General features: G+C 38.8%; 7 protein-coding genes, 2 long non-coding RNA genes and 1 pseudogene across 11 annotated transcripts in view; 3 read left to right on the forward strand and 7 right to left on the reverse strand.

Annotated features, from left to right (window-relative positions):
• The window catches only part of LOC112170048 (zinc finger SWIM domain-containing protein 7), a 2,208-nt gene extending 235 nt beyond the window's left edge, over positions 1-1,973 (forward strand). The window contains exons 1-6 of one of the 2 annotated variants that reach the window (XR_005801593.1): positions 1-6; positions 100-121; positions 211-316; positions 955-1,062; positions 1,154-1,313; positions 1,636-1,973. The exon at positions 1-6 is cut by the window's left edge and continues 235 nt beyond it. Coding sequence is in view for 1 of the 2 variants with exons in the window: in XM_024307194.2 (XP_024162962.1) it covers positions 1-6; positions 100-121; positions 211-316; positions 955-1,062; positions 1,154-1,255 (344 nt within the window). In the remaining variant the exon portion in view is untranslated. Of the gene's footprint in view, positions 7-99; positions 122-210; positions 317-954; positions 1,063-1,153; positions 1,546-1,635 lie in introns of those variants that run through there. The other variant, XM_024307194.2, reaches the window with a different exon arrangement.
• A 151-nt stretch (positions 1,974-2,124) lies between these two features.
• On the reverse strand, positions 2,125-3,604 carry LOC112170046 (annotated as a pseudogene).
• A 15,540-nt stretch (positions 3,605-19,144) lies between these two features.
• Positions 19,145-20,663, reverse strand: LOC112168847 ((S)-8-oxocitronellyl enol synthase ISY1). Its single transcript, XM_024305771.2, has 2 exons — positions 20,503-20,663; positions 19,145-20,422 (listed from the first exon to the last, which is right to left on the reverse strand). Exons 1-2 carry the CDS (start codon positions 20,539-20,541, stop codon positions 19,298-19,300), a joined length of 1,164 nt encoding a protein of 387 aa, XP_024161539.1. The 5' UTR covers positions 20,542-20,663; the 3' UTR covers positions 19,145-19,297.
• A 7,331-nt stretch (positions 20,664-27,994) lies between these two features.
• LOC112168846 ((S)-8-oxocitronellyl enol synthase ISY1) lies at positions 27,995-29,879 on the reverse strand. The gene is made up of 2 exons (XM_024305770.2): positions 29,351-29,879; positions 27,995-29,270 (listed from the first exon to the last, which is right to left on the reverse strand). Exons 1-2 carry the CDS (start codon positions 29,387-29,389, stop codon positions 28,146-28,148), a joined length of 1,164 nt encoding a protein of 387 aa, XP_024161538.1. The 5' UTR covers positions 29,390-29,879; the 3' UTR covers positions 27,995-28,145.
• A 392-nt stretch (positions 29,880-30,271) lies between these two features.
• Positions 30,272-33,278, reverse strand: LOC112168845 (pentatricopeptide repeat-containing protein At5g02860). Its single transcript, XM_024305769.2, has one exon. It carries the CDS (start codon positions 33,188-33,190, stop codon positions 30,725-30,727), a length of 2,466 nt encoding a protein of 821 aa, XP_024161537.1. The 5' UTR covers positions 33,191-33,278; the 3' UTR covers positions 30,272-30,724.
• Positions 33,279-34,417: 1,139 nt separating this feature from the next.
• LOC112168714 lies at positions 34,418-37,670 on the reverse strand. Its single transcript, XM_024305619.2, has 2 exons — positions 37,260-37,670; positions 34,418-34,828 (listed from the first exon to the last, which is right to left on the reverse strand). Exons 1-2 carry the CDS (start codon positions 37,590-37,592, stop codon positions 34,712-34,714), a joined length of 450 nt encoding a protein of 149 aa, XP_024161387.1. The 5' UTR covers positions 37,593-37,670; the 3' UTR covers positions 34,418-34,711.
• A 1,764-nt stretch (positions 37,671-39,434) lies between these two features.
• LOC112170778 (probable E3 ubiquitin-protein ligase ARI10) lies at positions 39,435-41,207 on the reverse strand. The gene has a single exon (XM_024308080.1). It carries the CDS (start codon positions 41,205-41,207, stop codon positions 39,435-39,437), a length of 1,773 nt encoding a protein of 590 aa, XP_024163848.1.
• Positions 41,208-43,908: 2,701 nt separating this feature from the next.
• LOC121050210 lies at positions 43,909-44,871 on the reverse strand. The gene is made up of 3 exons (XR_005802366.1): positions 44,501-44,871; positions 44,331-44,383; positions 43,909-44,140 (listed from the first exon to the last, which is right to left on the reverse strand). It is a non-coding gene; the product is annotated as an uncharacterized LOC121050210 (long non-coding RNA).
• A 3,589-nt stretch (positions 44,872-48,460) lies between these two features.
• LOC112173201 lies at positions 48,461-55,857 on the forward strand. The gene is made up of 5 exons (XR_005802038.1): positions 48,461-48,843; positions 53,685-54,073; positions 54,902-54,962; positions 55,429-55,486; positions 55,600-55,857. It is a non-coding gene; the product is annotated as an uncharacterized LOC112173201 (long non-coding RNA).
• LOC121048850 lies at positions 48,965-53,533 on the forward strand. 2 transcript variants are annotated; one of them, XR_005802037.1, is made up of 3 exons: positions 48,965-49,571; positions 50,788-52,717; positions 53,371-53,533. XR_005802037.1 is itself a non-coding variant. In XM_040509182.1 (2 exons), the coding sequence occupies exon 2, from the start codon at positions 50,788-50,790 to the stop codon at positions 51,703-51,705; it is 918 nt and encodes a 305-aa protein (XP_040365116.1). In that variant the 5' UTR covers positions 48,965-49,571; the 3' UTR covers positions 51,706-53,533. The 2 variants fall into 2 exon arrangements, 1 of the variants encoding a protein (XP_040365116.1); XM_040509182.1 differs by having other exon boundaries at positions 50,788-53,533.
• Positions 55,858-71,651: the final 15,794 nt, after the last annotated feature.

The following is a 71,651-nucleotide window of genomic DNA, read 5'->3' on the forward strand; positions in this document are numbered from 1 at the left end:
GTTCAGGTCCCTTGTTCTTAAACCCTTTTCTCTTCATTTTTCTTTTGCCACTGTTGCAAGTTACAAGACAATAACACTGATTTTTGTGAAATGGAGCAGTGACCGATGAACAGCTTTCCATGTTAGTGCCCCTATCAAATTACTTGTTTTGAGAAGGCTGTAAATTTCCTCAAATGGGTGTAATTTGAATGTTTGCTGCTGTAAATTCAGGTTGCATTTCTTGTTTGGTAAGAACTTGGAGCGAGCGACTAGGATAGTCGATCAAAGAGGTGTCAAGAGGATTTTCGGTGAGCCCAGTGGACGTTCTATATTTCAGGTTTCACTTCTATTCAAATCAGCTTCTGGGTTTACTTGGTTTCTACTAATTTTAGTCATTTGGATATTGGATTGGCCCCTTGAAGGATTTAATATATTTGTGATGGAGATTACTTCTTTTGCTGTAAAATTTAGGTGATATCAGATTTAAAATAAAACATTTGGGTGTTCAGCTGCTTTGGTAGTGTATATTTTGATGGGGTGAACTTGTCAATTTGGACTTTGGTTGAAAAATTTGGTCACTCATTGGAACCAAATCAGGGCAAAGAATCATGTTGATTTGGACCAGATGTTTAAGGGTCAATTTGTGATGGGCAGATTTCAATTCTGTAGATAAGTTAATATGGTATAGTGAAACTGCTAGATTGGATTATTAGCTATACACACATAAGAGGAAAAAGAAGTGAGTTTTGATATCAAATGACTCACTAAATCTAGTTGTTTCTTGTTCAAGATTATTACATTCTATTGTACAAGTGAGGATTTTATATATAGAGTTATCATAGCTTTTTAACCAATCTTGTCAGAATGCCAAAAGCTAAAATCCTTCAGTTTTAATGCTTCCCTCAGTTGGCCCTCAATTTACTGAAGTGAAAACAAGATTGGAATCTCAGATCTCATTTGGTGTTTTCTGGTTAGGTTGTAGGAGAATCCCGAAGGAAGGAGGAGTACTTTTGTTTTGCTGAACACTATTGCGCTTGTTATTCATTCTTCTATGACATTGTAAACAGAGGAGAGCAGCTTTGTGTAAGAATGCTCTCTTGCTTGTTACTTCATAGTTGCTGAAATTAAACAAGAAAAATGTTGTTCTTACTCTTAACTTTGTTTTCTTATCCAGTGTAAGCATCAGTTGGCTGCAAGACTTGCTGCAGCATTGGGAGCATGCATTGAAGATAAGGTATCTGATGAGCAGTTAGCTCTACTGCTTTCCAAGCTATGACATATACGGCCATAACCAAAATTTGGTAATAGGAGTTGAAGAGATACTACAAGAGCAGGTCACAATTGAATTTGTTCAAATACTTGTTCTACATGAACTGCAAGCATAATGTGAAATTCGATATTGCGACTGTAGGAAATACAGATGTAGTGTATCCTATACGGTTGTAGAGATCGCTTAGCATAAAATGTACATATTCTTTGGTCGGAAGATTAAAACCGCTACAAGCATTATCTGAAATATGATTGTTTTAATGAGTGTTATGTTACAGAAGCGTTTACTTTGTTTTACCTTCTCTATATTTCTGGTTTTTGCGCATTTTCCAAGTTGCCTGAATTGGTCTTTCAGGTTTGATGATTTTGCCTGTTTTAAATTGACAGCCGCATTTGACAGCAACGGTGCATTTCTTGAACTTCCTCAGTTCCTCTGTATAAAATTATTTATACTGATACTTGAGTTGAAAACTGGTTTGGCTATGATTGATATAGTTCCTGAAGCACATGGCGTCAGCCGTCAGGTGCACATCTTATCAGATGAGATCTTTGTTTTCTGTCCAAGTTTTGTGTCATCATACGACTCCATTTGGATTGTTCTGCTCTGGCATTGATTAATGAATTATGCATACCTGAAAAACAAAAACAAGGGTCCCTTTGGTTTCTTCCTAAGTTCCAAGAATGCTCTTAAAAAAATTTGAAATTATTGTTACACCAAACTTATAGCCTATAATGTAAAAAGCTAATGAAGTATTGTAGTTGCTCTGCTTCATTCTGAGCAAAACTTCTTGAAAATTGTAGTAAGGACTTTGAGAAAGTCAGGGTTAATAAGATGCACTTTCAAAAAACGCTGCAGCAATCTTTCATGACACTTGGTTTCACACAGAACAAAAGCAATTCCATTCAAATCCTCAACAGCAAGGTCTGTAATTACTACGACAGTACTACAAGCAAACAATTACAACAGTAGCAACAGCAAAAATGAAGGACAGATACTTGGGGCACAACCACATCAAGGAACAATTCTAAAAGACTTCATCTTTTCAATCCAAGAAACAAAGGAAGTTTTCGGGTTCCTAAAGCCAACAAAACCATGCTCTTTGCTCTTGTTCATACTGTCCGCAGTTGAATCAATCCACCGAAACATAGTGTCCAGAAACCACCAGTTCCCTACCTCTTCCAATTTGGTAGGCACCAAACCATGCTCTCTCACAATTTCATCCCACACTGGCCCTTTATCTTTCATCATCTCCTCAAAACTCAACTCCTCGTGAACTCCAGCAGGCACTAGCTCGAACTGCTCAGCCAGAATCCCCCACAAATGCTTCCACTTGAACACATCCCCATTGATGCAATTAAAAGCTTCATTCTTGGCATAAGGCTCCACAGCTGCCCATATCTGATGTTCAGCAACCATATCCGCATCAGACGCGTCCCAGAATCCTTCCCAAGTTCCTTTACTCCCCGGAAACCTGAGCGGCTGCCCTTCATGCTTACAAATCGCAGCATAAACACACAAAGTCCCAATCGCATTCATCAAACTATAAGGTGAGAAGCCGAATATGAGTCCCGGCCTATGCACAGACCATGTAAGCCCCTCCTTCTTCTTCACCTCCTCAAACAGAATATCCTCCATCACATAGTAAAAATTGGGGGCATTAAGCCTCGGCAGGTCTTCGTGACATGGAGGTTCATGGGGTTGGACATTCCCCAACATCTCAAACGAACCTAAGTAGTGCTTCCGACCCGTCTGCATACATATGTGCTGCAAATTCAGCGCGTTTGGGATCACAGCATTCAACACATTGCTCAACATCTTGCCATTAGCCTCACAGTTCTCAGCTTCAGTTGGCTTGCTCGCCCACGTGACATAAAAATGTGAGTGACATCAGTGAGCTGGGAGAGCTCTGCCTCGGTCTGTGTAGAGTCAGAGAGGTCACACTGGATGTACTGAATCGGGTGGTCAGCGTTCCACTGCGGCCGGGGCCGCCGGGCCACGCCGTAGACCTTCCACGGCCCGCCGGGAGTGTCGGGCAGTGGAAGAATCTCGGCGAGACTGTTTCCGACGAGTCCGGTAACCCCAAGTACCAGGGCCACGCCCTGGTCCTGGTATTTGGGCGGTGCATCGGCGGGATCAAACTTTTTCTGATAATGGATAAAAATTAAATATCAAAAGTATGAATGTATCGAAGAAACAAACGATAAGTTTGTGGAGAATCACTTACCTTTGCAGCTCCTATAGCTCTTGCCCACCACCAACTCATTATGTGCTGTCTGAAATTCCTAGTTCTTTGTTTCTAGAGAGCTCAATACCCGTATACGTTGAAGTTTTAAGGACTAAATTTTTTCCTTTTTCTTTGGTATTTATAAGAGAAAATTAGATATAACCCCAATGTTTTGGGAAAAATGCATACATATTTTATTTTCTTATCAATCCACAGTTCCACACCCAATTTATGAAAGCAAACCTTCATTGTAGAGTGTTAATATATTATTAATATTTTTTCTTGTTATTCTATATTCAAAATTTTATCTTTGGGGTAGTGAAAACTAATATGAAATGATCACTGATAATTAATTTTAGCATTTACTCATTGAATAGGTAACCAATAAATGACTTAGGTAAAATAAACGGGACAAAAAAAAACCCTAAGCGGCCTCCCTTGCCGCACTAAAAACCCTAGCATAACGTCGACCATGTTGTCGCCATTTTGCCATCATTTTCCGATCCCTTCCCACACAGATCTTGATTCTGTATCACAAATTTCCAGACCTCGATCCCTTCATTTTTATCATATTTACCATGTCCAACATTGATTCTGTTACCAAAAGCTTTGCTACCTCTCTTGCTATCGCTACCAATGAGGTCGTGGACATCTCTTCCATGGCAAGGGGGGGGGGGGGGGGGGAGCACAGCGAAACTCCCACTCATATCTTCTGGCACGGCCTCTGACACTAAAGCCAACGATTGCTGCAGATTTGAAAAGGCATTTTCGCCGAATTTGGGTGTTGAATAAGGGCTTTAATGTTCAACAGCGATCTCTGGATCGTTTTCCTTTCTCCTTTGACCTCCAAGGAGATAGAAACAAGGTATTGATGGGTGGTCCATGGAGTTTCAATCGTGCTTTGGTTGTTATACAGCCATATGATGGAGTATTGTCTTTGCGATCTATGGAGATGGTGGATTTATTCTTTTGGGTTCGCATCACAAATATGCCGCTGGCATATGAACAAAGGAATACTATTGCAAACGTTGCTATTGTTGCAGGTAAATTCATTGAACTGGACCAAAAGCTTTTTGATGCAACTGGAGAGATTAGTGTAAGGGTTTCACATGCAATTTCGAAACCTTTTTTCATGCAAAAAACTTCGCCAAAGGGATTGAGCAAGAGGTTCACTTCTTCTTTGAAAACCTCGTGGGCAAATGCAAGACATGTCAGCGTGTGTATCATAAGGGAGAAGCATGCAATGGTGAAACTGCAACTCCACCGGTCACTGCTACCCCATCACCGGCGGCAAGAAAACTAGCGCTCAATGGCTCATTTTTAGGGTTTTCAGGAAATCAATTCAAGGATGGAATGTTTCACTTCCAAGGTCTCACTACCCCTATTCTTCCGTCAGTTTGAAGGTCTTTGTTTGGAGGAGCTAAGACAAGTAAGGTACGCAAACCTATTGTTATTCGAAGTGCAGAAAAAAGATAGGTTACTGACAGCGATGAGTTGGCTTTGGTACCCGTGGACACCGACCTGCAAGCAAAGAGAGACCGGTCATTTCCTTCTCCAAAAAAGCTCCAATTTTTTATGTCTGATTTCCTAGAGGGCAAAACAAGCCCTATTGCTCCTTCCAAGAAGGTAAGAATGCATGAATTCCCTACCAAGTTCAGTGCAAAATCTCTGGGTTTAGTAGAGACGCCAAGTGGTATGTTGGAACCTGCAGAGGTAATGATGCCCAAACCTATGCAAATAGAGCTTCCTGGTAGAAAAAAGAAGAGAGGAAGACCTTTGGGAGCCAAAAACAAAAATCCTCCTAAAGCGAAGAAAGTTCCCGCTAAAGATGTCCTGAGTGTTCAGTTTTCAGGTAAACCTCCTAGCCCTAGCTTAAAGGGCAAGGAGAAGATATAGGTTTTTTTTATGGTTGTAAAGCCAATAAACTATGAAATTGTTTGACATAGTTATAGGCTCGCTTTAAATAAGTGAGCGGTAAGTTCTAATATAGTAGGTCTATCCTATGTACCACTGTGGCTCCCCCACGAAGTCTTATTCTGTCCATCAGTATGTGACAGCGGGTGGGTATGTAATAGCCTTCTTGGCATGCGCTTTTATCAATGAAATTATCATTACTTCAAAAAATAAATGACATAGGTATGAGTAGGGCTGTCAATGGGTCGTGTCGGGTTGGGTTCGTGTCGGGTCAAGGTATTTGTCGTGTTGCAAGATATAAACTCAAACCCAACCCATTTAATAATCGTGTCAAAAATTTAAAGTCAAACCCAACCTATTTATTAAACGAGTTACCCGTTTCCAACCCGCTTAACCCATTTAATAAATAGGTCGTGTCTTGTTAGACAAAATGACTCATTTAAGCGTTAACAATAGGACCCATTTAATTAAAAAAAATACATAAATTGATTAAATTCACTAAAAACTCCACAAGACGAAAATATAAATAATTATATATAATTCATAAATAATTAAATCTAATAATTAAAAAGCGAAATATTTCAAATTGTCTAATCCTATAATCAAATACTTCGAACGTCATGGGTTCGAGTCACCATGGGGCAGGAGTGAAACCCTTTGATCCTCTTTTAAAGAAAAGAAAAAAGAAAAAGAAAAAAAAAATAATAATAATAATAATACTCCGAACGTCCAAAATTTCAAGAAGAAACATAGCACAATCGGGTTATACGGGTTCACTTCGTGTTGGCGGGTTGACCCGTGGCCGACCCATTTATTAAATGGGTCATAGCGGGTTGACCCACCACCGACCCGCTTTTTAATCGTGCGGGTTCAACCCACTATATTTCGTGCGGGTTTCGAGTCGTGTTATCGGGTCGTGTCGGAATTAACAGCCCTAGGTATGAGGTATATAAAACTATATATCTTTTAACAAGGTATTGAAAAAAATTCATAGCATAAAACAACTTACTTTATAGCCATGATATTTAATAACATATATCTAGAACATGTAATCAATAATGACATAGGTTTGAGGTATCTAAAACTATACAAATATTGACAAGGTATTGAAAAAAAAACTCATAACATAAGAGCATAGTTAGTACAAAATGAGACGTGTATAGTACGCGAAAAATACGTACGTGTATTATTCAGACATTTTATCAAATAGTACGTTGAAAAGTTCGGCAAAATATTTTTAATTAATTAAATAATTAATTTTTGTAATTAAAAATATTAATTTATATTCATTTTTGTTCAATAATATGTATAAAGGGAGCTTCTATTCATACCTCCAAAATTGGTACTTGGACCTCTCACTTTTTCCAAGTAATAGTTGACTTTGTCAACTCATGTCAAATTACCAATAAAGACACAAATAAGGGAAAAAAATAAATTCTCTACTTATCTTACTGTAGTCTTCAACTTGGGAAAAATTTTCTCCTCCAATGTAAATTCTAAAATATATATCGCCAAACGTCATTTAATGTTGAAGTCAAAATTTTCTGAATTTGATTTTGTCCTCGTAAAGTGATAGACTTCCTTGCTCACACAGCTGACAATTTACAAGATCTATCACTGCGCTATAAAAAAAATAAAAAATAAAAAATAAGAGAAAAAATGGGAAATACAAAGAAGCCCTACTCATTCTGAATGCAATCAAACATGTGAACGAGTGACGACAAAAAGCAGTACTCCAGCACGTTTATATGACAATCGCAGCAATGGGTAGTTGTCCACAAGATCTTCTCGCACATCATCAGTGCAAAACAATTTTATGTGGAACTACTCTATAGATAAGATGAAAAATTTGACCCTCTGATATAAATCTATGGAGAATGCACTAGACTCATGGTTGATTATTGTAATTTCCTCCACTATCCCATACATATCTAAAACAAAAGGACCATGCATGTTCATTTCAAGTTGCTATAGAAACAAGTAGGAGAGAATAAGTTTAGGGACAATGACACCTAAATGCAATGAAAATAATACTTGGAAAACATATTTATACGAGATGAAGAGCAAACATGGTATTGTTGCCTACGCTAACCAAGAGTCGACAATTCATTGAAAAAGTGCTAGCACCTCTGTTACTCGTATATGGAGGGTGAACTTCCAAAAAAAAAATTGCTGCAATTCCAAATCTTCAAAAACTGAAGGAGATCCAACTACCGATTTGAAAGTATGAATAGAATCTAAAAAAAAAGAGGCTTTTATTGATTTTATTGGACGATGGGCATTATAGGAAAATTAGAGAGGTGTAGATAGCAAATTGGTTATTTGTAAAAATAAGTTGAAGGTCTATTAAGTAAGGAGGTCCAAATGCCAAATTTGGAGGTATGAATAGAATCTCCCATGTATAAAATACTGGGAAAAAGGTAAAAATCGTGTATAGTACATGTCTAATAGTTTGGACTTCAAAAGTACGGAAAATTTAATGAGTCCCTTTTAAAAATACGAAGTACGAAAGTATTTTTGAAAAAAAAAAAAACATAAGTACGTGTTTTATTCGCGTATAATACGAAAAATTACTAACTTTGCATAAAAGCATCTTTAGCAGACTCTCTATTTTAGCTCCTTAGCTATTTTGGAGAGCATGTTTAGCTTTTTATCTATTTTAATTAGCAGTTGCACTAGAATCCTAAGTGACTCTCCATTATAACTTTTGACTATCATACTCATAAATATAAAGAGCAAGATGAGGCTCTCTATTTAAAACATTCCCTTTGAGTTATTTTATGTAATTTATAAATATTTAAACTATTTAATCTTTACTTAAAAATTAATATAAATTTAAAACTAGTTAAAATAGTGTTTGAACCTAAATTTGGCAAGGCTCACGTGGCAGACAGGTTGGACAGGCACATAAAGTATTTTTGCTTACATGGCCTACACTAGCTATTTACGTGAATTTAATGAATGAAGTGCGTTGGGACCGTGGTTGAATGGCCGCTACATAATGAATGACCATGTTTGAATAGCCGCAACACATAATGGATGACCGCTATTGAATGGTGTTAGTCAAGCTCATAAAGGCCATTAGATGCGGGCGTTAAAATGATTCAAGATATTTAAAAGTCGAGGAAATTAAATGCACGGTTATGTGTTTTAAGTCCCAATTTAGCGGTTACTGCATGCAAATGCATGTAACCGCGCATTGATTCTCGGGTGACCGCTATTGAATGGCCGCGGCATATTGAATGGCCTCGATTGAATGGTGTTAGTCAAGTTGAGAAAGGCCATTAGATGCGGGTGTTAAAAATGATTTAGGATATTTAAAAGCCGAGGAAATTAAATGCACAATTATGAGTTTTAAGTTCCAAGTTAGCAGTTTCTGCATGCAAATTCATGTAACTGCGCATTGATTCTCCGGTGACCGCTATTGAATGGCTGCGATTGAATGATGTTAGTAAAGTTCATAAAGGCCATTAGATGCGGGCGTTAAAAACAAGGGAAAATGATCATTTACCCAATTTCAGCTTAAAAATTGCTCACTTGCTCCACCAACTGTTTTTTAACCCCATTTACCCAAAACACTCTAAGGGATTATTTCCCTAATACCCAATTAATTCTTTTTTGGGACTTTTTTGCCCTCTCCTTCTTTTTCACTTAGAGGGAGAAGTCATCCTCCACTTTGCCGGCCTCCGGTGACCAGTGGCCGGGCGCCGACTCTGGTGACCGGAATCCGGCGACCGATGACCGGAATCCGGCTACCGGACTGGTGTCCGGATTCCGGCGTCTGAATTTATGGCCCCCTAATAATACCTAGTAACCATATTATTGCCCCCCAGTAATCATATTATTGCACCGCAATACTCATATTATTGCACCGCAATACTCATATTATTGCCTCCCAAATTCATATTATTTTCGTCCAATGAATTGTATAAACTCCCAAAACCAAAATGAATACACTACAGGGCACAATTGATCATATTATTGCCCCTCAGTAATCATATTATTGCCCCCCAATACTCATATTATTGCCTCCTAATAATCCTATTATTGCCTCAATAATCATATTATTACCCTCCAATAATCATATTATTGCTTTCAAGTGAGCCAAAATGAATACATTACAGATACAAAATTTTTTTTTAAAAAAAATCTCAGGATACAGAAAAAAAAAAAAAAAAAGTGCTCTGGGCACCCACGTCTAAAGATGACGACGGACTGGCGGTTGGTGACCATTACAGAGATTGCAACCAATGTGAAGGCAACAACTAAGATTCTGAGACCCGCTTGAGCCATCAAGAAACTCGTTTTCCGCCGTTGACTACTCGAATCAACAAAAGAGGACAAGTTCTTCTCGTCTTTAGCCACCGTCGAAGACTCTGAAGCCATTTTGATCCTCTTCTTCTTCTTCTTCTTCTTCTTCTAGAGGTTTTGGAATGGGAAAGTTAATAAGCCGAAGGGGATCCTAAATATATATAAGAGAAGGAAAAATCGAGCAGTAGTAAATGCAAATCTAAGAAACCAAAGGGAATGGCCACTTGTCAAAAAAATCCGGAGAGCGAAATCCAGTCTAGCCTCGGAATTTAAGGGATAGAAGGTTTTAGTGGTAATGGTGATGATGGGGTAATAAGTGAGCGCAACCTAACTTTAGGACGAGAAAGGAAATGCATTCATAAATGAATACCCAAATCAGATTCCGATCCTCACAACTGAGAGAGAGAGAGAGAGAGAGAGAGAGAGAGAGAGAGAGAGAGAGAGAGAGAGAGAGAGAGAGTGGAGGCGGAGATCGGGGGCAGAGAGAGAGAGTTTGGGAAAGAGAGAGAGACTGAGAGGAGAGGGATGGGTTTTAATTTAATTAATAGGGGCTAAAATGTCAATAGATGTTAGATTGGGTAAATGGGGTTAAAAAACTCTTGCTGGAGTAAGTGGGCAATTTTTAATCTAAAATTGGGTAAGTGGTCACGGCCCCTAAAAACAATTCAGGATATTTAAAAGCCGTGGAAATTAAATGCATGGTTATGAGTTTTAAGTCCCAAGTTAGCAGTTACTGTATTCAAATGCATGTAACTGAGCATTGATTCTCAACCTTGAATTCATGCAATCAATACAGTCTCGATCGACAGTTACAGCCAAGATTGTATCTTTTCCTTTATTCAGTAATTTAACATTCACTATAAAGAAGACCATACGCATCTTTGTTAGTGGTCCTCGACCAATCGCTCTACAGGACTTCATACTTGTATTTCAATACATTTCAACAACAATTATGAGTCTTTACGTGTTTTATCTTATCTCTTTTCTTTACCCGTATTTATCTTTGCTGCAGTTTACATTACCATTCTTTACATTCCAACAATTTATCTTTTCGCTTGTTACTCTGCTGCACTTTGTTTCTCACGGTTTATATCCTTATTCTTTACTTTGCCTGCACTTTCTTTTACTGTGCTAAAATCCTTGCATCCAAGGCAAAGAGAACCCCGCGGCCGAGATTGATCCCTCCTTAGCCCACAATCAATTGATCAGAAGTCAGATCGCCGCAAGATCTACAAACATAACAAAACCTCGCTTGGCCTTCCGGCCTTGAATTGGCACACCCACGCATACGTTACCACACCAGAAGGACACGTGTAAGCCAAAGAAGCCCTTGGCCCAGTGACATGTGGCTGAGACGACACTCCTAGTGGGACCACACTTGGTGAATGTTAGACCATTTAGTGAGACATTACATATTATGTATTTTCACTAATGAGTTATTATGAGCCGAATTTACCTGAGTCTATTTCAATAAATGATTACAATGGCCAATATGGCTAAGATCAATTGTATGGTTATGATGGCCCATATAGTTATGACACGTATCAAAGTTTTGTTGATTTAAATAGTCATACATCTTGGGATCCACAAAAGCCCACAATACTATCTCAACATATATGGCTTTGATCTCCAAAACAGCTGTGTAAGTCAATTTGGTAACCAAAGTTGTTCTATCGGCCAGTATGGTTATGAGCATGAAGCCAACAAGTTTCAAGGTAATTCCGGCCGATTTACTTGTTTCGCGGTTTGGTGGTAGTTATGAAAGTTGTTGGGCTAGTTGAGATGAAGATTTTGGCACAGGTGGCGTCACCCAATTTGGGGGTCGGAGATGGTGGCGTGTAGGGCCCAAGCGTCGTCGCTTTTGGTGGCTCATAGGGGCTCATGCAGTCGTTTTCAATGATATAATTTTGCTAGTTGAGTCCAGTTTAGCGTGTGGAACATGTGGGTATGATTTTGGTAGAAATTAGAGGAAGTTTGGTATCGATCGGAATTTCTGAAGTTTTGGATTTTTGGGTTGTGATTCAAGGAGGTCCGATCGTTGGATCGTCTTCATTTTTCATTAGGATGTTGAAATAAGTGAGTTGGCGAAAACCTTGAAGCTTGGGTTGATTCCGATGTGATTTCGGATATTCGACGAATTACTTGTGCGAGGGATTTTCGAGGTTCGTTTTAGAATCGTACTTAATTTCGAATCGTCGTTTACAAATTATAATTTTGTAGAGGATGAGGTACCGACCCATCACTCAACGAGGATCCATACGCTTATACTGTGAATGGACTTTTGATTTTAAATGATGCATGCGATTATTTATAAATTAATGATTTATTTAATTATCATTCTATTTATCGAGCATATTAATTAGTTCAGACATTATTTGGTTTGGATTATAATTTGGCATTGATTGGATTTCGGTCATGATTTTCGGATATGAGTTTGCTATGCTCGGATTTGGATTTATGATTTATAATGATTTTCGACGAATTATTTTTAGAGGTGATTTTCGGAATTGAATATCATTTTTATTCATCGATTTTGAGATTTCTAGAAGATTTTTGAATGTTATATAAATTGTTATACCTAACCAGCAGGGCTGGTATGTTTTTACGAGATTTCAGATTTAAAGAGAAATGTTTTATAAATTGCATGCATCGAGATTTTATAAGTTTAAATATGTGAGAAAGTATAAATTCTTCTTTTACTTCAGATATTACAAGTATTTATTTTTGTCCACTCACACTAAACGTTTTTCAATTACTTTCCCCCTGTGCCTAAAGGGTTCAAATTCCCAGTCTGCAGAGTAGCTGGTACGACATAGTATGATTTGGGACATAGCATCTGCTGTTGTATTCCATATTGTAGGTTACTTGTATCTTGATTTCATTTTCCTCTTTTAGATTGCTCTGATAACTTGTTGGACAAATGTTATAAAGTTTGAAAGTTATATTTGTTTATCTGGAACATGTTATATTTCGGATGTCAGTTAACTATTGTGGAGTTGTTGGGATTTGGGGAGCAGGGTGGCTCTAGGAAAATAAGGTTCGTTTGTTAGAAGTGTAAATGTGTTTTCTTCAGGTTTTGGGTAGTCCATCTTTAAAAGAGTTATTCCTAATGTGAGCCCCGCATGGCCACCTTAGATTTCGAGATGAAATCCGGGGCGGGTTCTGTCAAGATGTTTTACACATATATAAAATTTAGTTACTCTACTGTCACACCCCACACCTGAGGGTGACTTAAGGGGTTCTCAAGCAAGAGAAATTCAGAAAAAGACCAAATTTGACACAACTTAAAGTGTAACCTTTAGGCAAGAACAGTTCGGCTTTGAGGATTTACGAAAAATTCATTTGTGCAACAATGAAAATGAAATTTTCAAATGAAAACTGACATATCAAGGTATAACATACTAAAATTTCATGCTAATCGGAGTTCGAGAAGTAAGGAAAATGATGGATGAAAATAGACTGAACTGTCAGGTTTTAGAAGAACATAGGAGCAGCAAAGTCAACTTAGAAAATCCACCAAAAATTCATTTTAAGACTAATTGACAAGAAATCAATTTTGAAACAATGTCTAGTTCAACATATACAAAAACCAAAGATTAAATAATTCAAATAGAAATTCAAATCTCAGCAGAAAGTCGGGGGTACACTGAGAATCCTAGAACTTTTCCAAAAGGAGATTAGACTTAAAAGAAAAATCACCGGAGATTCACTATACATCGAAATAAGATGAAACTTTCCAGATCATTTGTTTACTAGCAGAACAGGAACTTAACAAAATTTCACGAAATTTGGAGATCAATAAGTAGGGTAACACAAGGCTCAAAGTTAACAGATCAGCAGCTTTCTCAGAAAATTCAGCAAAGCTGTTTTAACCTCAATATGAAATTTTGATTTTACAGTTGGTTTGTCTTAAGAGTAAACAAGAGAGGCACAACAAAAAGAACAAGCTTACAAACCAAAAGAACAGCTATTACATTGAAAAGTAAACAAGGGGATACAAAGAGAATACAAGAAGCATTACAACCCCATTTGGTTTTTCATATCCTAAGTAGTAATTAAACTAAACCCGCTGCAATCTGGTTAGATGTATGCTTCAAAATGACTAACATGCTACGTTATCTACATCAAAATACATCTAACCATCTGATTTGAATTAGCCTACTGCTCACCAAAATTACTTGCTCTTCCAACAAAGTCTAGTAGTAGGTAGAGCAATTCCAACTTCAGACTACGTACCGATTAACCACCACCTGAAATTTGAGGGGCAAAGGGATGAGCATAAAGGATGCCTAGTAGGGGTTTTAAAATGTGTCATTTTAGTTGTAGAAAAATCTGTATATGGCCTTTTTGAAACATCTTTGAAAGAAACTCAAGACATAGTTTCAATCTAAACTCAAAGAAAAACTCAACAAGTTCTTAAACCAAAAATGTTACATCATATAGCTGAAATAAACATTCATTGAGGAATAACTTTCTGACTCACCAAAACAAAACACAAGTCATTTCGTAAGAGTCAACAATTGGAAGGGAATTTAGCATACCTTATCACACAATAATAACTCATCGCATTTACGCCCTCACAAGGGGCTTCCCTAGGGAATTGGGTCATTGTGCCCGAGCTTTCACAATCCTCAACCAAGCTACATACTCACCACTTCCATTTTGTTAAACCAAACTTTACTAGATTTCGATTTTTAAGCTCAAAGAAGCAATTAAGTTATTGCATGTAAGTTTGAAATCAGAAAATATAGCCTTTGTTTACATGGTATCAGAATAGATAGGTGGTTTTTGTAGTATCAAGGGGCTCGACAGCTTGCTCCAATTGATTCCCCTCCTTTTGCTTATATCTAAAACAAATATAGCTCATTAAGTCTCAAACCTAAAAACAGATCCTAAGCAACTCCCTAGTGTTGAGCTTAAGCTAGTTGGGGACTTTTAACGAACATTTGGTGGGCATGCACCAGGAACCAACATGCAAGGTTGTTTCTCTGTTTTTCCAGCAGCCCAACCGAAGTGTAAATGAAATTACTTAAACAAACAACTACAATCAAGGTTCAAAAACTCAAGCAATTGAATTCGGATCGACATGGAAAAGGTACAGCTGACAGAAACATTACCTTGTCACTATGGTAGAATGAAGAACAGAAACCTTTAGTTTCCTCAAAACCACATATGAAAGAAATACAAGGATATACCAGCTCTAGGAAGCCTAAGGTTACTGGAATGAAGAAGAAGGAGAAGATATTTCTCCAAATTTTTGGGAGTGGATCCTCTCCTGAGCTTCTTTCCCTCCTAACCTACCTGAGCTTTTCACTAGATTTCGACACGTGGCTATAATGAATTGTAGACCTGGTCTACAATGTTAATATTTATTTTTTTTATTTTTTTCTGTCCCTATTCTTCTCTTCCTTCACGTGCATCTCTCTCTCTCTCTCTCTCCAATTCTTCTTCTTTTTGTTTACACCCAGTCATTCAAACTCCAACTCATCGAATCATAGCCGTTGGATGAATAATTGGTGATATTATTGTCGACTGATACATTTATTAGTTGATAATTGAAAACTAAGCGGCTATTAATTATGTCATATATGGTTGATTTGATGCTTAAGATTTAAAGTTTTATCACTATTAGAAGCATATGCCGATTAGAAGTTTATGAAAAGTTAGCTACACCATTTACATGGATAATCCCATGCACAATAGTTTGGATTAAGGCTTCGTCTTAATATATATCCAAACAAAAAGGAGAGAGATAATGAGCATAAAGAAATCTGGCTTCATGGATTAGTTGAAGTTGCATGGGATTCTTCCAAGCCATCCTATAGTGTGTGACGTGGTGCACTACTAGGAATGAATCATGTCAATTGATAAATCATACATATCATTTCTAGAGCTTGAATCATGGATAAGGATTGTGCCACGTACAATCATGAAGGGTTCCCTTGCATGAGGGACTCTAACTTAAGCTAATTAAAGTAGGAGAGTTTGAGTTCAAGAGCAAGACCACCTCGACTTGATTATCAATGACCTCTATATAAAGAAGCATCGACAGAAGACAGAGACACATATACATCTCCAGCCAAAATTCTATCATGGGTTTCCTTTTATTTTTCTTAGCTCCAGATTAGTTTCATTCTCTTTTCAATTCTTAGTTGTTAGCTCTACTAGTTCGAGTCAATTTCCTTCGTTTTTCTTGTAATCTGGTATCGCTATTTCAATAATTTCCTTTGTTACTTTTTGATAATAGTTGATAGTTTTATTCTTCAAGCCATTTATTATTTTCTTTTTCTGCTCTTTAATTTATCGCTATTTACTTTCCTGCGATTTACTTTATTGCTCTTTACCTTTCTGCACTTAATCTAGAGTTTATTTTCTTGCTCTTTTACTATTGTGTTTATTTCTTGCACTAGGAGTAGTTTTAACGCAATTGTTCGGTTACCAATCACTATTTGCGACTCGTCCATTGAACAACCCAAAAGTCCTTGATCCAAAGGCATCGAACCCTCAGCCGAGATTGTTCCTTCCTCGGCTTTCAGTCGCTCGACGAAGTCAGAACACGCGCACTTCATCTACTACATCTACAATTGCACACTTGGCCTTTTGGCCGTGTGCTGGCACGCCCCGCAATCTACTCACCAAGAAGGACATTTGTTCCTTGATCCCTCGCTGTATAGGCCGAGGTGATTTTCAGAGGCAACACTTTTTCACTCGGTTCTTCTTCTTCTATATGAATAACCATACACAGTATCAATATGGCTTGGCTTGTGTTTGATTTGGAGGGACTGAGGAGCAAGACCAATGACAAGAAGTCAAGAACAACCTCCAATAAACACCACAAAAGCATGACCCAGAAATTTTCAAAATCCAAAGTCCGTTGTGGATGACTCATGGGTCTTCTTCTGCCTACTCTCTCTCTCCATCTCAGTTTTCTTAATTTTCCAGGTCTCTATCGAAAATGCTTCGTTCTCCTTAGCTGACTTCATTTCTCTCTCCTCTCACAATGGTTTTGATATTTTAAGGTCCAGCAACCTTTCATGTTCAATTTGGGATTGAAATTCATAATTTAGGGATGGGTACGTGTTCCATTAATTCTCTCAGATAGACGGAATCAGCCACACCCATCAATCAATTTGGCCTTCTTTCAAAACTTGAATGATCGCTAGTGAAGGAAACGAAGAACAAATCAACCTGATTTGTCATGGTTCTCAATAGAGCATTGACGTCTACTGATTTGGATTAATGGTCTTTATTCAAATGTTGGGGTTTATCACTCCTCAAATAATCTATAAACCTCTAACGAGTTTTAATTAAAAAATAAAAAATAAAATAAAAATTGGTCAAGTTGCAGATTAAGAGTGGCTATTTGTTCATTCTCTCTGATCGTGTGTATTTGCGATGATTTGGGGAGTGATCTTAATCATTATGATGAGATTTCATCCATTATTGGTATTAATTGGCAAGCATCATCATATTGCCAACCTTATTTTTTTGGTTTGAATCATATTGCCAACCTGATCGGCAGAGAATGAGAAAGAACAGCAGAAAGAAAAGAAGGAGAAGGGGTCAGAGTTTCCTTTGAAAGAATAATATATTGGGAAAAAGACAAAACTCAAAAGAGATAGAAACCATCTTCGAAGAGTCAGAGTTGTGGACCATTAGATTTGCTATTGCCACGTGTCTCAATCTCTTTAAAAGCTTAGGAAGCTCAGGTCAAAAAGAAGCTCAGGAGAGGATCCTCTCCCCTGAACAATAGAGTTGTAAATTCCCTCTCTTTCTATCAGAGGTGGGAAGCGCGTGCAGTAATATTTAGAACCCCTTTTTGGACCATCTTGTAAAAACAAAAGAGTAGTTTGGTACAAACTAAAGTTCCTCAAGCACTAAACCAGCTTATTTAAGTAAAAAGAATTTACGCTAAGGTTTTGGGGTATTACATTTACATCACAAGTTTCCATCATGGTGCAGCAGTACAGTTTTTATACGCTCTAAAAGTGGTTGAATGTTCGATTCTCTCTACCGTCAATATTTATTTTTGTTTTAATTGTTTAAGGTTAGTGACTTAGTTAGTTGGTCTATAGTTTTTGGTGTATGTTGTATTTTTGAAATTATCAATGAATTAATTAGTTAATTATAAAAGATCTTCTTTATTTAATACATATAACAAAAAAATAAAATCTTGTTGCGAGTTGATACTTGGTGTTTGATTTCATCTATTGAGAAAGATATTTTACTAGTATAAATAAGGAGACTGTTTTGAAACGATTTTAAAATATGAAATCTTGTAGAGAACAATTCCTAAATGGAAATTTCATTTACAGTTTTTTATAGATTTTGATATTATCTATTTATGCCCCCAGTAAGTTTAGAATTCTGGCTGCAAGACTTGCTAGAACATTGGGAGCATGAATTGAAGATAAGGTATCTGACGAGCAGTTACCTCTACTGCTTTCCAAGCTATGACATATACGGACAGAACCAAAATTTGGTGATAGGAGTTGAAGAGGGTGTACAAGAGCAGGTCACAATTCAACTTGTTCAACTACTTGTTCTACATGAACTGCTAGCATGATGTGAAATTCAAGATTGCAACTGTAGGAAATACAGATGTACGTACTGTATCCTATATGGTTATAGAGATCACTCAGCATAAAATAAACATATTCTTTGGTCGAAAGATTAGAACCTCTACAAGCATTATCTGAAATATGGTTTTGTTTTAAACTTTTAATGAAAGTTATGTTACAGAAGCCTTTACTTTGTTTTACCTTCTCTATTTTTCTGGTTTTTGCGCTTTTTCCAAGTTGCCTGAATTGGTCTTTCAGTTATATAATTTTGCCTGAATCTAAATTGACAGCCGCACTTGACAGTAACAGTGCAATTCTTGAACTTCCTCATTTCCTCTGTATACAATTATTTATACTGATACTTGAGTTGAAAACTGGTTTAGCTATGAATCTATGATTCATATTGTTCCTGAAGCACATGGCGTCAGGTGCATCTGATAAGATCTTTTTGGAAGCTAGCTAGGGCTAAATAATTATGATCATCCTTTTACTGTGTCATATAGCACATGTTTTACTGTGTCATATAGCCATGTAAAAAGAAGGAAGCTGATAGAGAGTGAAAAACTAAAGCTCTGTGTGTGTGTGTGTGTGTGTCCCCTAAAAGGAAGATCCTTTGACGTGGAAAGAGACATGCAAGGAACAATATAATGCTGCAAACAACAGTAAAATCTCTAGTTGCTCTTAAAAAATTTGAAATTATTTTTACACCAAACTTCTAGCCTATAATGTAAAAAGCTCATGAAGTATTGTAGTTGCTCTGCTTCATCCGGATCAAAACTTCTTGAAAGATGTAGTAGGCAAGGATTTTGAGAAAGTCAGGGTTAATAAGATGCACTTTCAAAAAACGCTTCAGCAATCTTTCACAGTTTCACAACATGCACTAGGTTCCACACAAAACAAAAGCAATTCCATTCAAATCCTCAACAGCAAGGTCTGTAATTACTACGACAGTACTACAAGCAAACAATTACAACAGCAGCAACAGCAAAACCAGAGAAACAAGCAAAATGAAGGACAAAAAACTTGGTCGCAACCACATCAAGGAACAATTCTAAAAGACTTCATCTTGTCAATCCAAGAAACAAAGGAAGTTTTCGAGTTCCTAAAGCCAACAAAACCATGCTCTTTGCTCTTGTTCATACTGTCCACAGTTGAATCAACCTGAAACATAATGTCCAGAAACCACCAGTTCCCTACCTCTTCCAATTTGGTAGGCACCAAACCATGCTCTCTTACAATTTCATCCCACACTGGCCCTTTATCTTTCATCATCTCCTCAAAACTCAACTCCTCCTGAACTCCAGCAGGCACTAGCTCGAACTGCTCGGCCAGAATCCCCCACAAATGCTTCCACTTGAACACATCCCCGTTGCTACAATTAAAAGCTTCATTCTTGGCATAAGGCTCCACAGCTGCCCATATCTCATGTTCAGCAATCATATCCGCATCAGACACGTCCCAGAACCCTTCCCAAGTTCCTTTACTCCCCGGAAACCTCAACGGCTGCCCTTCATGCTTACAAATCGCAGCGTAAACACACAAACTCCCAATCATATTCATCAAGCTATACGGTGAGAACCCGAATATGGCTCCCGGCCTGTGCACAGACCATGTCAGCCCCTCCTTCTTCTTCACCTCCTCAAACAGAATATCCTCCATCACATAGTAAAAATTGGGGGCATTAAGCCTCGGCAGGTCTTCGTGATATGGAGGTTCATGGGGTTGGACTTTCCCCAACATGTCAAACGAACCTAAGTAGTGCTTCCGACCCGTCTGCATACATATGTGCTGCAAATTCGGCGCGTTTGGGATCACTGCATTCAACACATTGCTTAACATCTTGCCATTAGCCTCACAGTTCTCAGCTTCAGTTGGCTTGCTCGCCCATGTGACATAAAAAATGTGAGTGACATCAGTGAGCTGGGAGAGCTCTGCCTCTGTCTGTTTGGAGTCTAAGAGGTCACACTGGATGTACTGAATAGGGTCGTCAGCGTTCCACTGCGGCCGGGGCCGCCGGGCCACTCCGTAGACCTTCCACGGCCCGCCGGGAGTGTCGGGCAGTGGAAGAATCTCGGCGAGGCTGTTTCCGACGAGTCCGGTGACCCCAAGTACGAGGGCCACGCTCTGGTACTTGGCAGGTGCATCGTCTGGATCAAACTTTTTCTGATAATGGATGCGAGTCAAATATCAAAAATATGAATGAATCGAAGAAATAAACGATGGGTTTGTGGAGGATGACTTACCTTTGCAGCTCCTATGGCTCCTGCCCACCACCAACTCATTCTGCGCTGTCTGAAATTCCTGGTTCTCTTTTTTTTTTTTTCCTTTTCTTTTCTGAAGAGGTCTATACGTGTTTATGTTGAAGTTTTATAGACTAAATTTTTCCTTTTCTTTGGTATTAATAATTGTTCTAGGTTATTCAAAAAAAAAAAAATTGTTCTAGATTTTATGTATCGCGCGGTCCTATCCAGAAATTTTGGTGAATGATTTATCTTTTTTCTGCATGCAATTCATGCTTGGGTATTTTCGTTTTGCTTCGCTGGCGTTTGGACTTAGTGGACAATTGGCACGTTTTGCATGCGTGGACGTTGGGTTGTCCAGACTTGTGGTTGATGAGGTAAGAACGTGATGAGTCATGACTTGCGGTTAAGGAGAACAAGGGGAACAATTTTATCTGACAAGCAGACAAGACTTCAAAATTGGCATAGTATGATTGCTCTGTGTGACAAGAGAGCAATTTTATCTGGTATTATTAAAAGAAAATTGTGCTGATAGACAAGGATGCCGATATCTTATACAATCCGAACCCGAAATGACACGAATCTGATACGACGGATAACGGAGTTGTTACATAAACGTTGCAAGAATGTGTCGTACACTAGATGAAAAAGGTTTTGACAGGCATTGTATTTGGATTAGTAATTTATCCCGCAAAGACAACTCAAATTACGCCTAACATTTGATCTGGTGAAGAAGACATTTCTTTACCAGCAAAATTCAAAGTTAGAATTCTCCCTCCCCTTGATATTAAAAAAATAAATAAATAAATGTTGAAAGAATATCGATTTAGTGTGCCTTATCAAACTAGGAGTAGCAATAGGAGAGAAGGTTCTAGATTTCCCAATCCTACACGGATTGGTATTCCTTGTAACATTAGAACTAGTACTTTGTAATCCCTATATATAGGGCTTCTATTCTCAATAATAAGATACATCTCTCTCTACAATTCTCTCTCGAATCTATTTTACTTAAACACGTTATCAGCACGAGCCCTAACCTTGAGATCAAAAATCAAAACCTAAAAACCGAAAATAATTCCCAAGGATAACCTCGCTGTTAGCCTCGCTCGCTGCCGCCCGCCTGCGCTCCCTTGCGCACGCTGCCCGTGCAGCCCAGCGCGCTCCCGCGCCTAGCTCGCTAGCATCTGCACCCAGCTGCCCCGCTCGCCCCTGCGCCCGCTACAGCCTTGCTCCGCACGCTGCCACAGCAGCTCCTGCGCACCCGTGTGCCTGCTGCCCTTTGCAGCGCCCCCTGCCGCTGCAGCAGCCCCGCAGTCCTACCGCGTCCCACAACATGCCTGCAGCTCTGCATCGCTGCCCCTGCTGCTTGTGTACCCTGCCGCCCCTGCAGCGTCTGCATCCCAGCTACCTTTGTAGCCCCGTCGGCCAGCAACGCAACCTACCGGCCACACTCTCGGGCCCATCCCATTACTGCACAAGCCTAGCACCGCCGAGCCATTAGCCACGACCAGGATTGTAAACAAGTTACAATCCCAAGTTAGGATCGAACATCCACTTCAACCCTAGCTTAGGATTGAAGCAGCATATGCAATCCCGACCCAGGATCGATAGCACACCTGCAATCCTACACGCCTGCATCAACACGCGCGTGTATTGAGAATTTCAAATTCTGAAATTCATGAGTAAGTTTTCACTAGTAAGTTGTTCCCATTTTTGAAATTTAAATTTATTTTTATTTTTCCGGGGACTTACAAAATCCTTTCTTCTACATCCCACCTTTCTGTAACGTGGGTTCGATTTGCTAAAAGCGGAATCGTGGGGATTCACGCTACATACGAACTAAGAGCGTTCGTAATCTTCGGACTAAGAGCGTCCGTGAGCATCGATTTTTACGAACTAAGAGCGTTCGTAGGCTACGGACTAAGAGCGTTCGTAAGCATAAAAATCTGACCATATAAGCGTCATTGGTTTCAATCCATATCCAAAAATTTGGAAACTATCAACAAAGACAGTGGTTATAACTCTTTCTCACTAGGCGTACTCAAGAGTAATTGTGATGTCTAGGCAAGGTTTGAACTGAGAGAACGGTTTTAAAAGTGAGCAACGCTCCACCAAAATCTCGCCTTACCTTACCTGGTCACAACCAAATTGGAATTACCAAACGGATTGAGTAACTACTACTTGTCTAAGCTTGATTACCCTTTTTGGATTAAATTTAGAAACTTTGACGTAATCATTGGCTTTCATTGAAATAAAGTGTCGATTTTGATTCGAACCTTATTAATTTCAAGTATGTTTCCCGGAGAGCTAGAATACCTCGTGGATAGTGCTACTACGCACACCATACTTCGAAATAGGCAGTTATTTCTTGAGATGACGCCTACTCAATCTTCTGTGACTACGATGGCTGGATCATCTCAATTGATTCATGGTCGAGGACCAGCCAAATTTATATTGCCAAATGGCACAATTTTAAATGTCACTGAAGCTCTTTATGCTCCTAGGGCAGGAAGAACCCTATTGAGTTTTAAAGATATAAGAGCCAATGGTTTTCATGCGGAAACGCATTGTGAGAATGGACAAGAGTTCCTTTGCATCACCTCTAATGACTACGGACATAAAAGAGTCTTAGAGAAACTTATGTGTCGCTCTAGTGGGTTGTATGCAACCACTATTCGAGTCATTGAATCCAACCATGTCATGAGAGATGATTTATGGGATTCCGACACAAATAGGCTTTGGCACGACCGTTTGGGACACCCAGGTCGTGACATGATGATCCGTATATTAAAGACTTCACACGGACATCCATTTTTCAGAACGAAAAGAAGTAAAACCCGAAATTTGGATCACGGAGGAGCACCTGCGCCTCACGGCGCCTTCCCCCTTCAAGTCCGGCCACCACAAGCCGGCGCCGCCATCCCCCTGCGGCCCAAGGGTGGCTTTGACGCCACCTCTGCTCCCCTGACTCCAATTTCTACTTCTAAGGTCAATTGTGACTTCATGGCTCAACCAAAATCCTCATTGGTTGTTTCTAAAGCCCATTATTCGTTCTGCAAAGCTTGCTCTTTAGCAAAGTTAGGATCGAGACCATCCTATGCAAAGGACACCAAAGAAAATATACCATTCTTGCAAAGAATCCAAGGTGATATTTGTGGACCTATTCAACCACCATGCGGACCATTTCGATATTTTATGGTGTTGGTTGATGCATCGACACGCTGGTCACATGTCATGCTATTGTCCACAAGGAACGCTGCATTTGCTAAACTCCTAGCACAAATAATTAAGTTACGGGCTCACCACCCTGATCATCCTATTAAGTCTATTAGATTAGACAATGCTGGGGAGTTTACATCAAAAACTTTTGATGAATATTGCATGTCCATTGGGATTGATGTTGAACATCCAGTTCCTCATGTTCACACCCAAAATGGTCTCGCAGAAGCCGCCATTAAATGACTACAAATGGTTGGTCGAGCATTGGTGATGCGCACCAATCTCCCTATTTCTGCTTGGGGCTATGCAATATTGTATGCAACTGTGCTTATTCGTCTGAGGCCCACTGCCACTCAACCCTTCTCTGCGTCCCAGATGGTTACTGGGTATGAGCCTGATGTCTCACACTTACGCATATTTGGGTGTGCAGTTTATGTGCCTATTGCGCCTCCACAGCGCACCAAAATGGGTCTTCAACGACAATTAGGCGTTTATGTTGGATATGATTCTCCAACGATTATCCGCTACATAGAACCCTTGACAGGCGATCTCTTTACCGATAGATTTGAGGATTGTCACTTCGATGAGACAGTCTTCCCGTCGTTAGGGGGAGATAAGAACATCAATGTTCAACAGGAACGACAGGAATTGTCGTGGTCTGTCCCCACTCTGTCTCATCTTGATCCCCGAACCGCACAGTCCGAAATTGAAGTGCGGAGAATTCTCGATCTTCAGAACGTAGCAGAATCGATGCCTGATGCGTTTTCTGATATCGCTAAAGTGACGAGATCACACATACCTGCTACAAACGTGCCTGCAAGGATTGATGTCCCTAAAATTAGAGGGCATGACGCCAACTCAAGAGTACATGAGCATGGCGCCAACGTCCCCTCTCACAGTGATGGTGACGTTTTGGCTAGGCCCATGGCTCCTGCCAGGAAGCGCGGGAGGCCCATAGGTTCGATGGATTCTCGCCCAAGAAAGAAAGCGAGTTTGGCACAAAATAATCCATTAATCATCGATGTGAATAATCCATCTCATGAGAATATTCCGGATTATGGTTATGTCCAAGAGACATCATTGGGGGACGCTCCAATGTCAGAACCAACTCCAGAGAATAGAGAGATCTCCATAAATTACACTAGTGTACATGAGATGATGGATATAAATTCTATGGCGATTGATGATGCATTTGCATATCATATTGCAAAAGAAATTATAGAATATGATGATATCGAACCTCGCTCTGTTGAAGAATGTCAACGAAGAGCAGATTGGCCTAAATGGAAAGATGTGATCCAGGTTGAATTGGATTCACTAACAAAGAGACAGGTATTTGGGCCTGTAACGCAGACACCCCCAAATGTAAAGCCTGTTAGCCATAAATGGGTCTTTGTTAGAAAGCGTAATGAGAAAAATGAGGTGGTAAGATATAAAGCCCGCCTTGTGGCTCAAGGTTTCTCACAACGCCCTAGAATCGACTACAAGGAGACATATTCTCCCGTAATGGACGTGATAACGTTCCGCTACCTTGTCAGTTTGGTAGTTTCAGAAAAACTTGACATGCAGCTTATGGATGTGGTTACAGCATATCTCTATGGGGATCTAGATTCAGAGATATATATGAAGGTTCCAGATGGACTTCAATTACCCAAATCAAGTGGCTCTAAACCACGGAGCGCGTTTTCAATAAGATTAAAACGCTCACTATATGGATTAAAACAATCCGGACGGATGTGGTATAACCGTCTAAGTGACTACTTGATTGGGAAGGGATATATTAACAATGAAATATGCCCATGCGTGTTCATTAAGAGAACAAGTTCCGGATTTGCAATCGTAGCAGTTTATGTCGATGATATGAACCTAATTGGAACTCTAGATGAGTTGAAGGAAACTGCTAAATATTTGAAATCCGAATTTGAGATGAAAGATCTTGGGAAAACACTGTTTTGTCTCGGTTTAGAACTCGAGCACCATAGTGATGGGATTTTGATCCATCAGTCTACATATACTCAGAAAATCCTAAGGCGCTTTAATGAAGATAAAGCAAAGCCTGTGAGTACTCCCATGATTGGTCGTAGTCTTGAGCCAGGAAAAGATCCGTTTCGTCCAAAGGATGAGGACGAAGAACCATTAGAGGCCGAAGTGCCCTATTTAAGTGCAATAGGCGCATTATTGTACTTAGCTCAATGCACAAGACCAGACATCTCTTTTGCAGTGAACTTGTTAGCTCGACATAGCTCTGCGCCAACACGCCGCCATTGGATTGGTGTAAAGACAATCTTTCGATACCTAGAAGGTACGATTGATATGGGCCTATTTTATCCCTACAGAGAGAAGAGGAATGACGGAAGAATGGGATCGGACCCCATTAGGCATGGAGCCACCGTCCACGATGACAAAGTGGCCGGCCATATTGCCGCCAACGCCGCCACCACCACCAAGGGTGGCCGGCCTCACCCTATTCCCCTCCATCAAAATGACAATGATGTTTTGATGGGTTTTGCTGATGCAGGGTACCTCTCTGACCCTCACAAAGGTCGCTCCCAAACAGGTTATGTCTTTACCATGGGAAGCACTGCGATATCTTGGAGGTCTACAAAACAGACCCTTGTTGCTACTTCCTCAAATCATGCAGAGATTATTGCTCTACATGAAGCCGTTCGTGAATGTATATGGCTAAGGTCTGTAATTAGACATATTCAAGGAAGTTGTGGTTTGAAGTCTACCACAGATGAACCTACATGCATTTATGAGGATAATGCAGCTTGTATGGAACAAATGAAGTTAGGTTTCATCAAGGGCGACAACACCAAGCATATATCGCCTAAGTTCTTTTATAATCAGCAACAACAATCACTTCTAAAGATTGAAGTGAATCAAATCCGCTCAGAGGATAATGTAGTAGACTTATTCACTAAGTCGTTACCTAAATCCACCTTCGAGAAACATGTGAAGAGCATCGGATTGAGAAAGTTATCCGAACTCCCACGATTGTAGCAATCAGGGGGAGATATCGACATCAGGGGGAGTTATGATGTCTACATGTTCGATCTCGAAGAGTGAAGGACGTGTTGTGCTCTTTTTGTTCTTCGACCAGGGTTATTTTTATCCCACAGGGTTTTTGTTACCTGGCAAGGTTTTTAACGAGGCAACGGATGAAGCGTCACCACCAAGTTTGAGCGGCACAAGGGGGAGTGTTGAAGGAATATCGATTTAGTGTGCCTTATCAAACTAGGAGTAGCAATAGGAGAGAAGGTTCTAGATTTTCCAATCCTACACGGATTGGTATTCCTTGTAACATTAGAACTAGTACTTTGTAATCCCTATATATAGGGCTCCTATTCTCAATAATAAGATACATCTCTCTCTACAATTCTCTCTCGAATCTATTTTACTTAAACAATAAATAAATAGTGATTGAATATTGATTCATTTCATGGTTCTTCCTTTCATAATATGAAGTCGACTCTTATCAAAAACTACATGCATCAGCATTTCACCTGGTGAAGCAAGTTTGCTTTGTATTGCGTGTGTGTATTCTCTTTGTTACGTGACCAAGATATGCATAAGTTTTAGTTACGTGGCCAAGATATGCATAAGTTTTTCACCAATAGCAATATCCCAAATTACTTGCAATTATGCAAATGACGGAGATGAATGCATATGATTATCTATTTAAGCCACCATAGTTCTTCTCACAACCATCGGTCTAACTCATCAGACAAAAGAGCAAATAGATTTGTTAAAAAACTTCTCTTATATAAGGGTCATGCAATGATTTCATTGATTTGTTACATTGATCAGATACTGCAGCGCAATATAACTATCAAATATCAATATAAACAAGCTACATCCTACAGCAACCACAGGTAAACTGCAGAAATTGGCAATCTAAGATTGATGAAGAGTCAATTGTACATACCTTGAAGTAGTTATTCAGCATCCCACTACTTCTTCTCAGCTGATCTATACAGCAGCTGCAGCAGACCGTATATATTGAACAAAATCGTATACAACAACATATTCACAATATCCTTTGACGTGGAAAGAGACATGCAAGGAACAATATAATGCTGCAAACAACAGTAAAATCTCTAGTTGCTCTTAAAAAATTTGAAATTATTTTTACACCAAACTTATAGCCTATAATGTAAAAAGCTCATGAAGTATTGTAGTTGCTCTGCTTCATCCTGATCAAAACTTGTTGAAAGATGTAGTAGGATTTTGAGACAGGGTTAATAAGATGCACTTTCAAAAAATGCTTCAGCAATTTCCACACAAAACAAAAGCAATTCCATTCAAATGCTCAACAGCAAGGTCTAATTACTACGACAGTACTACAAGCAAACAATTACAAAAGCAGCAACAGCAAAACCAGAGAAACAAGCAAAATGAAGGACAAAAACTTGGTCGCAACCACATCAAGGAACAATTCTAAAAGACTTCATCTTGTCAATCCAAGAAACAAAGGAAGTTTTCGAGTTCCTAAAGCCAACAAAACCATGCTCTTTGCTCTTGTTCATACTGTCCACAGTTGAATCATCCTGAAATATAATGTCCAGAAACAACCAGTTCCCTACCTCTTCCAATTTGGTAGGCACCAAACCATGCTCTCTTACAATTTCATCCCACACTGGCCCTTTATCTTTCATCATCTCCTCAAAACTCAACTCCTCGTGAACTCCAGCAGGCACTACCTCAAACTGCTCAGCCAAAAGCCCCCACAGATGCTTCCACTTGAATACATCCCCATTGCTGCAATTAAAAGCTTCTTTCTTGGCATAAGGCTCCACAGCTGCCCATATCTCATGTTCAGCAATCATATCCGCATCAGACACGTCCCAGAACCCTTCCCAAGTTCCTTTACTCCCCGGAAACCTCAACGGCTGCCCTTGATGCTTACAAATCGCAGCGTAAACACACAAACTCCCAATCGCATTCATCAAGCTATAAGGTGAGAACCCGAATATGACTCCCGGCCTGTGTACAGACCATGTCAGCCCCTCCTTCTTCTTCACCTCCTCAAACAGAATATCCTCCATCACATAGTAAAAATTGGGGGCATTAAGCCTCGGCAGGTCTTCGTGATATGGAGGTTCATGGGGTTGGACTTTCCCCAACATCTCAACCGAACCTAAGTAGTGCTTCCGACCCGTCTGCATACATATGTGCTGCAAATTCGGCGCATTTGGGATCACAGCATTCAACACATTGCTTAACATCTTGCCATTAGCCTCACAGTTCTCAGCTTCAGTTGGCTTGCTCGCCCATGTGACATAAAAAATGTGAGTGACATCAGTGAGCTGGGAGAGCTCTGCCTCTGTCTGTTTGGAGTCTAAGAGGTCACACTGGATGTACTGAATCGGGTGGTCAGCGTTCCACTGCGGCCGGGGCCGCCGGGCCACTCCGTAGACCTTCCACGGCCCGCCGGGAGTGTCGGATAGTGGAAGAATCTCAGCAAGGCTGTTTCCGACGATTCCGGTGACCCCAAGTACCAGGGCCACGCTCTGGTACTCGGCAGGTGCATCGTCTGGATCAAACTTTTTCTGATAATGGATGCGAGTCAAATATCAAAAATATGAATGAATCGAAGAAATAAACGATGGGTTTGTGGAGGATGACTTACCTTTGCAGCTCCTATGGCTCCTGCCCACCACCAACTCATTCTGCGCTGTCTGAAATTCCTGGTTCTCTTTTTGTTTTTTACTTTTCTGAAGAGGTCTATCCGTGTTTATGTTGAAGTTTTATAGACTAAATTTTTCCTTTTTCTTTGGTATTAATAATTGTTCTAGGTTTTATGTATCGCGCGGTCCTATCCAGAAATTTTGGTGAATGATTATCTTTTTTCTGCGTGCAATTCATGCTTGGGTGGTTTCGTTTTGCTTCGCTGGCGTTTGGATTTGGATTTAGTGGACGTTGGGTTGTCCAGACTGGGTGGTTGATGAGGTAAGAACGCGATGAGTCATGACTTGCAGTTAAGGAAATGTGATACAAGGGGAGAAAATATCAAAGAGTTCAAACTCAGAATTGGCATAGTATGATTTCTGTGTGTGACAAGAGAGCAATTTTATATGGTATCCATTATTGAAAGAAAATTGTGCTGATAGATGAGGATGCCGATATCTTACACAATCCCCAGCAAAATTCAAAGTAAGAATCCCCCTCCCCTTGATGTTAAGAAACTTGATATTAAAAAATAAATAAATAAATAAATAGTGATTGAATATTGATTCATTTCATGGTTCTTCTTTCCATAATATAATATGAAGTCGACTCTTATCAGAAACTACATACATCAGCATTCACCTGGTCAAGCAAGTTTGCTTTGTATTGCGTGTTTGTATTCTCTTTGATACGTGACCAAGATATGCATAAGTTTTAGTTACGTGGCCAAGATATGCATAAGTTTTTCATCGATAGCAATATGCCAAATTACTTGCAATTATGCAAATCATGGAGATGAATGCTTATGATTATCTAGTTAAGCCACCATACTTTTCTCACAACCATCGGTCAAACTCATCAGACAAGAGCAAATAGAAATGTTAAAAAACTTCTCTTATATAAGGGTCATGCAATGATTTCATTGATTTGTTACATTGATCGGATACTGCAGCACAATATAACTATCAGATACCAATATAAACAAGCTACATCCTACAGCAACCACAGGTAAACTGCAGATATTGGCAATCTAAGATTGATGAAGAGAATTGTACATACCTTGAAGTAGTTATTCAGCATCCCACTACTTCATCTCAGCTGATCTATACAGCATCTGCCGCAGACTTTATATATTGAACAAAATCGTATACAACAACATATTCACAATATCCTGCAGCTACTGCCTTCCAGAGAACAATAACATTTCACATGACCTATTCTCGACTCCATGCCCAAACAGGATACAACATGAGCATAAAAGGAGGTGCGGAAGGACTTGATGTATGGAAGTATCTATGGCTAAAAACATGCCAACCCATTCATGGAGGAAACTTAACTATGACCATTTATTTCTAATACGGTCTAATAATCTGCATTCCTCCCCCTTAGCAATATGTGGATCAAGATTGCGAAGGTTGTCAACAAACTTCTTTCCCTCGTCTTGTCGATTGTGCTTGCAGTACCAATCTACAATGGAGTTGTATGTGTTCTGGTTGGGTTTACATCCATGCTTGATCATGTACCGGACCACATCAATGGCTTCAACAAACAATGAATCGGCTGCATAACTTGCCACAAAGGTGTTGTAAGTGATTACATCTGGAGCAATCCGGGAAGCACTCATCTCTGAGAATATCCGGGAAGCGTCTCTCATACGACCATTTCTACAATAAGCATAGATAACAGTATTGTAGGAAATTATATCCGGCTTTATTCCCTTCTCCATAATCTCCCTTAGAAAAGTTTCCGATTTCTCAAAATCTTCAGAGCGACTGTACATGTACATCACACTATTGTAAGTTGTCAAGCTAGGAGTGTAGCCCATCTCATTCATGAATCTCAAGATCTCACTTGCTTTTGAAACCATCTGCCTCCGACCATATATTGATAACATGGCATTCAGCGTAGTTATGTCAGGTGAAAACCCTTTCTTTCTCAGTTCCAAGAAGGCATGTTCTGTTTCCAACAAGAGGTCGCTTTTACTAAAAACTAGAACAAGTGTCTTTAAGACCACAGCATGGGGTTCAATTACAGCAGAGTATATTTCTTCAGCCAGAATATGCATGCGTTCCATTTCTTTCCCATTGGCATAAGCATGGAGAAGAGAACTATATGTAAGCTCATTGGGTTTGCAACGACCATTCTTCATTTCAGCAAGTATTTTCTCAGACTGTTCCCAAAGCCCACCTCGAGCCAATGCTGCTAAAACAGCATTATATGAGGAAAGGTCTGGAGTAATTCCCGCTTCTTGCATACTCTTATACACCTCCACAGCTTGGTCAAAAGAACCACATCGGCTGTATGCACTGATTAGAGTGTTAAAAGTATCCCTCTCAGGAACAAATCCTGCCCTCTTCATCTCTCTGAACACTCCCGACACTTCTGAGTCCATCCCGTTTTGGCCAAACACTGCCAAAAGTGTATTCCAAGTAACAATATCCGGGCTGCACTTACATGTGTTGATCTCTTCAAGAACATTCATCATTTCTGTGAACTTTCCCCTGTTACCGTGCATCTTAATAAGGGCATTAAAGGTACAAATGTTTGGCTTGCAGCCAGAACCTTTCATCTCGTCAAAAACCCTCATTGCAGCCTCATCCTTCCCAGCCTTCTCATATCCCGAGAAAAGGGTGGTGTAGGTAAAAACATCAGGTTTAATCCCCCTTTCCACCATCTGGGTTTTCAGGGCCATTGCTTCCTCCAATAAACCATCTCTTGCATAAGCTGATATCAACGAATTGTAAGACACAATGCTTGGAGAAAACCCATTAAGCTCCATATCTTTCAACACCTCCATTGCTTCCTTAGTCCGCCGAGACTTCCCATAAACATCCAACAACGCATTATACGTAACCTTATCAGGTGCAAACCCTGCTGCTTTCATCTCCTCAAAAACCTCAGCCGCCTCTACATACAAAGACCCCCGCCGACAACAAGTTATCAGCGTGTTATAAGTATAAGAATCCGGGGCAATCCCGGCACTCTTCATACCCTCAACAATAGCTTTAATCTTATGCCAAGGAGTGCCCATTTTCCCATACACATTCAAAACCACATTGTAAGTTATCAAAGTGGGCTTGCAACCCTCTTCCTCCATTTTCTTAAAAACCGAAACAGCCTCCCTATACCTCCCATTACTAGCACAAGCAGTAATCAAAGAAGTGTAAGCATAAACATCAAGAGCAAATCCATCCTTATGTAAACTTCTAAACAGAGAAGCAGCACTCGAAACCCGGCCCATCTTACCAAGAATACTAATAACCACAGAAACAACAGAACCACTCAAAATGGACTCACAGTGATCACGTTTCTTAAACCACTCAAACACACTCACAGCCAACTCAAATTTCTTGTGAAAGGCTAAGCCTTTGACAATACCCAGAACATCCAAAGACAAAGAGTCCGTGTTAGACCCAAACTCAACTCTATGCAACTCAACTAGACTGTGAAGCTGTTCGTCTAGCTTAGAGGAGTCAAAGGGTGAGTTGATAAAGGAGTCTAGGATATGCTGACCTTGGGAGGAGAGTCGGTGGTGGGACCAGGGCTTGCCTCGGTTGGAGTCACGCGAGCGGCCGATGCGCGTGCGGGTTCTGCGGTAAGAGGGGTTTTGGGATTGAGGGGTTGAGGGGTTTGGGTGGAGGAGGAGCTCTTGGAGAATTGGGGTGATGGGTGGTGGTGGAGGTGGTGATAATGGTGGTGGCTGAGAGGGGTTTTGGGTTTGGTGGTGGTTGGGGAAGAAGGGTTTAGAGGAGGAGGGAGGTGGGTTAGGGAGGAGAAGAGGGAGAGCCATTTTATCAGCCATTAAAATGGAACTGCGAAGGTTTTGGGTTTAGTGGCTGGGGGTACAGATAAATGGAAGGTTTTTTTGTTTTTTGGTTTTGAGTTGTGAAAATATCTCCTCTTGTGGGAGGGTACAGAGGTCCTAGTTGGAGAAGATTTTTTTTTTTTTTTTTTTTTTTTTTCTGTCGTCAATTGTGAAGCAAAATCTATCCTATTCAAATCAAACAAATACAACGAAATTACGAACATAGTGAAATATTGAAATTTTTTTTTTACGCAAAATAGTCAAATTACCGCCTAACTTTTTTCATACATGCTGATTTACTTCTTAATACTTTAATTTTGATTATTTACACCATCACTTTTTTTATTGTTTTTTAATTTTGATTTACACTCTACCGTTAACTTTTACCTCCAGTGACGTTTTCTGACGAAGTCTCCAATTACTTTTTAATTATTCGGAGGTCACTTGACTTTTTACCATTAAATGAAGTAAGTGGGCATTTGTTGAGCCAAATTTGGGCATTTGGTCAAGAGCCTCTTTCAGTTCTATAGACACAGCAACCAACATATGTCATCTCTAGCCCTCTAAGACCCTTTTCATGCTACCTTGGTTGAAGTGGTTTAAGCCACAAATTTTCTGCCCAACCTTACCATGGAACTCATGAAGAAGTGATGAGTTTTGGCTCTTGGTTAGAATGAGAGGTGATTGTTTAAAACATCGTTTGTAGATAGCACTCCCTCTATTGGGTTGTGTCTTAATTTTGACCTATGATATTCATAAAATGTGATGCCGGATTTGTTGAAATTGAGATGACTAACGAACTTTTTTCAACAAAATATTCCTCGACACATGTGGAGTCTCTTACCAACGAATGTTTGGTTGGTAATTTAATTTATGGGAATCTTCCGCCTAAGGTCGGTTGTGAAACATTTAATTTCAAAGAATTCCTACGCTTGTAAAAACACATTTACCATATAAAACTACAATTCCAATCCTCAAAATCAGCTAATTATCTAAAGTTAGAAAAGATGTGTTGCGCATGAAGCAAAGGGAGAGAACAATTACTTTTCGCTGGCCTGAGATTTTTAATTTTTGGGGCAATAAGTAAAACTTAAATGGGAGACAAAAGTTTCAAGGAAATTTGGGGCTTCAAATGTGAATAGACCACATTTTGATCCTACTAACTAGGGACAATCATGAGAATCCTGAGAATGTTCAATCAAGTTGCATGCACAAAACGAAAGATATATAGGCACCGCTAAAATTCTTAGATAATGATTCCAGAAAACTTGAAACTTAATCCAATGCAGAACCAACAGCACCTCATAATTGCATTTAGCTACAACACCTACATCCATGATAAGGAATCCAAGTAAAAACTCTAACTATAGCTAGTTCCTTAGATATAAAACACTTAAATGCCTACTGCTGCAGCATTGTTTTTACTACATCATCAACCAAAACAGAACCCCCAGGATTCAAAATATTTGCTGCATCAACAGTCAGTGGCTCCAAGTTTGTTCTCCTACATAGGTTGGATCAAAGGAAATGCGGGGTAATCAGTCCAGCAACCTCAAGAAAGCCAACACGGTCCTTCCCTGCAAAAATCTTCTTCAGCTTGTCATCACAAACAATGATCTTCTTGTTTTCAGGGTCCTAAAAAGAATGATGCCGCAAAACCAAGTCAGTAAAATAAAAATTAAAGGTAGTTAACGCAGAAATGCAAAGTAATAATAATGAGGGAAAGGGAAAACAATAGCTACATAAATTATTAGAATACAATCACAATCTCTATATGAAACTCAACCACGACCAAGTATCCTACTTTAGGATCGTAGAAATATTCTCTGATAAAAGTAGGATGACAAATATTATTAGAATCCCAACCATAAGATGCATTTATTCTCCAAAATACCGTCTAGAGAGTCTTAAGAAAGGACTTAAGAATGAACAAACTTTGTAGACAAGGAGAGATGCAAGCAAAGCCAATAGCTCAAAATGAAAAGTGAAAAAAGCAGCAACTAAAGCAATTTATCACCCACATGGAGCTTGTTGAATGCATAAGCAAAGATCATGTGCTCAATCAATTTAAAATGCTTCATTTTTTGTGCCACACTTTGAACTTATCACAGGTGAGAGATAAGTTAGCAAGTGCTATAAGCAGTAACTCAACACTACCAACAAGAGAAGCTGTGAATTAAAGTGTTACAGTAAATGCAACATAATGTAGAAGTTCATCAAGCTTCCTATGCTCTCACCAAAATTTCATCCATTTGTATACAATGTCACAAACTACAACAGCTAAGGCCAAGGCTTCAGCTAATTGGCATTTTTCATTCCATAAATAACCACCAGCATCATTGCATCAAACACGAGTTTTTGAGAAATTGTTTGGCCACAAATAACAAAATGATACCAGCTCTTGGCCATAAAATCACAAATTTTCAACTAGACTTGGTGGATCTGCATTTTTTATCAAGTGACTGCCGGTAAAGACTACCAAACAACAACATTAGAAAGTCAAAACCTTAGAAAGTTTTGGATCTCTTTTTCCTACTCTTTGTTTTCTTTTGAAGCTTTGAACTTAGATAATCAAATGACCAACATGATAGATTAAACTTTAAACTAAAAACAAATATCAGTAAAATATTTTCATCTTTCATGTCCCTTATAGGAGTTCATGTAACCCATATACAATAGCATTACAAGAGATTCCCGTCTATTTGAAAACTGATCCTCATTCACAATAAATTTCCAAATTTTACAACCTAGTCCTACTTGGTGAACTGGAGCAGTAAAGTCTAAACCATCTTACTAGTAGTAAGGACGATAAGGTTTTTTGTAACTCTTAACTATACTATGCAAAAGTATAATGTAATTTGTAACTCTAAGTATGCAAAAGTATTAAGATTATTTGCACCACACTTATAAACAGCTTAGAAAAGCTAAAAACCCTTATGCTGCAAATTAGGTTTTGTACGCCACGAATGAAAATTAGGGCTTTGGAAAGTCCAACTATTCAACTACCAGTCTATAGCAGACATCACTGCATAGTTAGAGGACTAACTGAAAAGTTAAAAAATCAATACTAGTTAGATAAATAATCACTTTTCAAAACTATGCAGCTATAATCATAAACCACTTGATAACTGCATAATTAGATGTCAGTTTTCAAAACTCTAATCATGAACCTATGTGAAGATTTTGCTTTGAAAATAAAGAACCTATTATCCGTCCATAACACCATGCTTTGAAAATGTTCTGATTGAGCAAAAAGAAATGTTCAAAAGTACAGAGTGATACCATAGCAGGGTTAAATAAATCTACATAGATCTAAACACATACAGATTCAACAGTTACAGAGGTACCCAAAAGCAATAAAAACAATTTTGAAACCAAAATAAAGGAAAAGTATCTCTGTTAATTGGAGAATACACATTTTCACTCACATACAGACAGCCTTATTCCAGTCCAATCTAATGAGAATAATAACTACCGAGCAAACCCAACGAACAAAAACCCTGGGTAACAAACCCAGGTACTAACAAAGTATACCACTGTTCACTAAACCATGTAATGTAATCCATCTGAAAACAGCATAATCTCCAATCTTTAAACGCATTAGAAACGAACTCCCAAACATAGAACCAAAAAACCCGACTCTCATACACATCAAATAGCACACACTACAATATATACATAGAACAACCATCCAAACATTCCATGTTAAACCAGATAAGAACGCATCACAAGCAACACCGAAAACCCGCATTTCATCGTATGGGTTCACAACCTTATCCAAACATAAAGGCGCCAGATTCAAATGTCAAACCCTACTAAAACCTCATTACAAAAATTAAACAAAAACCACATTTCATCTATGCCATCACAACCTTATCCAAGCAAAATATAAAACATAGCCACACAGCAACCAATTTCAGCAACAAAAAAAAACAAAGCGTGACACTTCATACACACTGACACAACCTTATCCACAAATTTTTTTTTCAGACAAAACCCTAAATCACCAAAAGGGTATTCAAAAATTTGATAAAGATTGAAACTTTATAAAGAAACCAGGGTAGACCTGAAGATTGTTGCCCTTAATGTGGGCCCAAATCAGCTTCAGAGCTTGGGTGCGAGAAATCTCAGGGACGCCGACAAGGGCCTGCATCTCCGGCGACACCTTGCGCGGCTTCATGATGCCACGTGGCTCCCGTGGGGTGGTGGTGGCCTGCTTCGACACGGCGGCGAGGGGGGTTGGTGTGCGCGGCATGCGGAGGTTAGCAGGGAAGTTGGGGTAGGCGAACCTGAGAGCGGAGGAGGAGGAGGCGGCGGCGGCGAGAGAAGGCTTGGCCAGCGACGACGTCTCGCCGGAGAGGAAGGTGGTGGAGGTGATGAGGCCTGTTGACAACGCCATGTCGTTTTGTGTGTGGAAAAGGATAGGGAAGGAGGCGAGAGCGAGCGTGTTGGAAATTTGAGTGAGTGAGGATGATAGAGTACTCCGAGCCCGCCTTAATCCTCTGTTTTTTTTTTTGGGTAAAATTGTAAGTTTACAGTTTTGGCATTTTGGGGCGGGTATCTTATTTACACTTTTACGGTATGTTTATTTACATGAAATGAAAAAATTTATGAATCTAAATTCATTCTGAATATGAAGTAAATTTTTTTTTTGGTTGAAAAAGTATTTTATCAAATCAATTAACCATCAAAATCGTTGACATTCCTTATAAATTAATTTGGCTATAACTTTTTCTTTGCTTCTCTTGGTACATATTTTATCTTATACTTCGGATGCTGTTGCAGCACTACTTTCATTTCATCAATCAACACTCTCATAGTGGACAAATCTGGTTCATTTGTTTGTAGAGCTTGAACCAATAGAGAACAATCAGTCTGTAAGGCCACTGCCATATGCACCCCTTCCCTTAGAGCCACCACCATCGCATAAAAGGTGGATGTTAACAATGGGAATGGCCTCGTTGCACCAACCCGGAAAGTACCCTCAGAATTTCTAATCACGAAACCAGCACATCCCTTCCTCATTGCCGGCTGAAGGCACCATCACTATAACTTTCACGGTTTTACCCAACCCTCTTCTGGCCTACTCCACCCCACACGCCGTCTCCTAGGCTCCTTAGATTCCAAATTAGTTTTTTTTTTTAACTCCTCATACCAACCCATAGCTAGTAAGCAAAACTTATTTTAGTTCATTTCAATACCAAGGCAAAATGCTCAAGTTTATTCAATTTTCATTTCGAGTTCCATCTCACATATTTAGGGTAACAATTTTGAGGCCATTTTTCTTCAAACCAAACATAAAAAAACTATGTTTTCTCTTCTTATTATTTTTTTTTCCCCGACTTAAACCTCACCGGTGCGAGACTATGTTTTCTTTTCTTTTTTTCCTTTGGAGTGTTTGGAGTTGCTTCTAACATAAGGTGACGAATTTTGAGGCCATTCTTCTTCAGGGTTATCATGGTTTTTTAAGAGAACGTTTGGGGGTCCATGAGTTGTGTGGTATGCATGTATATACATTTTCTTTTCCAGAAAAACGATATATAGATGGAAGTAGAGTGTCCTCCTATCAATCCATGAAATTCTAAGTAAATGAGGATTCAAGAAAAGGAGAACAAATCAAGACCTTTCAACCATAAATAATGACTAACGAAAAAGAGAAAAAAAACCAAGGAAGATATAACCAATCATTCATATAATTTATGGAAAATAAAGAATAAAAATAGTGAATCCCACCAAACCATTTCAAAACCAAAAAAAGGCACCAAATTTTGTCGAAACATCAGCAACTCTGTTCTCTTCCCAAATGTGTATAAGAGGAGTAAAATGTCATCTCATAAATCATATACGAACAGTTATTCCGATAGATTTGAAGGTTCCAAGACACAAATGAAGGAGTACTGATATTTTCAAGCACTATAGCACTATAGCAGACCCAAAAATATGGCACTATAGCAGCACTGGTCTCACAAGACCAAAAATAAGTTCTTTATCGGAAAAATTAATAAACAAATCGAAGTCGATCAAGTGTTTTTTTTTTTTTTCTAAGCAGCAGCAAAAAAGAATCAACATGTAACATGAAGATGGAAACCACCAGAGTTTATAAAAAAGATAAATTTATCAAAATTAACATAATGACTAGTAAATTTAGATCTATATAAGTTCATCGAGGAGTTGTGAACCTAATGATCTATAGATATAAATAACAATAGAAACCTAACTTGCTCGTTCCAACGTACTCACCTCATTCCCCACCCTTATCAGCATCGGCATCATCACACATCCAACACCTGGTTGTAGTCACCGGATTGAAAATCGTACAGCGGTCACAAGACCAGTAACCTTGTGGATTTTGCTCAGAACATGCTGCACAGATAACGGCAGACCCTACATTGATATAGGTACATTGGTCACATGTCCAATCAGTCTCCTCATAAGCAGCCCCAGCTCCATATCGGCTCGTCTCCGGAAGCCCCTCCTCCAATGCAGTAACCAACCTTTTGAAATAAGTTCCGGTCACCTTTGTCAGGCCCACGAGTTTTGTTTTAAACTCTTTGAAAGTTTCAGAAGCTGCTGATGGTGATAAGACCAGAAACTGTTGCAGTTCGCTCTCAGCGCAATTGTGAAGCCTTTCCAGGCTGAACTCAGCATGGCCTTGCAAGCACTCGAATAGGTGCTTCTTAGCATAAGCATCCTGAGGCATGTAGTAGCCATATGCATAAGTCCATCGCAATACTTGCCTGCACTCAATAATCTGTTGCCAGGCCTCTATGATAAAATCGTAATCATGCTCTTTTGTGTTTACATGTATCTCTCCAAGTTGCTTAATGTGCTCGGTCTTCACCTTATCAAAATCCTCAATAGCTTTTCCCTTTGATCTTCCATTGTTTTCCCAGCGTTCATAGTGATGAATATATCTCTCTAAATACTTCTTTGCCCTCTTCCTTGCCGTCTCATTCATATACCTAGATGTCCCGGGATTATTATCAACTGACCCCGGCCTATAACTATTGCAATAGCAACCTCTGTAATTTTTATGTGGCCCGAGGCATAACCAGCAAAACTGGTACCCACAGGGAGCACTGCACGTCAAGTGATTACAGCCTTGGTTCTTCTCAATTGGTCTTTTGCACTGGGGGCAAGGCTTGGAATTAACCAGTATCCACTGCGCATTTTGAGAATCATCCTTATTCTTCAAAATCCACTTCCCCACAGTTTCGCAATCCACAGGACGATGATTCTCCTCAGTACAATTCCAGCAATAGCTATGCGAGCAAAGACATGAAACATCATATGACACCATTCCACCCAAAGTATCAAACTGAATTGCGCAGTTACAATCCGGGGCAGGACACCACTTGATCTTCCTCTGATCTTCGACGTAAGATCTTAACAGATAGGTCTTGTACTTGCCATGCTCAGCTTCTCGGTTTGAGTTCAACAATACCTTTTGGATCAAATCAGGACCAACTGCTGCACTACATGATGATTCAGGACACCTTAGCCTCAAACACGCCGGACCACCGTCACATATTGTTGTGCTAATATAACCTGCCCAGCAATCTCTACAAAAAGGATGGCCACAAGAGGCAGACAAAATACAACGATCATAGTTGTACTCTTCAAAACAAATTCCGCAAGGAATTCTTAGATTTGCCCTAGCATTATGTTCAACTATAGGTTTCTTCAACAAACCTACCTTTTCTCTAACTTTATCTTCATTGGCAAACCATTCATCCTTTAGTTCATCAACCCTCCAATGGAAGTGAGGGAGCAGTAAGCATGCATCGAATTTGGATATGGAGAGAACAGTAGAGACTTCTGCAATATAATTATCCTGAAGTTTTGCAATTTCTTCTTCTTCCAAAACAATATAATTTTCCTGTGGAGACCTACTCTGACCAAAGTCATCGACTTTATCATCTACTAGAAGATCGTCATCGTAGTTCATTGCTTCTTCATCGCCACTCTCTGCGGATTCATAACCGTCATCACTCTCATGGTGCATATCGTCCATAGCCTTAGCTAGCTCCTTGATTAGCGTTCGGACAACGTACAGAAGGAAACACAGAAGCCCTCAGCTTATAGATGATGACATATCTAACTCTAATAATCAATGCATTCGATCATATTCTTATCCAAAGAAGAATATGAAACTCCAAGAGGCAAGAGCCCTAGTCTAACATGGACACTGTATTGCATAACTTAATGTAGTTTATTGGAACTAAACCTCCAATAGTAAACGTTTCCTTGACTGCAAATGTATTATGTACTGTAAAATTTATGTAGAAATTCGTGCGTCAATAGTTACAACGTAAGAGAAGGCGAGACAAGCTAGTGTACTGGTGGGTATGAGATACCCTCATTTACAACTATTTGAATAAAAATTTACAAGTATTTGAACCAAAATTACAACATTGAGAACAAAAGTTATCATATTCATTTACCCTATTTATATATAGTTAAACAAAAATTACAACATTGACAACGAATTTGGTCAAAAGCTTGTAAAAATGTCGTAAGAGGTGTAATTACCATTATTAGAACTAAGATTACAACATTGACAACGAATTTGTTCAAAAACTTGTAAAATGTTGTAAGAGGTGTAATTACCATTATTAGAACCAAGATTACATAAAGTATGACTCAAATTACAACTTTGACAACAAAATTTGTTCTCACTTTTGTAAATGTGGGTATGAGATACCCACCACTACACTACAATTTCCCAGAGAAGACAATCTAATCACGATGTATGTCTTGGGCTTTTTTCCCAAACACTTTATAATAACCACACAAAGATAGCAGTAAAAACGGCTTCTTTGATTTACACTACTAGAAATATGGCCAAAGGGCACCGATAGATGGCCACTGATAAGCAAACGGTTCTTCTAACTTTTGTGATCCGCATAGCATATGTTGGTGGCAAAAATTGGATTTGTCACTGATGATCAGTGGTTAATATGTTTATTAATAAACTAAATAATAAAATAATAATATAGCTGATCACTTTCTATCCCCCCTTATTTAGTACTATTATTTTTTTGGCCATAGAGAATTAAATATACCAATTGCAACAAATTCTCAAACACTCTCACTCTCTCTCTCTCTCTCTCTCTCACTCTCTCTTTCTCTTTCTCAGGGAGACTCTCTCAGCAGATAAACAAACAATGAAAAAAGTCAAACTCTCTTGCTCTCTCTTTCTTCTTCATTGCCATTTCTCTAACTCCGGTGACTTGCAACACGACCGATACTAATGAATCTAGGATGAGCCGATCTACAAAACCCACATGGCCATAGGACGGTGTGGAACGAAAAAATTCGCACATCCAATTACAACGAGGCCCGTCCATATCAGGAAAATATGAGTGCTTTATTTAAATAAAATTAAAAGCCTCTCATGAAAACAAGGATGGACAAAGTTGATAGCTTTTAAAACTCTAAGCAAAAGGAAAAAGCACAAGAGTCATTAAGCTGGTCTATTGGATTTTTACAAGACGTCAGACTTCTTGTTTTGTCAAAATATAGATTACAAAGCAACTACAAAATAAGAGTAGTAGTCTTCACGGAATACAAGTTCCCCAAGTAGTTCACTCCAAGTTGAACTCTAAAACTCTATGTTTTATACAAACCAAACTCATGATCGTGGCGAGGGGACTCCCGAGAGCGTCTCTCTCTAAAAACTAGAGAGAGAAAACAGATCTGAGAAAAACCCATCTCCCTCCCCCTTCTTTCTTGCCCTGATCTTGATCCCTCCGGATCTAGATTGTTGGCTTGACAGTTGGGGGCGGCCTCTAGTGTTCTGGCTTCTCTTTTTCTCAGTTCCTCTTTCTTTCATCATTTTCTCTTGCTTCTCTCTCTCCCCTGTGGTGAACTACACCCATTTTGTGGTGATTTTCAGGTTTATGTCCAGCTCTTGAGGACTTTGTTCCTCCTTTTTCTGGCTTATGTCCAGCACTAGAGGACTTTGTTCCTCCCTTCTTTGCCTATCAACCCAAAAAATTTTCAGATCCAAAAACCTCCATGATTCCCCTCACCCATCACCTCACACCAACTCCCCTGCTGCTACCAATGACCTTCTCCATGAAGGATTTCGTGGCTACTGCTCCAAAGTGATAATCACTTACCGATTGGATTATGGGTGCTCACGCATGGGTGTTCCACCCCCCATTATCCGCTGGTTTTCTTCTCGGTGGCTTTCTCCCCCTCCCGGTTTGAGTCTCTCTGGTGGAGATGTGCGAGTCAGTGTGTGGTATTGGTTCATTTCTCTCATCCCCCTTTATGTTGGTTTTGACTGGATTTGCTTTTTGGGTATGTTCTGGCAACGGCTATTCGGTACTCATCACTTCGATTCAGCACTTCTCGCATCCTCTTGGCTTCTTGTGGCGACTGCAATGGCTGCTGTGCAGAAGCGTTTAGGCGGCGGCGGCTGTGTTTGTGTTTGGAGTTGATGTATTTTAATTTTTTAGGGTTACACTCTGTTGCCTGTCCATGTGGATTATGGTTGAGTTTGTAATTTTCCTTATTTGGTTTATTTGTACTTGGGCTTTGTTTTGGGCTCATTCCATTGAGCTTACTCAATGGTATTTATTAATGAAGTTTCATTAATTTCCAAAAAAAAAAAAAAAAAAACTCATGATCGTGGCAATATAAAAAGCACTGCATAAAGAAAAAAAACGAAGGAAAGCAAAGGGGACAAATGAAGCTACAACGTGCTCCATAGGAATCAAAGGTGGAGGATCCGTCTGCATCTCTTTATGGTTTTACCACTTTCAAAGCTCCAGTGGCGGTACCTTTAGGTGCCAATACTGTTTCAGAGCTTCATTCGGCGTGCCTTAGGGTGCCGAAACTGCTTTCAAAGCTCCGGTGGCGGTGCCTTATGGTGCCAATACTGTTTCAGAACTTTGATACGGCGTGCCTTAGGGTGCCGATATTATCCTCAAGTTTTGGCTGTTTAATACACCGAACTGTCAGAGGGCCCTTTATAATCACAGGAACTCTGTCAATTCCACTTAAACACCACATATAATTCCTCCCTGCTTCTTTTCAAAACTCCATAGCCAAAAAGAGCCAGTCCCAACCTCCATTTCAGAGCACCTATTCTAAACACACCAGTGGGTAAACAAAAAGAAAGCATCACCCTGAAATTGAAACTCTGGGATCTCAACTGCAGCTGCTATCCTCGCCTTATACCTGCACAAAGGGTTTATCAAATTTAAAATCCTTAAAGTTGCAGCAATAGGAGTTGACAAAGCACAACGAAATCATTTTTGGTGTAAAGGAACTAAAAGAAAAGGACAGAAGACTCACCGTCGAAGTCAAAAGTCTGGAACTCTAGAATTTTTGACACCACAGCTCCTGTACTTGTTTTGTACCTGCGTAAAGATAATAATATCAAGGTTTCATCAAATTAACGAAACCCTTGAACTTGCAGCAGTTGAAGTTACCAAAGTACAAAGAAAAAGATACAAAAGAAGAGGAAGCAAGAATGATGTTCTGGTGGCATTTGCAGAGGAGAAGGTTCCATCAAATTGCACAAGTACAAACTAAATGACAAAAGTCTCTGGCGGTGGCTTTAACCCAAGTCTTGGTCAATGTCAACAAAGCAATTCCAGACACTCACAAATGCACAAAGCAATAGAAAAAAAAAAATGAAAGTTCTGGCAATGTTGCAGGGCATGTGGGAAGGTTTAATTAAGCTGAGCACAAAATAGAAGGCTTAGTTAACAATTGCACAAGTTACAAGCTTGATGAGGTGTTGCCATAGGAACAAATGAAGAAAAGTCTGGCATTGATTTTTATAATCAAGCCTAAAGAAAGTCTGGCAGTGGAATGACCAAAAAAAAAACAACTTGAAGCTTTGAATGGAGACAAATTGGTACACTGTTCGTCAAAAATGTGTTGAAAGTGCACTATGATCCAAGGCATATTTCTAAGCCAAATTAAATTTATTTAAAGAGGTTGCAACGTGTTCTGAACCAATATTGTTACAAGAAATATTGAAGAGGTGCCGGCATGAGAAAGTAAAAAAAAAATATCTTGGTTTGTGACCTCACAACCAAGTATGAATGTTTAATTAATCATGTCTTCCCTCTGTGCAAAGTGTGCTGTGTGCAATAACACCGCAAGGAAGAAAAGACAAAAGAAGCAAACTTAATTAAAGCAAGTTTTGTTTCTTTGCAAATAGAAGAACAAGCTTCCAAAGACCAGTTCGAAAGCACCAAATTGAAAACCATACTGGAGTTCCGAGGCAACGATTAACAGGCCATGATAGGAGGGGCAAGTGCTTTTCTATCTAATTTACCTACAGTCAAAATTGGAGCTAAGAGTTTCGAATCGAATTTCAAAGCAAAAGACATGTTCTTCTTCAAATTAAAGCCTGCAATAAAGCTAACATGCATGAAGCTACAAAGAAGGATAATTGATTTTGCTGCTGAAGATTGATACCAAAGCACTTGTTCGATAAAACGTGGCAGCCAAATCGAATACCCAACGTGAATGAAACAAGCTCCTCAGCAGTGGGTACTTCGTCAAAATGACTGTAAAGTATAATAAAAGTGTTGTCGGCACTTGGTTTCCTGAACTACAGAGTTAGAAGGAAGAACAAAATGGAGAAGCTACTAACCCAATTTTCCATAAAGAGGAGCAATCAAGATAGTTGCCAGCTTCATAGGCTGAGAAATTCTGTTTCGTCGAAGACCCAGGCGCGTTTCGATCTCCCAGTCAAATTTCATCTCCAAATCCAAAGTCTTTCATCGATTGGCAGGGGCGGAGCATTCTGCCAATGCTTGGGTTCGGCCAGGAGAAGGAAGAAAGAGAGATTAAAAATGGAAAAGAAAACAATGAGTTGTAAACCTTTAGCAGCTCGGTCAATACGGGTGCCCATATCAAATTTGGGGCCCAACATGACTCACAAGCAAAGTCCATCTTAAATTAGGGCCCATTTGAAGAATTTGGCAAAGCATGGTGCTGCGGGTGTCCTTTTCGAAATGCCCGAGCTTTGGTTTCGTTAAAAATACCTCGGAACCTAAAAAATATCCTTTTGGTACAAAACCAAGAAAGCTCAAAGCCACAAATTTATGAACTACAATGGTTTGATCCCTTCACAGGGTATGTAGGCAATCTAGCGACCCACTAGATGCAACCACAAATTCAAATTGAATCTCTGACTCCACCAGTCAAATTCAGTCAATCCGAATCTCTGACTCCACTAGTCAAATTCGTCCAAACACCAGAAAAATAAAATCATTCCCAAATTACCCAAAAGCAAATTCAAGGGCATTAAACCCTCACAAATATCTCAAACACAAAATCCAAAAATAAATGGGTCATCTACCCATTTAAGTCCCAAATGCCTGGAACTACATGTGGTTTGATCCCGCAAGGGTATGTAGGCAAGGGCGGAGGGAGGCAGGGGCCTACTGGGTCCCGTGCCCCAGTTTTGATTGTTAGCATAGATATATATTATATTAAGTGGATAAGTAAACGAATTGTTGCCTAGCACAGTTGTTACCAAGCAGGACTCCCCACCAAGGTGTCATAGGTTCGATCCCTACATGATGCTCTTTACTAATTTTTTTTACTTACAGATTTTCATTAAAAATCTAATATCCATCAAAAAAATTTCACATTATACTTATTGATTTCTATTTCCTTTGTCAAGTCCAATGCAAATCATTAAAAAAAAAAAATTATATTACCACCAATAACAATTCTCAGCCAATTATTTTGTCAATTATAAACATTTTTTTTTAAAGATACGTCAAAATACTTGAAAATAAAATTTATATCCTGTTATAGAGACATCTTCGCGTATAAATACCTTATTGGAGTAATTTTTAAAGCTTTTTTATATAGACATAGAAATTTGATATTACGTTCTTATTGGTACTCTATGAATTATTTTTTCTTTTCGTGCCCCAGTAAACTTAAATTTCTGGCTCCGCCACTGTATGTAGGCAATCTGGAATCAAATAATCTAGATGCAACCGCATCCTAAACACTTTTCCTATTCCAAAATCCAAGCCTTCCAATGGGTCGTTCACCTATTGGAACTCTTGAACTACGAGTGGCTTGATCCCTTCCCGGGTACGTAGGCAACCCATTCCAAAATTCGGGTGCAGCCGCAAAAACAAACAAACACACATTGGTTTCTTTATAAATGGAATCAAATGGTGTTCTCTTGTAACAAGAGATTGTAATTAAGAGACACATTCTGTCTTGAATGGGTCGAACCCGAAATAATAAAAACTCTATTCTGTTAATGAATACGAGTGAAATTACGTTGGGTGACATTTTTACATTTTGTGCAATTTTTAGCCCAACAGACGGGAAATTAGCCAACGCGCCATCACCAATGGTTTGCTGACTTCAACAGCTGTCGATCGTGTTCTGCAAAAGGTTCCACCTTTCTTTACTCTGAATCTTGTTGTAGGTAAAATATGTTTTGGATTTTAGTAGGGGTCATCATTTGGCCCTTCGGCCCTAAGCCCGCCCGAAGCCCTACCCGGCCCTTGCATTAGAGCGGGTCGGCCCGACCCTTTCTGAAATAGGGTAGGGTAAGGGCCATGCAAATGAAACCCGGCCCGGCCCTTTGGCCCTACCCGTTTGAGCCCGTTAGGGCCAAGCCCGGCCCTCTAGGCCCGCCCGTTTGAGCCCTAATAATTTTCTATTTTAAAAATAAATTTATCTTTTTTCTATAACATACAACTTATCTCTTTTTTTGTAATTGATTTCCTAAGCTTTATTTTCTTTAATTCTTGTTTCCTTTGTTAAATAAAAATTAATTTAGAGATTTAGAGAGATAGTTAATTAAATATAACCACATTAACTAATATTTATAAATGTTATAACTTATAAGTGAATTTCAATATATATATATATATATATATATATGATCAACAAAAAACAATGAGTCTTATATTGCCTATATGACCATGAAGCCACATTTTGAGGAAAAAAGAATAATGTATTTCTTTTTGTTAAACAAATTAAAGCCCTTTTAGGCCCATTTCGGCCTTATTTGACCCTATTTGGAAGGCCGGCCCGACCCGGCCCTTTCGGCCCTAGTGACTTGGGCTTTTCGGGCGGGTAAGGGTTAGCATATTTAAGCCTCGGCCCTACCCTACCCGGCCCTAAATTTTGTTGACTTTGACTAGGCCCGGCCCGGCCCTACCCTAAGCCCTAAAATTTAGGGTAGGGCCGGCCCTAGCCCGGCCCATGATGACCCCTAGATTTTAGGGTTGTTTCTTTCTGGCTGTTGGAAACTTGGATTTCAGTACGGGATCATGGCTGTTGGGTTTTATGGGTGTTTTACGGTCTTTCATGTTCATTTGGGTGAATCTGAAAATGTTCTCTTGATAAAAAATAAAATCCCAGAAATAATAATTTTCATGTAGAACAAGGTGCAATTAAGTTTTTTTTTTTCCCTTGCTAGAAGCATGTGCTTTGAATCCAACACTTACTTTAGTCTCTGTTTTGCTGCAGTAGGATTTCTGAATTAATAATGGGTTATAGAGTTTTATGTATTGGAATATGGATGAGCATAATTGTAGAATCTTATTTTAGTTGACCTATGCAAAGCCTTGTTCTAAGCCAATTTAATTTGTAATAAAATTGCAATGAATTCAGATTTGATGTTTCTCATGGTAAATGTGACGACCTGAATTTTAAATTTATAATTTTTAAAGTCGAAAGTTATTATTAAGAAATTTTTATTTGATTTTGCTAAATTCAAAGCTCTTGAAAAATATTTGAATTTTTTTAAAATTGGTCAAATTTTATTTTTGAGCTTAGAACTGGAAAGTAGAGGTCGCCACGAGTTCGCAGCATTTTTCGGTAAATTTTTCGAGTTCCCGAGCTATTTTTAAGGAAATTTTGAAGTTTTGTTGGAAATTAAATTATCTGGCGACGTGGCGTGTCCTTATTGGTTGATAGGCTTAACTTGGAGACCAAGTAGCAGCTGCCAAACGTGTCTTGCATGTGCAAGATCAGTTTGACACATGTCAAGTGGTGGCACTATGTTTGTTATATGCTTGACAAATGGCATAAGCATGATGATGGATGGTTTTGGTTTGGACAAGTGGCCTATTTCTATTGGTGTTCTTTCCCTATAAATAGAACCCAACCAGATCATTATTTCCCCACAATTTTCGGAGCTTTCTCTCTCCTACATTTCTCTCTTCCATTTTCTCTCTCTAGGATTTGTTTTTGGCATAACTTTTGATCCGTAAGTCCGATTTAGGATCCGTTTTCGCCTACGGATTCGTCTTGACGAGCTCTTTCTATTGGTGGAAAGAAAATTCAGATTTGGTGAAACTATTTTTTGACGACCTAGGAGGCTTGATTTTATTTTGTATCATCCACGATTGTCGAAAATAAGGTAGGGGGATCTCGGGGAAACTTTTTATGATTGGATGTTGATTTTATGTGCTTCGTGTATATGTTATTCTTATTAATATTATTTTTAAATGATTTATTTGATAATATTTGAATTACATGTACTAAATGTACGTTGATCGATGTAAGTGCATGTTTTCATGGAGGTTGTTGTTTATCAAGTGTAAAGGAGTTGGGGGAAAATTATGGTTATTTGGTGATTGTGGGAATTATCTTTTGTGTAGTTGAGTTTGAACATTGTAGGGATCAAGCTCAGGCGAGCCCGTGTGCACAATTAGGTTTAGAATATCGGCGGTATAATTGTCGATATATTTGGGTGATTTGGGCTTGGAGATCAATGTTTCAGACAAGATGACTAGCAAAAGGGGTTTTGGGGGATTTGATTGAGTCAGGGGATTAATTTATATGTTTGGATATTCAAGTCACAGTTGCAAAACTGTAAAGTACACGGTATGGGACGTGTAGGCTTGCGTATTCTGATATATGAATTAACGGGTATATAAATGGAGTTGGATTGCATCATTGTTTGATATGCATGTTATAATTGAAATATATGATGGTATTATCTTTGGTCAATTATCCATGAGGAAGTTTTATGTCCCTACTGAGCCGCTGGTTGAGCTCACCCCTTAACAGATTTTGCAGGTATGGAATCAAGATACTAGAGCAAGAAGTTCCGATATGTATATAATGTCAAATGGGTTGTGAAATTTGTGTTTTCTTTATGTTTGTTTGGAATAAAGAATGAGTACTAGTGTACTATGTGATAAAGACAATGTAATATATGTTTCCGCTGGAATTTTGAGATCTTGTTATTTAGTTGTTAGTCCACGATTTATTTATTTATTGTCACATTTTGATTATAGAAATTTTAGTTCTATAATTAAGATGTGATTCACACCTTAACTCGAGATTATAAGAATAGCTCGAGTCAGGGCGTGACAAGATGGTATCAGAGCACTAGGTTTTGAATCCTATAGCCATATAAGTTAAGATTTTTGTTTTTGTTTTAGAGACTACGTTATGATTTTAAGTTTGATGATACCGTGAAACTTGTTTGATATTGTTGTTGATATTTTGACCTTGTTACATTTGTATTTGTTTGATTCATATCTAGTTGGCAATTATTTGTTTTGTTATAAGCGATATAGGAAATAAATTCTTGGTCCATAACAAATTTAGTTGTTTTCTTTGCTAAGATGGCTGAGCAACAAAGTAATGATATGAATGGCAATGCTGGAGTTATTTTAGCTATTCAAGACATGGCCTCTGCAATTAGACAAAATAATTCGGGGGATCATCATGATAGTAATGCTGAGGAAAGGGTGATGAGGATTCAAGGAGCATTTCGTAAGGCCAAACCTCCTATATTTAAAGGTACATTAGATCCGATGGTGGCAGAAGAGTGGTTGCTTCAGATGAAGAGAAGTATGAATAACCAGAGGATTCCAGATGATCTGAAAGTAACTATTGCTTGTACTTACCTGGAAGGACAAGCTTATCATTGGTGGGAATCAGTTATGACTACTTCAGATACCGAGATATTGGCTTGGGCTGCATTTGAAGAAATATTTCTAGAAAAATATTTCCCAGACACAGTAAAGCAAGCAAAGGCTAAAGAGTTTATGTTTCTTTCTAAAGGGGAAATGACAGTAGCTGAGTATCAAGGTAAATTTGAGGAATTAATGCGATTTTCTCCGGGGATTATACCAAACGAGGCTGCTAAAGCAAAGAAATTTGAGGATGGACTTAATCCCGAGATTAGAGAGAAAGTATCTATTTTGAAGCTCCAAAAGTATTCTGAAGTGGTTGATCGAGCACTTATAGCTGAACAAAGTATCATAGGGAGTAAGTCAACTTGGAAGCCTATGAACTTGCATGAAGGTTATAGTGATAAGCATCTGAAAGTTAATTCACATGAATATCATGGGCAGCAGCAAGCTAGGTCATTTGGGGTAAGTCATGACCCACCACTATGTTATTACTGCAAAGAGGTTGGACACATTAAGAGGTATTGCTTGCCCAAAATTTCATCCATACCAAACATTGCAAGTACCAAAACCACAGTATCGTATTCCTATACAACCTCAACAAAATTGGCCAAGACAAACTGCTAGTCAACAACCACAACAGCAAGGAGGACCATTTATACAAGCTAAGCATAATGGAAGGACACCTGCAAGACAATTGGGACAACCTTCACAAGGACAAGTGTACGGTTTTGGTCAAGTGAGTGGACAGACTAAATCCTAAAGGAATAGAAGGTACAAGCTTTTGGTTATAATTTAAGCACTTCAAAATTCTACTATTGGTTAGCTCTAGCAGGTTAAGGAGGTATTATGAAATAATGGTTACAGCATGATTAAATTTCGAGGACGAAATTTTTTTAGGAGGGTTGATTGTGACGACCTGAATTTTAAATTTATAATTTTTAAAGTCGAAAGTTATTATTAAGAAATTTTTATTTGATTTTGCTAAATTCAAAGCTCTTGAAAAATATTTGAATTTTTTTAAAATTGGTCAAATTTTATTTTTGAGCTTAGAACTGGAAAGTAGAGGTCGCCACGAGTTCGCAGCATTTTTCGGTAAATTTTTCGAGTTCCCGAGCTATTTTTAAGGAAATTTTGAAGTTTTGTTGGAAATTAAATTATCTGGCGACGTGGCGTGTCCTTATTGGTTGATAGGCTTAACTTGGAGACCAAGTAGCAGCTGCCAAACGTGTCTTGCATGTGCAAGATCAGTTTGACACATGTCAAGTGGTGGCACTATGTTTGTTATATGCTTGACAAATGGCATAAGCATGATGATGGATGGTTTTGGTTTGGACAAGTGGCCTATTTCTATTGGTGTTCTTTCCCTATAAATAGAACCCAACCAGATCATTATTTCCCCACAATTTTCGGAGCTTTCTCTCTCCTACATTTCTCTCTTCCATTTTCTCTCTCTAGGATTTGTTTTTGGCATAACTTTTGATCCGTAAGTCCGATTTAGGATCCGTTTTCGCCTACGGATTCGTCTTGACGAGCTCTTTCTATTGGTGGAAAGAAAATTCAGATTTGGTGAAACTATTTTTTGACGACCTAGGAGGCTTGATTTTATTTTGTATCATCCACGATTGTCGAAAATAAGGTAGGGGGATCTCGGGGAAACTTTTTATGATTGGATGTTGATTTTATGTGCTTCGTGTATATGTTATTCTTATTAATATTATTTTTAAATGATTTATTTGATAATATTTGAATTACATGTACTAAATGTACGTTGATCGATGTAAGTGCATGTTTTCATGGAGGTTGTTGTTTATCAAGTGTAAAGGAGTTGGGGGAAAATTATGGTTATTTGGTGATTGTGGGAATTATCTTTTGTGTAGTTGAGTTTGAACATTGTAGGGATCAAGCTCAGGCGAGCCCGTGTGCACAATTAGGTTTAGAATATCGGCGGTATAATTGTCGATATATTTGGGTGATTTGGGCTTGGAGATCAATGTTTCAGACAAGATGACTAGCAAAAGGGGTTTTGGGGGATTTGATTGAGTCAGGGGATTAATTTATATGTTTGGATATTCAAGTCACAGTTGCAAAACTGTAAAGTACACGGTATGGGACGTGTAGGCTTGCGTATTCTGATATATGAATTAACGGGTATATAAATGGAGTTGGATTGCATCATTGTTTGATATGCATGTTATAATTGAAATATATGATGGTATTATCTTTGGTCAATTATCCATGAGGAAGTTTTATGTCCCTACTGAGCCGCTGGTTGAGCTCACCCCTTAACAGATTTTGCAGGTATGGAATCAAGATACTAGAGCAAGAAGTTCCGATATGTATATAATGTCAAATGGGTTGTGAAATTTGTGTTTTCTTTATGTTTGTTTGGAATAAAGAATGAGTACTAGTGTACTATGTGATAAAGACAATGTAATATATGTTTCCGCTGGAATTTTGAGATCTTGTTATTTAGTTGTTAGTCCACGATTTATTTATTTATTGTCACATTTTGATTATAGAAATTTTAGTTCTATAATTAAGATGTGATTCACACCTTAACTCGAGATTATAAGAATAGCTCGAGTCAGGGCGTGACAGTAAAGTTTTTGAATTTAATAGCTTAGTGTTTAGTTGTTGAGCTATTTCAAATGCTAGTCGAACTTGAGCTATTTCAAATGCTCAAGTGTTCAGTCATTGTTGAGAAGGTGGAGTCTAGGTCATGCTCCCAGTGGAGGGTTGCCCCTGTTCCCAATGAGTTTGATTAATTGGCTCATAACAAGGTCTATCCATATGTACTATCAACACATATGCTATTTTTAAGAAATAATTTGTTAAGTAACCAGTTTAATGAATAAATCCTTGTCTTTAAGATTCTAGCTGTACATCTTTGAAGCTGCAGGTGTATGGTGATTTAGGAAGATTGTGGTGATGCAGCTGTGGAGACTTTGAATCAGTTCCTTGGTTGGTGCAAGCTCTCATTATTTTTCGTAAGGTGTGTTGGCTGTTATAAAATACAGAATTTCTTTGTGCTTGGGTTCTGTGGTGTACATAGATCCCATAAGTGACGAAACAATCTTGTATTTAAGTTTTTCTTGTAACATGAATACATTTTGTGTGGTACTATCCCTAAACCCATTCTTGTTATTAGGTACGTAATAAGTTGTCTCCATGCCATTTGATGGATGTTGACTATTTCTTTGTTTGCTTATGCCTAACAATCACCATTGTAGATTGTAATCGTAAATATACCTAGTGAATGAAGTAAAATTTTCATATGTTTTCAGCTGCATTTAAAACTTATCTGAGAAGTTGAAAAAACACAGAATCAAGCAAGAGGTCTTGTGCGATAAAAAGAGCGTTTGGCTGTTATGAAGACAAGTTCATTCCAATTCCTATTCCTCTCATTGATCTTTATACTCTCTAATATGCATCTCTCTTTCTCTGTCAGCTAATCAAGTTATCTGTCCTTTTTTTATAAAATGTTCTACGAATTAACCTACTCAAGATATTGAGGCAACAATATCATGCAAAAAAAAAAAATCTTGATCGACTAGATACATTGAAATAAACATCAAATTTGTGACTAGATATATTTACTTCCGGTAGGTTTAGGCTTGTAAGTTGCTTTAGGTTTCTATTTCTGGACTAGGTGGTGCAGTAAGTTGAATTTACATATCTGTATAACTTTAGATTTTTGCAAAACAGTGATGATGTATAATTGTATATGAATACATTTGTAGACATCATTTATATATTCAACTATTTTATGTTATTTATTCTTTACTATATTCTTGTGCTTACTGTTGTTTTTGATTTTCAGGTATTCCTACAAGTAAATCTGGGTTACCATCATCAATTGTATCCTAATTTCTTTTGCTTCTGTGAGCATCACCACTTGTGCTCTATATATTCTGGTTCATTCTAAGCTCACTTCTGTCCTTCGAATTGATACCCATAAATTCTTCTTGCTCCATTATGCTCTGTGTTTAGCTAGACAGTGCTTGGTATCATGTTTCTATGTGAATTTTTGCCTATAATTAATAACTCGGGACTCCCACTAGTTAAAATTCACAAACTAATTATATGGCTTCTCATTGATAATACTGTGATACTTCACATCAACTTATATTTGTTTCTTTATTTCTTTTGATGCCAAAATGAGCCATAATAGCACAATTATGAAACCCAAGCTCTTCATGTCCATGTTATATATGCAGCACATCAACTAAATACATTGCAAATGTAACTGTGTCAATATATGCTTCAGATAATTGAGTGATTGATGCGTAGAAGTCAATCACTTATTTGGTGTTGTTTTGATCTTCTACTTGATTGTTCTATTTGTAGGTTTTTCTCAGATGCAGTTAGATGGAGTATTGATACCTTTGGCCTGGGATCAAAAATGGTAACTTTACTGATCATGGTGTTCTATTTTCATTTGGTTGGTTAATGATTAACAATAAGAATTTGACTAGGATACATCAACCCTATGTATTCATTGCACTTACTCTTTGGCAGGTACTAGAAATCATAACGGCAAACATTGTGATACTGATCAAACCTTGGTGGGAGGGGCCGTAAATTATGTATAGACATGGTGTTCTATTTTTTTAAGTTTGTAAATATGATAAAGCAGGCTATGTAATTTCTCACTGATGCAATAGAAATATTTACTATCAATTTTTATGAGGTTAAATAATTTATTTATTGGTGTAATACTGGTAGTTGAATGATAAAAGAGGATAAAATTTTGGGGTGAGATAATTGGCATTTTCATTTTTCAATTTTTTTTTTCTCTTGCTTGGGTTCATTTCACACCGAATGATTGGTGGCAATGACCAATCATCAGTAATCAGGTTGGTCAGAGTAGGTAGTGCGGGACCCAGTACTGCTAAAGTAGAAAGAGGACACCATTCCTAGAATGGGTGTCCTAAGTCTCAATGGAAACGGCAGCAAAGGGGACTGACATTGAATTGGTGGCTGCATGGTAGCTAATCAATTAATTGGTGCCCTTTACAAACAATGGACACCCTTAATGGAGGGTGGCCTATAGACAAAATTCTAGTAGTGTTAGAAGATCGTATACCAATCTAGCTAGTATTTTAGTTATTACTTAATTGAGAAAAGTTGAGCTTTTTAGACACAAGGTTTTTAAGGAAAAAGTTAAGGAAAAGGGTAATGATAGAAGAAGCGATGATTTTTTTCCGCTTCTTACCTACATTTATTTGTAGATATGCCCTAGGATATGTATTTAGTTAGCTAGGTAGCGTTTTTGTTTCCTGCATTCCACATTGGGGTCATGGATAGACCTTATTGGCTATCCGATGTACTTATATCTGTTGTTCCTATCTAAATTGCTTAACAATATGCAATTTCTTCTTGGATATCCTTTCTTCTTCTTCTCAAAAAAAATATAAAAAAATAAAAAAAATAAAAGAGATAGAAGAAAAGGTAATGATAGAGGGCCTTATTCCGTCTCAATACTAAGTGTTACACTGCTATGCCATGTAAGAAAATATAAATTTTATTTTCAATTTCACATAATATATCTTGCAACATCATAATCTTGCAACAACAACTTTATCCTTTTATATTTCCTTTAAAATTTTAAGGGGTGAATCAATGACATTATTGACTTTAATTAGACGACGGAGAGAAAATGTTACATGCTTTAATTTTAGATCATAGATTGTTGTATTAATTCTAAAAGATAGTTGCCCACCGAACTACAAGCACAAGGGAGAGGCGAAACATATATATTTAGTCCATTAAATTTTGCAAGCCTCAATCAAATTTCCTTTTCTTTTTTTTTTTTTTTTTTTTTTAAGGATCGAACCATTGTTGTATTATACAAACTACTTCTGTTTTTTGAGGATCTAACCATTACTTGCGATCCTTGTCTTAGATATATATAGTTGTTTAAGAACAATTTTTATTTATTAAAGATTGATCCGTCTCTTACAATTTTTATTGAAATTTCTGTTATGATTAAATATCTTATATATGATCGTTCTATCTCCAACACAAACAACTTGCCTCTTTAAAACTTGTAGAACATATAATGTGGAATCATTCATCGTTTATCGAAATTTTGGTAGCTGCATATGCTCACTCTTTATATATGTTCATGATCAGGTATAAATTAGGATTAAACATGCTTAAATGACCAAAACTAATAGCACTAATAAGTGACATTACATATAACATCACAAGATCAATCCCACAAATATGTTACAATTAGATTTATTTATTAACTTTTAGTAAAATTTCCATGGCTCCACTAAGTGTTCTCTTACTAGTGGTGAAGGACATGTCAGCACTCCAAGAATCGAAATCGTGGTCAGTCGCCCAAAATCCAGACCAATTTCCTCCAATTAGGCAAACTAGCCTAGAGGGCAACACTGCATCACTGCATGCTTTGTTCCTTTGGTTGAACACGCACTTAGAGATCGATAGCTTGGATAGAAGCTAACTTCAACTTATGCCTCCACAAAAGTAACTTAATCCTTTCAAGTGTGACATTATGTCGTAGCTCTAGGATTGTTGCCCATGCATTCTAAAGATATTCCTGGAACAGGATAAAATACCAATTTAGAAACAAGGCACTGTACATAAATTTAAACATCTTAGACCATCTCAAATGGAGTAGTCTTTTGCCACTTGGACAACTGAACGACTACTTTTGACATATTTGTTTACTTCAACTCATGTGCCATATCTGATGTGGTCTGATGTGGCAAAAGACAGATCGGGGAGGCTGTCAAATTGGGGGCCAACTGTCTTTTATTTTTTTATTCTTTCTTCTCTCTTCTCTCCTCTCTTCTTCAATCTTCTATCTTCTCTCTTTCCTCATCTCTCTCGTTCATTCTCTTCTTCATACCCAGTATCTACTATCCAGACCAAAGCAAAATCAAGAAGGAGAAGAAGATAGAGATTTCAACAACACCCTCCTTCTAGATGTTTCAACAACACCCTCTCTCGTTCATTCTCTTCTTCTCCCTCCTTCCTTCTCTTCTTTCCGTTTCTTCCTACCTAGACCATAACCATTCATCCTAGACCATAATCATTCAATCATTCATGGCAGAGTTTTTGATCAATTTTAATTTGAAAAGAGAGCAAGATGATGGTCGATTATAGTGTTAAGGCGGCGATTGCGGTGTTGAGATGATGGTCGAGATCGGGTGCGAAGCTTGTTTTGGAGAGAGAGATTGAAACAGAAAGCTTGATCAGCGATGTTGCTTGGATCTGCTCTTGTTGTGTTTTAGTTTTCATGGGTTTTGAATCTTGGAATCTATTGATTATGGACATCTGATGTTGTTCTTGTAGAAAAGACGGAAAGGAAAAAAAAATCATAAGAGAAGTCGAGAAGAAGGAGAAGTTGAGGAAAGAGAAAGCTATCATGTTATGTGTTTGTAAATAATACAAATTGTTTTTATTTTTTCTTGAACAAGTAATTAAAAAAATTTAAAAATTAAAATACTCTTATTATTTGACCAATCCATTGGAGTACACTTAAAATAATACTGCCACGTCAACCTTCAAATTTGAATTTGACACAAACATTTTAACTACTCCATTGGAGATATATGCTCTTACGCATTAGACAACTAGAGATGCCATAACGAACAAACTTATTGTGAACCTATTGACAAGCATAAATTTTCAACAAAGTCCTTTTTCATATGTGGATGAACAATGAAATAAACTTTAAGACTAAATACTTGTTTACTACCCTGTAGTTTGGGTCTGTGGTTTGGCTTAGTACACATATAGCAAAGCAAACTTAAACAAAAACACAAATCAAATTAAAATTTAAATCAAATCTTTAGTTCACTGTGAGCCCAGAAAAATTCAGCAAGCTTAGTGAGAACATTCAAGGAATTAACTTTTCGATCTCGACAATTGTTTGAATGTTCGGGAATAATTTTTGAAATTTTTCACAAGGTAATATCTTCAAAATTTGGACTCATAATAAAATAAACAACGCGACGAGTCCGTGACAATTTTTGGAGAATTTTTCGGACACCTGAACTATTTATTATGTATTTCCAAAGTTTGGAAATTTTGAAAATTCATTTTAAATAAAAAGAAATTATTGCAAGTGCAATCTTGGCTGTTAGAAATACCACCGATTGATCATAGCCGTTGGACTAAATTTGAAATTAGGCTACAAATACAGGCGGATCAGATCGAACGACCCAGATGGCTTTGGAGAAGTCCAGAGCTCTCAACCCAGATCGATGACCCGACAACCTGAAGACTGGATCAAACCGAAACTCCGCCGTAAGGCCACCTTCGGATGGCATACCGGTGCCGATCGCGTCGTCTCTTCATCATTGCCTTCTGTCTGGTCATGAATCATCCATACGTGGAGGGAGGAGAGAGAATCGAACACCAGAAGTTTTCAGGTTTCCAATGGTGTTTCTGCATTTTCCAGAGACTCCGGCCAAAATCGGTGGTGCATGAGGTGAGAAAATTCATCTACTCTTCATGCTCTACATATTGATGTGCTTGGTTTTGATTATGGTTGAGATTTGACTAAATTGATGTTTTAAAGAGGTTTCGGTTACCATCGTTGGAGTTTGTGTTCAGTTGTTCATGGCTGTCGTTGAGACCAATGTCGCTCATTTCAACCTGATGTTGTCACTTCTGCTATCATTTCGCAAAGTCGAGTAGAAAGAGAAGGGTTTGACGTTTCGACAAATTTCTGCCTTTCCCCGCTACTATGGCCGAAGTCGAAATCGTTAGAGAAGTTGCATTTGGACTTGTGATTGATTGTGGTAAAGGTATACTATGAATTTTGAATTATAATTTGAAAGGCAGGTTGTGATCTTTAAATTTGGGTGCTGCCAGGATTACTGATATAATCGAGATTGTTGTTGTAATTTTTGGAGAAAGTATATTCACCGGAATTATGGGATTAATTTGAATTAGATTAATTCCTATTTGGGATTATAGAAAGAAAAACGTGGTTGGGTGCCCTTAGTAATTTTGGGGGTAGGTGCACTTATGGTAAAAGTGAAATTGTTTTGATTTTGGGAGTTGTCCTGATTTGGTCATATTTTGTCGAAAATGTTGTGTGTGGTTGATAAATTACAACAAATGAAATTAACGGTACCTAAAGTGTATTGTGTCGGAAAAAAAAAGGTTGTTAGTCATGGTTGGTCAAATCCTGGTCAACCGACTAAATGATGAAATTTTTGTCTTTATTTTCTTAAGGAAAGTTATTAATATTACTTATGTCGAAATCTAGGACTCCAGTTACTCAAGGAACGGAGCTTCGTGAATCTCGGACAACATGAGGTAAAAGACTTCAAAATCCAAGTAAGGGATTCGAGACTCTCCTCGATTAGTGGTTTTTTTATATTTTTTTTTATAAAATGATGCAAATTAAGTTGTGTGGCTTGGTTATGTTAAACTACAATGCATATTAACCAAACCGTGGGCAATATTATTGATGGCTTGAGAGTGAAGGGTGATACTGACTTCCTTGAGTTCGATCCCCAAAGCCTCCAGAGGATTAGTTATGCTGATCACCCGAGTATTTCGATTGTAATGACGGACTAGGTAGTGGACGCTCTCGCTACGCTTATCTGATTATAAGTTGATTTGAGGTAAGGTTGTGTAGTGGGTCTACAAGACTAGCCATCAGGTATTACTTGGCACCGTACTTATTCAAATTTCATGCATCAAGGAGAGAATCAAAAAAATATTTTAATTTTGTCATTTCTTAAATGAAATTGTTTAAGTATGCTTTTATATTGTGGCCCCAAAACAATTCTCGAATGTTTTCAAACCTAGTTGAGTTGATTTCCTAGTGAGCAACGTGAACAAAAGCTCATCCCTAGAACAATGTGGATGTAGGTATTGTGCACTGGTGACGAGACTGTAGCAAACGTAGTTGGGTGTGCAGATTTTAACGAACAATCGTAATGGAAATCAAGTTTCGTATCTAGTCTTGAACTTTATCTTTTGAAATTCATTATTCTGGAAATTGAATAGTCCTTAATTCGTCTTATATCAAAAATGTGTCAAGTCTTGTTTACCCTACTGGTGAATCAGAATCTCTTTAAATGGACAAGTTTAATAAATGATTTTAAAAGTTTTTACCTCAAAAGTATTTTGACGTTTCCCCTACGCATTTTACGAAAAATTATTTAATAAAGATGCCTTGCAAATTTCTAGGATGGAAGACAAACAATCGGTTTATGTTTTACAGACACGCGACACTGTAACGTGCTCAAGCTAGTAAGGTGCATTTTGGCACGTTATACTTACGCTGAGGAGAATTAATAAAATTACTAAACCAGTAAACCTAGATCGGACACATTCACAAATGGAATGAAGCACCATTGATGGGGTGAGGGAGAAAATGGGTTCTGATGCGGCAACTTTATAAATCCACGGAAACAATGTCTACAAGGTCATCTGGCGCGGCGGTTTTGTTGATAGAGAGAGAGTGAGAGATTGAGATTGAGGAAAAGAAAATAAAGAGATGGAATACTAACCAAAAATTTCATTTAATTTGTGATCCAAATTTATTACAGACGACAAGCATGTCAAACCCTAGAACCTGACCCATTACAGAAATTAAGATATGTAAGGGAGAAAGAAAGTTGACCTAACCCAACTACAGGCTCCACTTTAAAACTAAATGAACTTGACCCGACCCGACTACTGACTCTAATTGAGGAGTGTATATTCAATCTAGATTTTAAATGATTCTGTCTAATTCTTTATAATTCGTAGATTCTGTATAATTCATGAATTGTTTTAATTCCATATGAATTTAAACAGATTATAATGTATTGTATTAGCAAGATTTGTTTAGATTTTAATAAGTTCGTGGAATGACTATTCACAACTTTTGGATGATCGTGTTATCAATTCAGAACCATCAAATTTGTAATGCACAATTAGATTTCCAATCCAACATCCCAATCATATAGTCCTTGGACAACCTCTAGCTAAAGAGGTCACTCAAGTTTATGATCTAGAGTGCCTCTATCAAACTGCAAGTTCATATACATTTCATATTTGACATCGAGTAGATGCCAACCAGGATGACAATTACAAATTTTATTTTGGTCAGTAAGATGTAAACCATAAGCTCAAATCAGAATTTTTTTTCTTCTTCTCGACAAGTTTCTATTAAATAAATGTAGATGTTATATTGACAAAAGAAGCAACTGCCCTCCAATGATAGTCAGTTTGTCTCCTACTATTTAAGATCTTATAGATTCTCAAAGTTTATGCCAGCTAGGATGACAATCTCAAAGTTTATTTTGGTGCAGTGAGATGCAAACCAAAAGCTCAAATCATATTTTTCTTCCTCTCAACAATTTCCATTAAACAAATATAGCTATTATATTGACAAAAGAAGCAACAACCCTTCGATGATAGTACGTTTCCTACTGTTTGAAGTCTATTCGTCTTCAGAATGAGAGAAAAAAATGGGTCAAAATATCACTTCTAGAGAGCGAATTTCTAATAGGGTGTAGTATTTATACCAAGCACCATAGAATCCTACACAATCAAGCATCTAATAAAATCCTTGAAAATTGCTGGGCTTTTGAATACCATCAGATTTGAGAGGATTTTTTGAAAATCTTAAGTGAATACCACAAGATTTTAGTCCTGTAAAATCTTAATTGAATACCATAAAATTTTAAAGAACTTTTAAATTACAAAATAATCCAATAGACTCCCAATTGAATAGAATGAAGCAAACAGTAGCACTCTCCACACCTTTACGTCTCCTCCGACTCTCATCTATGGCTATTTTGTACAATCACAGTCACAAGCATGGAAGGTTTGCAAGGAGATAAAATTCCCCCGTAGATTATCTGTCACGCCCCTGATTTTATACACAATAAATCGATATATAACCCCATAATTATATATGCGTGAAATGCTCAGCCATCAATACAAAATACTTAGAAACTTATTCCCTTTTAACGCAAGTACATATTGATGCCCTGAACCCACAAATTCTATATTGACTCGCCCCATAGAGTCACACAACACATGAGTTTACGAATTAAATTGTCAACAACAAAATAAAACGTAAATGCTCCTCAGAGTAACTATACAACGGAAGTCCTTATCAACGGTAAAGTCACAAAGATGGCTTCCTACCGTAAAGCTGCTAAGCGCCACCTCAGCTTCAGCCACGATTTCCCTGACCTGCAGGATTAACCCCTACACCATTCCATTGAATAGTGCACCGGGTTTCCACACAACAAAACCCGGTAAGCTTATGAAGCTCGTATGAGTAACTCAAAACCAATTACACGAATTTACGGGATAAAAGCCCGCACAACTCACGCCAACACGAGGAAAACCTTTCGACTCGAGGATAAGGAAAACATACCATGCTTCCCAAAACAATACTCTTCCCCAAAAAGGAAAACACAAAAGCCACACCGTGACGAAATCATATAAATCGTTAACATCACAATTCAAATCTGATTAATTGATCCAACCTGGATAAAACACACACGCACATCAATCATACCTATCGTTAACCTAACAAATAGCATATGATTCTTAGTCCAACCTGGACAAAATACGTACCCAGGAGTCATAAGTAACCTACTTAGATCCATGAGGTACCATGGCAGACATACTAGCGCTCTAGCTTATCGTAACCACTCACCCGGCTAACTGCGTGATTCCTTATTTCTTACCTTGGTCATTATCAGCGACCTGTCACCATCTGTGACATATGATCCTCAGACCCCATCCAATCTCGAAATCAACCATTGGTCACCATCTGCGACCTATCACCATCTGTGACATATGATCTTCAGACCCCATCTGGTCTCAGATCAACCATTAGTCACCATCTGTGACATATATAATATGATTCACAAGTCCTCCCAGGACATTTAAAAGAAAGAATCCCCGAAACTCTCTTTTAAAGAAACACGTACTCATGAGCATCAGATAGCTCCCCACTAACCCCATGATGTACCAACAACAAATCAGTCCAACCTAGACACACAACACATCAACACAGATTCACCACGAAGCCACTAGTACATGAATACGTATGTATATATATATGTACACACATAGTCATTCACTCATAAATGCAACCAATACATGAATACATATGTATATATATATACCCCATAATATATATATGTACACACATACTCATTCACTCAGAAATGAAACCAATACATGAATACATATGTATATATATATACCCCATAATATATATATGTACACACATACTCATTCACTCAGAATTGCCACAATACATCTATGGTAACTAGACTCAGAACACAGATAAATCATTGGTTACCATCTGCAACCTATCACCGTCTGTGACTCTTGGTTTTCATACCCCGTCTGGTCTTAGAACCAACCGTTGGTCACCATCTGCGACCCATGTTTTTCAGACCCCATCTGGTCTCAAGTCAACGTTAAGTAAGTCACACCTGACCTAAAAACGTTACGACCATCTAGTTCCGGCTTTCCCATCCCTGCTCACCATCTGTGACCCTTGGTACAAGGACCAATACATTTAAAAAGAGTCACGCTTGACTCAAAAATGTAACATCAAACTCAATACTTTTCAAACAATAGAAAACATCTTTTTCTATAATATTGTTTCCTGAAAAGTCATACTTAACAATAATATGAACACCATCATGCATATTATTATTCATCACAATCATCCACAAGGATATATATATATTTCATCTAAATATATATATGTAGTCATTCGCTCAGGAATGCCTACTAATACCAACTATAGTTTGCAGTTAAATAATTAACGCCAAAACAATAATGGTAATTCTGTTCATAATGAACCTTGTGAGATTACTCACCTCGAAACTCCCGCTGCGTCTTCAATACAGAACAAGACAGCCAATCCACAAAATAGCCGTCCGAGGAGTACTACGTCACGTACCTAAGGAATTACAGCTCTCATTCAGTCAACGAATCACAAGGGATAACGTTCGAAACCCTAAATCGAACCAAAATTCCCAAGGTGACGCCAAATGAGGCGAAACCACATCCGAGACCTCCCAAAGTCCTCGGAATACGTCCACGATCGATGTGACCAAACCACAAGTCGATCGGACGCTCAAATCCTCAAGGATCGAATAAATCGATCGGTATGAAACTGCAAAAATCATAACAATTCCATACGAACTCCAAAATTTGCATATTATATATCGAAACGCTCGTATCAACGAGTAGAACATATATAATACCAAAACCAATTCCTTAAGTGGCCGGAACACCGTCGGAACGCCACCACAGACGGTGGTGCACCGCCGCCGGCCAAAAACACATTATTTCACAAAACTCCCAACATCAAAAAGCTTCATTTAAGCATGCTTGTGAATTCTCATAACTGGATCGAAGTCAGAAAACAAGCCTAAGGGATCGAAAACTACCTCACAAGCCGTGAACAGTGATCCAATCCGAGTTGATCGAAGTTTCACGTGAATCGATCCAAACAACCACCAAGGATCGATCAACGAGGCCGCTCTGAGCTCAACCAAGGAATCGTTGAAGCCATGAAGTCGCCAGAGTTGTGTTTTCCGGCCGGGTCCGAAAACACCAACCTGCACCGCCTTCTACCACCGCTACCACCGAGAATCGGCGATAGAGAACACCACAGGGACCACCAGATGGCGGAGACGATCCTGTCTGGAAAATTTCGTCGCCGGAGATGGCCGGAGCTCGCCGGAAACGTCGGGTCGGATCGACCGGGTCCGGGTCGGGTCAGTCGAAAAACTTCGACTCTGAAGACGCGGACGAGAGAGAAGAGAGAGAGAGTGTGGTTTCCGGAAAAGGAAAGTGGAAAAATGAATATATTTTTCTGATTTTTCCTATATATACTAAAATGGAAACTTTTTCCAATAGCCATAACTTCCTCATACGAACTCCGATTTATGCGTTCCGCATGTCCACGAACTCGTATCGACGCGCTCTACGACTTTCGTGAAGGAAGTTTTCGGAGAATCTCAACGTATCAAAAGTCAACCTTGAAACCCCCCTAATTCCACACTTTACGAATAAAAATTCGTCCAAAACACTTCCGCTCCGTCCACGAGCCACGAAAACGTCCGATACCCACAATTTAAATTCCGGAAAATCCTCGGAAAGTAAATACGAATTTCTGGGGCATCACATTCTACCCCCCTTAAAGAAATTTCGTCCCGAAATTTAAACGTACCACTCCCACAGTACGCATAAATCATCCCCACATCCAATTCTCATTCCTCAACAACCTGTTCTCACCTCGCTGTACAATATCCTAGCTCAATAATGGATACAGGTACCCCACCTAATATCACAACACTAGGAATCTTTACCACACCGCTCGGTGGCAACCCAATCATTTCATGGATCTCATCCTCGTACACTATCCAACAAAGACTCTGTGACTGCAGCACTACACACAGATCACACAAGAGTCCAGAATCCTGTTATCACAACAGTATCTGCATCATATCATCAATAATGCAAACCTTGCATCACAAGAATTGAAAATGAAACCTTCATTTCAACTCACCTCGAACCTATGCATCACAACTTAATAAGTGTCTACCCAACCTGGGAACACAAAATCAAGCTAAGGTCTGGCCCCACCTGACCCGCACACACATCATCACCTGTCATTGTAATTACAATCAAAGTGGTATAGACCTTCTACTACCACAACAATGAAGGATGCATCACATCACATGCCACACTCAAAAGTCTAGCTATAGACAACAGACAAAACTCAACACAACACAACACATGGAAAGAAGTACACAACTATCACACATTATTCTAGCACACAAGCAGAATTAGATAAGGTACTTTCTTATCCGCACACACATCAGCTTGAGGAAACCATGCAACCATGATTCCATCTAGCACTCCATAACCTTTCCATCTAAAGGAAAACATAAATCACCGCTGTGACAATGTTCTATTTGCTAACTTAACCATCAAGAAGCAAATCAAGTCTCATCTAGACAATAAAGGAAGAATACTCTCGGAATTCTCCTATAATTACATACTTATGAGTCTCCAGCAACCTCGACCGTTACTCCCATAAACTATCCTGGCAGATAGACAAGAACTCTGACTGACATCGTAACCACTCGTCCGGCCAAGGACGTGATTACCTATTTCCTGCCTTGATCACCGTCTGCGATCAGTCACCGTCTATGACTCAATATATCACCATCTGTGATCAGTCACCATCTGTGATTCAATATATCACCATCTGTGATCAGTCACCATCTGTGACGCAATATATCACCATCTGTGATCAGTCACCATCTGTGACTCAATATCGATCACCATCTGTGATCAGTCACCTTCTGTGACCTCAATATATCACCATCTGTGATCAGTCACCGTCTGTGACTCAATATCGATCACCATCTGTGATCAGTCACCGTCTGTGACTCAATATATCACCATCTGTGATCAGTCACCATCTGTGACTCAATATATCACCATCTGTGATCAGTCACCATCTGTGACCTCAATATATCACCATCTGTGATCAGTCACCATCTGTGACCTCAATATATCACCATCTGTGATCAGTCACCGTCTGTGACTCAATATCGATCACCATCTGTGATCAGTCACCGTCTGTGACTCAATATCGATCACCATCTGTGATCAGTCACCATCTGTGACCTCAATATATCACCATCTGTGATCAGTCACCGTCTGTGACTCAATATCGATCACCATCTGTGATCAGTCACCATCTGTGACTCAATATCGATCACCATCTGTGATCAGTCACCATCTGTGACTCAATATATCACCATCTGTGATCAGTCACCATCTGTGACCTCAATATATCACCATCTGTGATCAGTCACCGTCTGTGACTCAATATCGATCACCATCTGTGATCAGTCACCATCTGTGACCTCAATATATCACCATCTGTGATCAGTCACCGTCTGTGACTCAATATCGATCACCATCTGTGATCAGTCACCATCTGTGACCTCAATATATCACCATCTGTGATCAGTCACCGTCTGTGACTCAATATCGATCACCATCTGTGATCAGTCACCGTCTGTGACTCAATATCGATCACCATCTGTGATCAGTCACCATCTGTGACTCAATATATCACCATCTGTGATCAGTCACCATAACTTAGACACGATATACACATAGCTCACACTCACGGTCATCAATTCCCTAATCTTCCATATCGTGCCTACATAAGTCAACTGGTGACTACATCCTCATGCTTAGATTCTCAACTAGCGTTCCATTACACAAATTAAGCCAACAATCAATCAAATCAACCACACACTACGTCAGAAGATACAATTCTATCCCCTACGTAAACAAGAGTTAAATCTAAAGGTCCTCATTCCTCAAAAGACTATAACTCCTAGAAGCTACCTTAAGCTCCTACAACTTATTCACTGAGCCAACACTACCCTGAAGACTCACATTCCAACACTCATTGCATACCCAATGACTATATCAATACCGAAGAGCATCAGATGGGGATCCGCTGCAGACGGGCCATCACTCGAGGAGTATTGATTGTCACCAAATATGCACCTTACGCTCTGATACCAATCTGTCACGCCCCTGATTTTATACACAATAAATCGATATATAACCCCATAATTATATATGCGTGAAATGCTCAGCCATCAATACAAAATACTTAGAAACTTATTCCCTTTTAACGCAAGTACATATTGATGCCCTGAACCCACAAATTCTATATTGACTCGCCCCATAGAGTCACACAACACATGAGTTTACGAATTAAATTGTCAACAACAAAATAAAACGTAAATGCTCCTCAGAGTAACTATACAACGGAAGTCCTTATCAACGGTAAAGTCACAAAGATGGCTTCCTACCGTAAAGCTGCTAAGCGCCACCTCAGCTTCAGCCACGATTTCCCTGACCTGCAGGATTAACCCCTACACCATTCCATTGAATAGTGCACCGGGTTTCCACACAACAAAACCCGGTAAGCTTATGAAGCTCGTATGAGTAACTCAAAACCAATTACACGAATTTACGGGATAAAAGCCCGCACAACTCACGCCAACACGAGGAAAACCTTTCGACTCGAGGATAAGGAAAACATACCATGCTTCCCAAAACAATACTCTTCCCCAAAAAGGAAAACACAAAAGCCACACCGTGACGAAATCATATAAATCGTTAACATCACAATTCAAATCTGATTAATTGATCCAACCTGGATAAAACACACACGCACATCAATCATACCTATCGTTAACCTAACAAATAGCATATGATTCTTAGTCCAACCTGGACAAAATACGTACCCAGGAGTCATAAGTAACCTACTTAGATCCATGAGGTACCATGGCAGACATACTAGCGCTCTAGCTTATCGTAACCACTCGCCCGGCTAACTGCGTGATTCCTTATTTCTTACCTTGGTCATTATCAGCGACCTGTCACCATCTGTGACATATGATCCTCAGACCCCATCCAATCTCGAAATCAACCATTGGTCACCATCTGCGACCTATCACCATCTGTGACATATGATCTTCAGACCCCATCTGGTCTCAGATCAACCATTAGTCACCATCTGTGACATATATAATATGATTCACAAGTCCTCCCAGGACATTTAAAAGAAAGAATCCCCGAAACTCTCTTTTAAAGAAACACGTACTCATGAGCATCAGATAGCTCCCCACTAACCCCATGATGTACCAACAACAAATCAGTCCAACCTAGACACACAACACATCAACACAGATTCACCACGAAGCCACTAGTACATGAATACGTATGTATATATATATGTACACACATAGTCATTCACTCATAAATGCAACCAATACATGAATACATATGTATATATATATACCCCATAATATATATATGTACACACATACTCATTCACTCAGAAATGAAACCAATACATGAATACATATGTATATATATATACCCCATAATATATATATGTACACACATACTCATTCACTCAGAATTGCCACAATACATCTATGGTAACTAGACTCAGAACACAGATAAATCATTGGTTACCATCTGCAACCTATCACCGTCTGTGACTCTTGGTTTTCATACCCCGTCTGGTCTTAGAACCAACCGTTGGTCACCATCTGCGACCCATGTTTTTCAGACCCCATCTGGTCTCAAGTCAACGTTAAGTAAGTCACACCTGACCTAAAAACGTTACGACCATCTAGTTCCGGCTTTCCCATCCCTGCTCACCATCTGTGACCCTTGGTACAAGGACCAATACATTTAAAAAGAGTCACGCTTGACTCAAAAATGTAACATCAAACTCAATACTTTTCAAACAATAGAAAACATCTTTTTCTATAATATTGTTTCCTGAAAAGTCATACTTAACAATAATATGAACACCATCATGCATATTATTATTCATCACAATCATCCACAAGGATATATATATATTTCATCTAAATATATATATGTAGTCATTCGCTCAGGAATGCCTACTAATACCAACTATAGTTTGCAGTTAAATAATTAACGCCAAAACAATAATGGTAATTCTGTTCATAATGAACCTTGTGAGATTACTCACCTCGAAACTCCCGCTGCGTCTTCAATACAGAACAAGACAGCCAATCCACAAAATAGCCGTCCGAGGAGTACTACGTCACGTACCTAAGGAATTACAGCTCTCATTCAGTCAACGAATCACAAGGGATAACGTTCGAAACCCTAAATCGAACCAAAATTCCCAAGGTGACGCCAAATGAGGCGAAACCACATCCGAGACCTCCCAAAGTCCTCGGAATACGTCCACGATCGATGTGACCAAACCACAAGTCGATCGGACGCTCAAATCCTCAAGGATCGAATAAATCGATCGGTATGAAACTGCAAAAATCATAACAATTCCATACGAACTCCAAAATTTGCATATTATATATCGAAACGCTCGTATCAACGAGTAGAACATATATAATACCAAAACCAATTCCTTAAGTGGCCGGAACACCGCCGGAACGCCACCACAGACGGTGGTGCACCGCCGCCGGCCAAAAACACATTATTTCACAAAACTCCCAACATCAAAAGCTTCATCTAAGCATGCTTGTGAATTCTCATAACTGGATCGAAGTCAGAAAACAAGCCTAAGGGATCGAAAACTACCTCACAAGCCGTGAACAGTGATCCAATCCGAGTTGATCGAAGTTTCACGTGAATCGATCCAAACAACCACCAAGGATCGATCAACGAGGCCGCTCTGAGCTCAACCAAGGAATCGTTGAAGCCATGAAGTCGCCGGAGTTGTGTTTTCCGGCCGGGTCCGAAAACACCAACCTGCACCGCCTTCTACCGCCGCTACCACCGAGAATCGGCGATAGAGAACACCACAGGGACCACCAGACGGCGGAGACGATCCTGTCTGGAAAATTTCGTCGCCGGAGATGGCCGGAGCTCGCCGGAAAAGTCGGGTCGGATCGACCGGGTCCGGGTCGGGTCAGTCGAAAAACTTCGACTCTGAAGACGCGGACGAGAGAGAAGAGAGAGAGAGTGTGGTTTCCGGAAAAGGAAAGTGG

The sequence above is a fragment of the Rosa chinensis genome, chromosome 6, assembly GCF_002994745.2.
Source record: "Rosa chinensis cultivar Old Blush chromosome 6, RchiOBHm-V2, whole genome shotgun sequence".
Lineage (NCBI taxonomy): Eukaryota > Viridiplantae > Streptophyta > Magnoliopsida > Rosales > Rosaceae > Rosa > Rosa chinensis.

Excerpts from the sequence above, each read along its gene's own strand:
- LOC121048850 (XM_040509182.1), top strand. The coding sequence starts at position 50,788 with ATGGCTGAGCAACAAAGTAATGATATGAATGGCAATGCTGGAGTTATT.
- LOC112168846 (XM_024305770.2), bottom strand. The coding sequence starts at position 29,389 with ATGAGTTGGTGGTGGGCAGGAGCCATAGGAGCTGCAAAG. Across the intron at positions 29,271-29,350 it reads GAGCCATAGGAGCTGCAAAG|AAAAAGTTTGATCCAGACGA; the intron begins GTAAGTCATCCT and ends ATCCATTATCAG.
- LOC112170778 (XM_024308080.1), bottom strand. The coding sequence starts at position 41,207 with ATGGACGATATGCACCATGAGAGTGATGACGGTTATGAATCCGCAGAG.
- LOC112168847 (XM_024305771.2), bottom strand. The coding sequence starts at position 20,541 with ATGAGTTGGTGGTGGGCAGGAGCCATAGGAGCTGCAAAG. Across the intron at positions 20,423-20,502 it reads GAGCCATAGGAGCTGCAAAG|AAAAAGTTTGATCCAGACGA; the intron begins GTAAGTCATCCT and ends ATCCATTATCAG.
- LOC112168845 (XM_024305769.2), bottom strand. The coding sequence starts at position 33,190 with ATGGCTGATAAAATGGCTCTCCCTCTTCTCCTCCCTAACCCACCTCCC.
- LOC112168714 (XM_024305619.2), bottom strand. The coding sequence starts at position 37,592 with ATGGCGTTGTCAACAGGCCTCATCACCTCCACCACCTTCCTCTCCGGC. Across the intron at positions 34,829-37,259 it reads TTAAGGGCAACAATCTTCAG|GACCCTGAAAACAAGAAGAT; the intron begins GTCTACCCTGGT and ends CATTCTTTTTAG.